At 50.2% G+C, this 57,188-nt stretch overlaps 1 protein-coding gene across 1 annotated transcript; it reads right to left on the reverse strand.

The window, feature by feature from the left end:
* Positions 1-3,619: 3,619 nt before the first annotated feature.
* NWD1 (NACHT and WD repeat domain containing 1) lies at positions 3,620-48,420 on the reverse strand (the record flags this gene model as incomplete). The annotated part of the gene is made up of 19 exons (XM_080715709.1): positions 3,620-3,921; positions 5,851-5,956; positions 7,076-7,626; positions 8,043-8,193; positions 9,750-9,904; positions 10,932-11,022; positions 13,941-14,213; positions 17,763-17,971; positions 18,433-18,555; positions 20,961-21,158; positions 23,632-23,790; positions 25,231-25,348; positions 26,818-26,977; positions 28,693-28,896; positions 31,814-33,086; positions 35,060-35,357; positions 38,173-38,289; positions 42,353-42,438; positions 48,303-48,420. The coding sequence occupies 19 exons, from the start codon at positions 48,418-48,420 to the stop codon at positions 3,620-3,622; spliced, it is 4,692 nt and encodes a 1,563-aa protein (XP_080571835.1).
* Positions 48,421-57,188: the final 8,768 nt, after the last annotated feature.

Consider the following 57,188-nt stretch of genomic DNA (forward strand, 5'->3'; position numbering starts at 1 on the left):
TTGACTAGAGGAGTTACGATTTAAGAAATTAAAATATTATCAGTTTACCTCAGTTTATTTATTTATTTATTCATTTATTTATTTATTTATTTATTTTTGATACTGGGGATTGAACTCAGAGGCATTCTAACCTCCAAGCCACATCCCCAGTCTTTTTTTTATTTTTTGCTTTGAAACAGAGTCTCACTAAGTTGCTGAGGGTCTCACTAATTTGCTGAGGCTGGCCTTGAATCTGCGATCCTCCAGTCTTAGCCTCCCAAGTGTTGGGATTGCGGGCATCAGACACTGAGCCTGGCTCCGTAGTTTATTTTTAACAATCTGTTTGAAGCAAAGAACCTAGAGAGGGCATAACATGAGCAGAGTTACTTTCTATCCAAGAAAGCACTCTCTTTAAAGCAAAAATCCTCCTTGATCTCCCAAAAGATGAGGCACTTGAATTCCAAAGCACCTTTCTCTTAGGACCTCCCAGCCAAATGTGAGAAGTTTTTTGCATAACAAGTGTTACACAGGCCTTGACATACCCCGATCTTTCCTCTGGCAGCTCATCATTCTAACTAAACCATATTTTTTTTTAATTTATTTTTTGGTGGTACTGGGGTTCCTGGAAACCCTTCTACCTCCGGGCCACACTCCCAGACACATTTTTACATTTTTATTTGGAAACAGGGTCTCCTAAGCCAGCGCGGCTGGCTTCGAACCTGCGCGATCCTCCTGTCTCCACCTCCCAAGCGCGGGGATGACAAGCGTGGCCACCACGCCCGGCTGAACCATATTTCTTAAGGGACGGCAGTTTCCCTGAGGAACAAAGGCACATAGAAGCCTTTTTTCTCCATCCGTAGGTAAGGAGAGTGTAATTCTGAAATTGATAGAGGAGTTGCCCACAGTGTGTGACTGTGTTTTTCAAGATCAGTGACTTCACAGATACAGCAGTCAGACTGCGGGGAGAAGAGCTGTCTGGCATTTGACGGGAGGCCTTGCTACGCTGGGGCTGGCGGGAGCCTGCGGCCTTGTGTCTCAGCCTCCCGTGGAAAGGTCAGAATTTAAGAAGTATAAAGGCACCAGAAAATCTTAGAACACACAACTCTTTCTATTCAACTTCATTTAAATAACCTTTTGATCCCTGTGTATCAATTTGTTCCTTCCTTCTTCCTCACAAAGGACTTCCGAAACAGATCAAGAGCCACGGGAAACTTTAAAGTGTGTCCTCGGAGCTTTTTTGTTTTTTTGTTTGTTTTGTTTTGTTTTTTACTCTATTTCTGTCTGTTCTAAGATTTTAATTCAAGGGATAAGAAAAAAGGATGGGAAGCATATTACAAAAAAATAAAAGTTCATTAAGACACCCATTGCTTATTTGATTTTATGAAACTTGGTTTTTCCCTCCCTGAAAGAAAAAAAGCTTTATGACATATTTATTCCTTAAATAAAACTAAATAAAAATGATAACTTTTTTTAAAAAAAGATAATGACAGTTAACCAATATAACTACAATGCTTAACAAAAATAAATAAGCAAAATCAATGTGATTTCCAGAACACTGACAAGCTATAGCTTTCTTGCTATGAATAACCTATGCATAATTCTTTTTAAAGTAATTTTAAAAAGAATTTTCTATATCGTGTTAAATCACTTGGTTAGGTTTTGCATATTATTCAACAAACTAGAATATATATATATATATATATATATATATATATATATATATATATATACATATATATATTATGAATATTTATTAAAAATAGCATTTTGTGTGTGTGTGTGTGTGTGTAGTGCCGGGGACTTAACCCAGAGGCATTCTACCCCGAGCCACAACTCAGCCCTATATTATTTTTTACTTGGAAACATGGACCACAGAGCTTCCGGGTCTATAAGGCGCCAGGCGTTGCCTTCTGATCCTCTCCTGTCTACACTTTGGCGAGGGCAGTAGTTTCTGCGCCCATTTTAGGGTCGCGCTAAATTGCTGAGTGTCGTGCTAGATCCTGAGGCCGGCTGGGAACCTGCGATCCTCCTGTCTCGGCCTCCCGAGTGCGGGGACCACGCCCGGCTCCATCGCCAACTTTTATCTACAGGAAATTCTGCGTAGAAAACTAAGCCTCTGAGTTTGCGGATCAGAAGTTTGTGTTTCGGCCTTGGCAGTTCCGGGCTTGGCCAGGATGCCCCTGCCCACTCAGAAAGCACACACACACACACACACACACACACACACACACACACTCCCAGTCCTCGCCCTCCGGCACACCCAGACGCGTGGAAAGCCTCTAGATTACTTCTTGACCTCTGGGAGCACCCCAACATACTCCACACTGGAATACGCCATGCTGACACTAAAACCGCAGCAGGTGACCAACAGGGCGTGGGACAGAAGGCTCCTGGCCCCCGTTTCTCACACCACTGGCATACACGGCTTCTGACCTGAAGGGGTCAAAGTGACCTCTGTCGGCAAGGCTCAGTTTCCTTGTCTGAGAAATGGGCGCAGAAAGTACAGTGAGGTGTGGTGGGGGTGGGAGGACCAGAGGGCGACGTCTGGGGCCTTACAGGCCAGAAAGCTCTGTCTCACTTCTTTCCGTCCCTCCTTCCTCTGGACCCTGGTTTCCCTCGCAGAAAAACTTTTTTCCCAGGCCACAAGGCGGGGCAGCTGTGGGCGATCAGCTCAGCCAATCAGCACATTGCGTTCCTTCCGGAGGCCGGTGATTGGCTAGAGAATGAAAGCGAAGCCAAAAGAAGCCAATAGAGGCAGGGCTAAGACTTTGGTCCTAACTGGGGAGGGGGGGCTCTACCTCAGACTGGCACCTAGCCCTTCCTCTGTGTGTGTGTCTGTCTGTCTCTGTCTCACTGGGGATTGAACACAAGGGGCATCCTGCCTCTGAGCTACACCCCTGGCCCTGTTTGTTGTTGTTGTTGTTGTTGTTGTTGTTGTTGTCGTCGTTGTTGCTGTTGTTTTAAGACATGGTCTCCTCGCTAAGTTGCTGAGGCTGGCCATGAACCTGCAATCCTCCTGTTTCAGCGTCCCAAGTACTAGGATGACAGGCATACGCCCTCACGCCCATTATATTATATTTTAATTTGAGGACTGGACCCAGGACCTCATGCATGCCAGACAAGTGCTCTACACTGCGCTACATGAACTTGGAAATGGCCGCACACAGGCCGAGTGTTGGCTAACCCAAGGTAAGAGGGACAGAGAATGGAACCGAAGGGAAAGAAGAGGACTGAGGGATGGCGCGGGGCGCACAGCCGCGATCCCGGGGCTTGGGAGGCTGGGATAGGAAGATCGCAGGTTTCTGGCCAGCCTCAGCAATTTAGCGAGAGAAGACCCTATTTTGAAATTTTAAAAAATTAAAAAGACTGGGAGGGCTGGGGGTGTAGCTCGGAGTTACAATGGCCCCCGGGTTCCATCCCCGGTGCCGCAAAAAAAAAAAAAAAAGACTGGGCGTGCACCTCGGTGGAAAAGGGCCCTGGGTTCAACCCCCAGTGTTTTTCCATATCCCCCCAGCCCCCTCCCCCCCAAAAAAGGAAGACCGGAAGAGGCGAGGGCCTCCGTCCTCTAGTCCAAGGCCTCCGTCCGATGTACACCAGCAAATATATCCTTTGAATCAGACTAGCCGTGATGCTGGGAGGCTCACAGGATCAGGCAGACCTGGGAGCGCTTGTTGGGTCTGGATTCCCTTCCCTGGGCAGCCCCCGGCGCCGGCTCCCCAGGCGCTTCGGCGGCCGCAGCCTGCTCCTCTCTCTGCCTGGATCTGACCATCCACACCGCCTTCTTGAAGTTCTTGAGAGGGTCCTGCTGCGAGGCTCCGGACGAAGGGCACTGGAATCGCTCTCGGAGGAGGTAGCCATGCCTCGTGGGGGCGATGAAACCGTTGGAGGTCGGGATGATTCTGCTGACCGCCGCGTGGACAAACTGCACGGCCAGCAGCGTGCCTGCAGGGGCCCGGGAGGGTGCAAATAAGGAGAGTGGGGTGCAGAGGTCGACTTCACACAGCCTAGCGGTGGCTGCCCTGGGTCAAATTGCTGCCGCACCCATGGCTGGCTTAGACATGACATTTAATCTCTGAGTCCCTCCCCTTCATCTGCAGAGTGGGATACCAAAACCTGCCTGCCAAGGGGAATTCTGAACATTTAAACACACCATGCAGCCGGGCATGGAGGTGCACACCTGTAATTCTAGTCCTTGGGAGGCTGAGACAGGAGGATCAACAGGTTCAAGGTCAGCCTCAGCAATTTAGTGAGGTTTTTTTTTTTTTTTTTTTTCCCTTGAGGTACTAGGGATGGAACTACTCAGGAGAATTCTACCTTTGAGCTGCACCCCCAGCCCTAGTGTGTGTGTGTGGTACTGGGGGTGGAACCCAGGGGCTTTTCTACCTCCAGGCTATCCTCCCAGACCTATTTTATACTTTATTTGGAAACAGGGTCTCCCTAAATTGCTAAGAGTCTCACTAACTAGCTGAGGCTGGCTTCAAACCTGTGCGATCCTCCTGTCTCTGCCTCCCAAGTACTGGGATTACAAGCGTGCGCCACTGCGCCCGGCCCCAGCCCTACTTTTCATTCTTTATTTTGAAACCGGGTCTCCCTGCGTTGCAGAGGGCCTCGCTAAGCCGCTGAGGCTGGCCACAAACCATATTTAAACTCCCATATGCTCCAAGAATAAAGTTAAAACAAAATATGGCCAAAAGATCTGGAGGATTTCTGAACTATCCATTTCAGTACTTGAATTTTAAAGTGACTTTTATCATATTTCAAAACAGTTTGCACTTTTTACTCTTTATTTATTTTTTATTTATTTATTTATTTTTGGTGGTACTGGGGTTCCTGGAAGCCCTTGTACCTCCGGGCTACACTCCCAGACCTATTTTTACATTTTTATTTGGAAACAGGGTCTCCTAAGCCAGTGCGCGGGGCTGGCTTCGAACCTGCGCGATCCTCCTGTCTCTGCCTCCCAAGCGCGGGGATTACAAGCGTGCGCCACCACGCCCGGCGTATTTTGAAGCAGTCTCAATAAGCTAAAGAAGCTGGCCTTGAACCTAGATCCTCCTGTCTCAACCTCGCAAGCCCTAGGATTCCAGGTGTACTCCGCCAGGCCCACAGCATTGCGAATTTAATGCATTCATTAGTCAAATAAAATGTACTCTAGCCTCTCGCATTGAAGGAGGTACCTTTATTTTTGTTGTTGTTGTTTTGGTGTGTGTGTGTGTGTGTGTGTGTGTGTGTGTGTGTGTGTGTTACTAGGGTAGAACCCACAGGCTTTCTACCTCCAGGCTATACTCCTGGACCCATTTTATATTTTATTTGGAAACTAGGGTCTCACTAAGTTGCTGAGAGCCTAAGTAGCCGAGGCTGGCTTCGAACCTGTGCGATCCTCCTGTCTCAGCCTCCCAAGCGCGGGGATTACAAGCGTGCGCCACCGCGCCCAGTTTGAAGGAGGTACCTTTAGAAGCACCTGGAAGGTCAGGTTCCTATGGAGACTGTTCTCAGAGTCATGCCAGCCTCCAGTTTGCAGCCTGAACCCCTCCTCCCTCCCCAGCTCTACCCACAGATGGAGGGGCCTCACATATATAGGCACGTGTGCGCCCCTCCCCCAGCCCAGCCATGCAGACCGCACCCCTGCCACCCTAGGAACCCCTCTCACACAGAAGGGCACAGAGCAGGGCACGGTGCACCCCAGGACGGCCCCAGTGAGGAGCCCTGTGGCAGGGAGGCTCAAGGCCGTGTGGGAGGGTGACCTAGCAGAGAGGCCCTTGAGAGACCCAGGTAGGGGAGGATAGAGAAGGGAACTCTGGGACCCAGGAGCCCAACCAGGGCCCTTTCTGTCCAGATCCAAGCTCAGCCCTGCCCTTGAAGCAAGCAGCTCACCATCCAGCACACTCCAGACAGTTACGGAACAATCCTTCAGGCCCGCGTACACGTATCGGTCATCTTTGGAGAAGCAAGCACACTGCACCCCTCGGTGATAAGAGCTCTGCGGGAAACAGATCACGGGGTCATGATTCTGGACTGACCGACACCCAGGAGAACAGCTCCGAGGAGCCGGCCTCGGACGCTCTCCTCGGGGGATAAATCAAAGGGAACCCCGAGGGATGGGGCAGATTTTAACGGGCCCCAGGCATGTCTTCAGAGAGATTAGATTGGCAGGTTATAATGAAAAGCGACTAAGATTCAATTTCTTAAATGAACTTGCCTATACACACGTTAACTACAATTGTATTCAATTATATGTGGTACCAAAAATCAAACTGGCCAGGTGTGCTGGCCACACCTGTAAGCTCAGGACTTGGGAGGTTGAGACAGGAAGATCATAGATTTGAGGCCAGCCTCAGCAACTTAGTGAGACCCTGTTTCAAAATAAAAGAATAAAATAGGGCTGAGGGTATAGCTCAGGGGTAGAATGCCCCTGGATTCAATCCCTCCTACCAGACACAAAAAAAAATTAAATAAAAAGTGAAAGTTGTGTGCTAAAAGCATTAAGGGATCCCAGATTATATCCTGAAACAGGAAAAGAGAAATTACAGATGGAATTTCTGTAATTCATCCTGTAATATCATCCCTGATACAAATGTCCAAAATCTAAAATACAACAAATCTGAAACTTTTTAAGCATCCAGATGAAGCCAAAAGTGGGAAATTCCACAAGCACAAAATTTAGTTTCATGAACAAAGTATTGAAAATATTGTACATACCGGGTACGGTGACACATACCTGTAATGCGAGCACCTGGGAGACTGAGACAGAAAAATCATAGGTCTGAGGCCAGCCTCAGTACCTTAGTGAGACCTCAGCAACCTAGTGAGACCCTGCTTCAAAGTCAAAAGGGGTGTAGCTCAGAGATAGAATGTCCCTGGATTCAAACTCTAGTAACAAAAATAAATGAAACATTTCCGGTCCCAAGCCTTTTGGATAAGGGACAGCTGGCTTGGATATGTCTTGATGGTTGACTTTTGGGCTCGTGAGGCCAGTACCCCCTTTTCCATCTCCCTAGGCTCCTCCCTGGCCATCGGTATAAGATTCCCACTTCACGAATAGACCGCGTTTATTGGTTTTCTGAAGGCCTGGCACAAAGATGGTGTGGTGGCCACGCACCGTGTAGCTCATTTCGAATTTCCACTTGCACGCTAGCAGGTCCCAGACACACAGCAGGGCTTCCTCGCACCCACTGACGGCCACCTGCTCCTTGTGACTGACCGCCACGCAGGTGACTCTGCTTCTGTGGGCCTCCAAAGGGGACACTCTGGAGTTTGCACACTCGTACAGAAAGAGGTCGCCGTTGGTCATGCCGTAGAGCACGCGGTAGTCAGCCAACACCGACACGCTGGCGATGGTCTCCGGCAGCTGGGTATAGAAGGTGTACACTGGCCCGTCGATGACCGGACAGGGGTCCCCGGGGCTGATGTCCAGCACCAGGACGATGTTGTCATAGGCAATGGCCAGGTGGTCCTCGCTCCTGCTCAAAGACATGCATTTGACAGCTTGGCGGGCCTTGGGCGGCGGGATGCACATCACGTCCTGCCTGGAATTCAGGGGGAACACCAGGACCACCCCCGAAACGAGGCCTGTGAACAGCAGCTTGGCCTGCTCGGCGACCTCCAGACACCTGACCTCATTGGAAGTGTCCAGGGAATCCTGCTCCTCACCTGCGTGGAGGGGAGACAGAGCCCAGAATGGGTCAGAGCAGCGTGGGGTCCCAGTTTTCTTATTCTTAAGGATATTTTTTGGAGTGGGGGAGTTACTGAGGATTGAACCCAGGGGTTTTCTGCCTCCAAGCTACACCCACAGCCCTATTTCATTTCATTTCATTTATTTAATTTTAGGATACTGGGAATAAAACCCAGAGGCATTCCACATCCAAGCTAAACCCCAGCCCTGTTTTACTTTATTTTATTTATTTATTTATTTATTTATTTATTTATTTATTTATTTATTTATTTATTTGATGGTACTCAGGTTCCTGGAAGCTGCCCTGTTACCTGGCGTTTGTTGTAACAGCTTGAGCCGAGATGGGGGATTCGGTTCTTACCCACATAAGCGATCCGACTCATCTCTTACAAACCTTGTGTCAAGTCCCAAATGGTGACTTTGTTTTTGTCCCCAGTTCTGGGGAAGTAGACGTAGCTTCCATTGTGGGACACGGCAGTGAGCCCGGTGCGGTCCAGAAAGGGAGCAAAGGTCCGGGGCTTCTGAGTGCGGCTAAGGTCCCAGACCTTGAAGGACGAAGACTGCTGGGAGGCAGATGCCACCAGAGCCCCACCGCACACCAGCAGACTCACGGGGGCCCCGACACCTTCGAGGATGCCCAGCAGGGCCCCCTGCTCCGACAGGCTCCACACCTGAGGACAGAGACAGGAGGTGGATCCCACTTCTCCCCACACCGCTGCGGATCCCGAAGGCTGCTTCAGCCCAACTGTCCACCCGAGGGGAATTCTGAGGCTGCAGCTCAAGGGCCTTCACACCTCCCCAGGCCCTTAAGGGTCCCCATTCGGCGATCACAGCAGTTCTCAAAGGGTGTGCCAGGGAACCCCTGGAGGGCACCCTCTCAGACCCTTTCAGGGGGTTTGCAAGATCAAAATGTATTTACTTCCCTCTCCTCTTTCTTTCTTCCTTTCTCTTTGCATTGGGGCATTCTACCTTCAAGTTACTTCCCCAGCTATATCCCCAGCCCTTTTGATGTTAAGACGGAGTCTTACTAAGTTGTTAAGGCTGGCCTCAAACCTTCAATTCTCCTTCCTCAGCCTCTCAAGTCACTGGGATCATAGGCCTGCACCACTGTACCCAGATAAATGGTTTTTGGGAGGAGGGGTACTAAAAACTGAACTCAGAGGAATTCTACCTCTGAGCTATATCCCTAGCACTTTTATTTATTTTTTGTGTGTGTGGTACTGGAGATTGAACCCAGGGGAATTCTACCTCCAAGCTACACCCCCAGCCCTATTTTATGTTTTTTATTTTGAAACAGGGTCTCGTTAGCTTGATGACAGTCTCACTACTTGCTGAGTCTGTCCTTGAACCTGCGATCTTCCTGTCTCAGCTTCTCGGGTACTGGGATAACACCATGCCCATCTAACCTCTTTTTCTTTACATATACAACTTCAGGGATTTTGTAATAGTAACATAAATACAACAGAAGCATACACATATACATAGAAAATTCTACCTAAACAAAAGCTCTCCGGGGGCTCAATTCTGTAAGAACACAGAGAGTGATACTTTCCCACATGGTTTTCTCTCTTGCTTCCACAAATTTGAACTTATAGAGGATTTCTTCCATCATAACCCTGCTCCCTTCTGAAGGCCAAGGTCCTCCCTTTTTTTTAAAGTAGTTAGAGCCGGGCGTGGTGGTGCGCACTTGTAATCCCAGTACTTGGGAGGCCGAGACAGGAGGATGACAGGTTCATGACAGCCTCAGCTACTTAGTGAGGCCCTCTGCAACTTAGTGAGATCCTGTTTCAAAATAAAGAATAAAAAATAGGGCTGGGGGTATAGCTCGTAGGTAGAATGCCCCTGGGTTCCATCCCCAGTACTGAGGGGAAAAAAAGTGGTTGGGACTGTTACCTCTGTGATTGAATATTCCAGTAGTTCTCAGCCAGGTCTGCTGTTGGAGCCCAAGAAACAACCCCATATCGTGTCAATGAACTGCCTGGTTTCGCCTGAACACCTTTTCGTAGATTTCTCGTTGTGTAGATAAAACATCCCTAAAGCACATTTTCTACTCCAGCAGCAGAAAGATGGGGGTGCAGGGCCCTGGACGCCCACCCCTTACCTGAATGAGCGCATCCCGGGACCCAGTAACAAGCAGGTTGTTCTCAGCTCCAAAGACAGCCGTCTCCACCACGTCCTCATGTTCCAAGTCGGTGGCCATGAAACGGCGAAAGCCCTGCGAGTCGGCCAGGAATACCCGCACGGATCTCCCGAAACCTGAAAGGCAGGGGTGGGTCACACTCCTCACCGAGGGCCGACCACGCTGGAGCGCCTACTGCACACGGCGGCCGGCGGGAGACCACAGGGCCGAGGGGGACGGGGGACGGTGGTGACCACACGTATAAGGAACCGTGCACGCTTAATTATCATCACAAGAAGCGAAGGTTCCAGGGGGTCAGGGACTTAGGGCATCTTCTGGAAAGTAGCCCAAAGCTTGAAATGGAACAAGCCGTGTCAACAGAGGGAGAGAAGGAAGAGAGACCAAAAAGAAGGCAAGAAAGAAAGGAGAGAGGGAGGAGGAACAATAAGGTCCTCAATGCTGTTGGCCGGATTATTGGGGCGTGTGTGTGTGTGTGTGTGTGTGTGTGTGTGTGTGTGTGTGTGTGTGCTTACAGGGGACTGAACTCAGGAGCATTCTACCTCCAAGCTACACATCCAGCTCTGTTTTAGTTTTTGTTTTGTGACAAGGTCTCACTAGGTTGCTGACAGTCTCGCTACTTGCAGAGGCTGGCCTCCAACATATTCTCCTGCCTCAGCCTCCCAGGTACTGATATGACAGGATGACGGGCATGTGTCACCATGACTGGCGCTTTTTATTTTTTTATTTTTTTATTTTTTTTGCGGGTCTGGGGGTGGAACCCAGGGGTGCTCCCTCCGAGCTACAACCCCAGCCCTTTTCATTTTTTTGTTTTGTTTTGTTTTGCTTTGTTTTGTTTTGAAACAGGGTCTTGCTAAGTTGCCAAGACTGGCCTTGAACCTGCGATCCTCCTGTCTCAGCCTTCTAAGTTCAGGGATTACAGAAAGGGGCCCCTGCGCCCCATCACAGCCACCTTTGTAAAGTACTTATGGCTGTTTCTTGCCCTAAGGCAGAGCTGGGCCCTGTGACAGCAGTCTCTTCCGGCCTGTTCACCACCTGGCCCTGTGTAGAGCCGTGCTGACCCCTGACCTGGGAATCACCTGCTGCCCACGCCCCGCCCATCTCCAGCTCCGCCTCCTCAGAGCTCCCACAGAGAGCCAGCGCTACCTGCAGCGAGAAGGGACTCGTCGTCAGAGACCACCAGGAATCCCACCACTTCTGGAAGCTTCTCCAGCAGTCTGTCTCCTTCAGAGGAAATCTGTGCAGGGTCAAGGATGAAGAGCGAGTGTTTCCACGGAATTAAAGGCTAAGAAAAGCAGATCTAACCCAGGACTCTGCCACCCGCCAGCCCCAAGCAGCTAAGCCAAGTCCCAACCCCCTGAGTGCCTCCGTTTCTCTGTCGACTCCAGAACCTCTCTGCAGGCTGGTGGGAAGCCAAGGGGTGTGTAGGGTTATTTACCGGCACAAAGTCAGCCCAAGCAAAGAGGAAGCTATTATCAATGCATGCGTGTGGGTGTGGTACTGGGGATTGAATCCAGGGGCATTCTACCTCTGAGCTATACTCACAGCCCTTCTTATTTTGAAACAGGGTCTCACTATGTAGCTGAGGCTGGCCTCGAACCTGCAATCCTTCTGTCTCAGCCTCCCAAGTACTGGGATGTTAGGCATGTGCCACTGAAGAACCCTGAATTGTTTATAAGACTTAATCAGGACAAAATCCTTCTCTCTGTCTCTAAGCTTTCAGCCAAAGAGCTGCAGCCAGGATTGACCTTGGTCAGCTAAGAATTGGCTGTTAGCCCAGCTGAATACTGACTGTTAAAACCCAAAAATCTGCACTTAAAAAGCTTAAGCTGATGTGGTCATATGGGCCAATCCCCTTGCGCCAGACCAACCTTGCTCAAAAGTCACCCAATCATGTAGCTACTAGTTCCCCCACCCCTACCCTAAGCATCATAAAAGCTTGGTCTCTACTGCTGAAGGACTCTCTGTACGAATCCACTGCATAGGTGAGGTCTGAGAGTCAGAGCTTAACCCCAAATAAAGGCTCTTGGCTTTTGCATACAGTGACGGTCTCCTGGTGGTCTTTGGGGACTCCTTGAACTGGCCGTAACAGCCACTACACTTTAGGCTTACCATTTTTTCTTTGTACCTTACCTAGTCTGTGGTATTATGTTATAGAAACAGAAAACAGACTAACACAACCTCAAAACTGTAGGACCTCAGTTGCTGGCCTCTGGCTTTGTGTCTTGCAATGTGGCCCGGCCCTCTCACATGCAGTCCTGCCCTGATGCCGTGGGGCTGCTCAGCCTTGGACTCTCAGCCTCCAAAACTGTGAGCTAAAGAAAGCTCTTTTTCAAGAAATAAAGTACGCCTTTTTTTATATAATATCATTATAGTAAAGGGGGAAAAAATGAGCCAGGTGTGGAGGTACACACCTGTAATCCCAGTACTTGGGAGGCTGAGGCAGGAGGATCACAGGTTCCAGGACAGCCTCAGCAAGTAGTGAGACTCTCACCAACCTACTGAGACCATGTTTCAAAACCAAAAAATAACAAGGGGCTGGAGTATGGCTCCGAGGTAGAATGCCCTCAGGTTCAATTCCTAGTATCACCAATAAATAAACAACAAAGAAACAAACCAGGAATGGTAACACATGAACTATATTCCAAGTACTTGGGAGGCTGAGACAGGACATCACAGGTTCAAGGACAGCCTCAGAAACTTAATGAGATCATATTTTAACATAAAAATAAAAAGGGCTGGGCCAGGCATGGTGGCGCAGGCTTGTAATCCCCGCGCTTGGGAGGCAGAGACAGGAGGATCGCGCAGGTTCGAAGCCAGCTTAAGAGACCGTTTCCAAAAATAAAAATAGTATAAAATAGGTCTGGGAGTAGAGGTGTAGCTCAGTGATAACATGCCCTGGGTCCAGTCTCTAGTACTATAAGTGAATAAATAAATACTTGAGAGATGGCCACGAGGCAAGCTGAGACAAGAAGATTGCAGATTCAGGCCAGCCTCAGCAACTTAGCAAATCCCTGTTTCTTTTTTTTTTTTTTTTTTTTTTTTTTTTTTTTTTTTTGCGCATCTGGGGATGGAACCCAGAAGCATTTGACCTCCAAGCTACACCTCTTGCCCTATTTTTTATTCTTTATTTTGAAACCAGGTCTCACTGAGTTGCAAAGGGTCTCACTAAGTAGCTGAGGCTGTCCGCGAACTGCGATCCTCCAGTCTCAGCCTCCCAAATGCTGGGATTACAAACGTATGCCACCATGACCATCTTAAAAAAATTTTTAAATATATATTGAAAAGGCTGGGGGTATGGATCAGAGGTAGTATGTCCCTGGGTTCAATCCAGTACAAATATGCAAATAAATAAATAAATGGCCAGGCATGGTGGTGCATGCAATTCATAACAGCCTCAGCTACGTAGTGAGGCCCTTCACAACTCAGTGAGACCCTGTTTCAACAAACTAAAAATACTAAAAAATAGGGCTGGAGGTGTAACTTGTAGGTAGAATGCCCCTGGGTTCCATCCCCATACCATAAATAAATAAATAAATAAATAAATAAATAAATAAATAAAGCAAAATAAATGAATAAATACATCAAAACTTAGCCGGGTGTGGTGGCGCACGCTTGTAATCCCAGCATCGGGGAGGCTGAGACAGGAGGATCCCGGTCCGAGAACAGCCTCAGGTACTTAGTGAGGCCCTCCGCAACTCAGTGAGACCTGGTTTCAAAATAAAGAATAAACAAGTAGGGCTGGGGGTGTAGCTCGGAGGTAGAATGCCCCTGGGTTCCACACCAAGTGCCGCAAAAAAAAAAAAAAAAAAAAAGCTGCACATCATGTGCTAAGCGCTATAGCAAGATCCCGTCTCCAGAGTCCTAGGACACCTGTTTTGTGTTGTTGTTGTTGTTGTTTTGTTTTGTTTTGTTTTTGTTTTGTTTTTTTGGTGGTACTGGGGTTCCTGGAAACCCTTCTACTTCCGGGCTACACTCCCAGGCCTGTTTTATATATTTTATACTTTTTTTATTTGGAAACAGGGTCTCTTAAGCCAGCACGGCGTGATCCTCCCGCCTCCCAAGAGCGGGGATGACAAGCGTGCACCACCGCGCCGGCACCTGTTTTCTTTTGAGGTGAGTAAACACTAGCCTCGTAGTGGAGAGGTCGCTCACCAAAACCATGGAGCCGCTGCGGAACCCAGCGACCACCTTCCCTTGTTTCTGGACGGAGACCGCACAGGTGGGGGTGTCTTCCCTGACGCTGGACAAGCGCTGCCTCCCCTGCAGAGTCCCCGAGGCCGAGCTCCACACGCTGAGCAGGCCGCCCTCGGACACCGTCAGCAGCCTGGCCTGGGAGGCCAGCACGGCCGTGCACACCCAGGGATCCGTGGCATCTCCCAGGACTCGGAAGACCAGCTCCGCGGTTTCTAAGTGCCATGCATTGATCTAGTGGAATGAGGGAAAGAAAGAGACGTCAGCACAGATCTAGATGCAAGCTTCCAGAGTCTAATGCCAGACATCGACATCATCATCATCATCATTAATGTTTTTGGTACTGGGGATTGAATCCGGGGGCGTTCCGCCTCCAAGCCACACCCACAGGCCTATTTTATATGTTATTTTGAAACAGGGTCTAAGTTTCTGAGGAGTTTGGTAAGTTGCTGGGGCTGGTCTCCAACCTGCAATCCTCCTGTCTCAGCCTCCCAAGTAATAGATTACAAGCATGCGCCATATTGCGCCCCACCAGATCTACTGTTTTATTGCTGTGACAGGATCTCACTAAGTTGCCTAGGCTGGCCTTAACCCCCTGGGCTCCAGCAATCCTCCTGCCTCAGCCTCCTGAGTAGCTGGGACCACCGGTACGCACCACAGTGTCTGGCCAGTCCCATTCTTTTTTATAGTTTAGACCCTTTATTTTCAGCACTGCCAATCCTGAAAAAATAAAAGCAATCGTGGATCTCATAACAACACATGTAGAAGAATTGATGGAATCCAAAGTCTAGAGTTTAGTTGACAGTAATTATCAAAATGTGAATGTCTTAGTGGGACATACACTTATTATGTAGGGGGGTTGAATGAAGTGCATATGGGAACTCGCTGTACCATAAATCTAAAACTGTTCCACAATTAAAATGTTTGGAAATAGAAAAAGTGAGCCGGGCGTGGTGGCGCACGCTTGTCATCCCAACATTCGGGAGGCTGAGACCTGGAGGATCGCGGTTCGCGGACAGCCTCAGCTACTTAGTGAGGCCCTCTGCAACTCAGTGAGACCCGGTTTCAAAATAAAGAATAAAAAATAGGGCAGGGGGTGTAGCTCAGAGGTCAAATGCCCCTGGGTTCCATCCCCAGACCCACAAAAAAAAAAAGAAAGAAAATAGAAAAAGTGTTGGCAGCGCCCCATGTATTGATACTTATGTTCATGAGAAACGCTTGTTGATTATAACAACCTTTATGTCCCATTTCTCCTCCTCAAAAGATTTTTTTTCTGGCACAGGGGCACATGCCTGTAATCTCAGTACTAGGGAGGCTAAGACAGGAGATCTCAAATTGGAAACCAGCCCCGGCAACTAAGCACAACTTCCAGCAACTAGCAAGACCCAGTTTCAAAATACAGAGGTAAACAGAGCATGGGGGCCGGTGTGCCTCAGAGATAGAATGCCTCTAGGTTCAGTCCCAATACCAAAAAAGTCTCCTTTTATTGGCATTAATCATCTAAATGCTAAACATTGGTTAATTCTAATTTTGTAGTTAGATTAGACAAATAACGAGGGAAGTAAGGCATGGTGGTACACACCTGTATGCAAATGCTTAGGAGGCTGAGACAGGAGGATTGCAGGTTGGAGACCAGCCCAGCAACTTAGTGAGACCCTCTTTCAAAAGTAAAAAATTAAAAGGGCTGGGAGTGTATGTACCTCAGAGGCAGAATGCCCCTGGGTTCAATTCTCAGTGCCAAGAATAAATAAATAAAAAATCTAAAACAATTAAAAATGTTTGGGTTGAACTTGGAGGTTTGGAGGAAAAGAGTTCCTGGGTTCGATCCCCAGTATCCCTCCAAAACTGCATGTGCTCTGCACACATACAGACTTTTTTTCTGGACCTTATTCAATAAATATACAGTATAACGTCTACAAACACAATGTGTACATTCTACCAGGAATTCAAAGTCATCTACAGATTATTTAAAATCTATACAAGGATTGATGCAAATATTACATCACTTTATATAAGGGACTTGAGTATCCATGATGTGTGTGTGTGTGTGTGTGTGTGTGTGTGTGTGTGTGTGTTACTAGAGATTAAATCCAGGGGCATCTTCCTCTGAATTATACCCTCAGCACTATATATATTTTTTATTTTGAAACAGGGTCTCACTAGGTTTGTAAGGTTCTTGCTGAGCTGTCCTCAAACCTGTGATCCTCCTGTCTCAGCCTCCCGAGTACCAGTATTACAAATGTGCGCCACCACGCTGGGCTCTCATCTGCAGATTTTGACATCTCAGAGAGTCGTGTTTCTCTTATATGTGTAAGATAGTAAAAAAAAATAATAATAATAATGAAAAAGAGGTCTCATGAAAATAGAGGGGAGAGTTGTTGTCACACACCTATAATCTCAGTATTTGGGAGGCTGAGACAGGAAGATCACAGGTTTGAGGCCAGCTTCAGCAACGCAGTGAGACTCAACAACCTGGCAAGATCAAGTTTCCAAATAAAGAGGACTGGGGGTTGCCGGGCGCGGTGGCGCACGCTGCAATCCCCGCGCTTGGGAGGCTGAGACAGGAGGATCGCGCAGGTTCGAAGCCAGCCTCAGCTACTGAGTGAGGCTCTCGGCAACTTGATGAGACCCTGTTTTCAAATAAAGTATATAAAATACGTCTGGGAGTGTAGCCCAGAGGTAGAAAGCCCCTGGGCTCCACCCCCAGTACAAAAAAAAAAGGACTGGGGGTGTCACTTGGCAGTAGAATGCCCCAGGTTCCATCCCCAGTACCAAAAAAATGAAAGAGAGGGAGGAGGAGGAGGAGGAGGAGGAGGAGGAGGAGGAGGAGGAGGAGGAGGAGGAAGGGAGGGAAGGAAGGATGGATGGATGGATAGAAGGGAGACCAGTAAGTAGAGGAGGAGATCAAAGGAGGGGAAAAGGAAGAAAGAAAAAAGAAAAGATACTTAGGAATAAAATAGATCAAATGTCTCAACCACTTGAAAGGATTCACATCAAGCCAGGCCTGGTGGATCACACCTGTAATCCTAGTTCTTGGGAGGCTGAGAAAGGAGGATCACAGGTTCAGCGACTGTCTCAGCAATTTAGTGAGACTCTTAGGAACATAGAGAGACGCTGTTTCAAAACAAAAAATAAAAAGGGCTGAGGGTGTAACTCTAAGATAAAGCGCCCCTCGGTTCAATTCCTAGTAACACACACACACACACACACACACACACACACACACACACACACAGATTCACATCATACAAATGAAATCTAACAAGGAAAAGAAGATAACAGAACACTATCTGGGAATCAATGAATGTTTGGCAATCGACAGCATGCATGGATAAAAGAAGAAATAAAAAGTGAAATCTAATCTGAAAGCATTTTTGAACTAAATGTGAAAGCGCAGGGCATGGTAGCGCATGCCTGGAGTCTCAGGAGGCTGAGACAGGAGAATCAAGAATTAGAGGCCAACATAATGAGACCCCCTCTCAAAAAAATTACAGAGTTGTGACGTAGGTAAAGCAGTACTTAGAGGGAAATTTATAGCCTTTCGTGACTATATTAAGAAAGGTAAAAGGTGTCCAGTCCTAAAGTCAGAAAAATACTATTAGCATCATCTAATCCAACTATAACATTGGAAACCTCTCCCAACACCCCTTCAAGGGGGGGGTACACTCCTGGTTACACCCCGCCACCCGCACCCGGGAACCTCTCCGTGTAGACATGGCCCACTCCAGATTCGCATGATTCGATCCCAGCTTTTCCTTTACAGTCAGGGCAGGTGTTCGTTACCTTTGAGCCAGATGTCGAATACACGATTTTGTTTCCTTCATCCACGTGGAGGTTCCAGATCTGGGGTTCAGAGGAATTTCTTGAGCCTCCATCCCAAATGGCAAATTTCTCCTGGCCAGATAGTAAGTTCCACACGCGCAGCGTCCGGTCCCTCGAGGCAGAGATGGCAAGGACCCCTTTGGCAAACACCTTCACACACTTCACCTCCCCTGCAGTAGAATGTGTGGGGAGGAATATTAGCTGGGGACACTTTGTTCTTGTAACTACCAAAGTGCCTGTTGGCCTAGAAATATCCAAAGAAAAGATGGGTGGATTTGAACATACACAAACCGAAAGGACTGGAAGGTGGCTTCAAGGCACATACCTGTAATCCCAGTACTTGGGAAGCTGAAAAGATCACAGGTTTGATAACCCGCTAATTGAGTGCAAAAGTGTGAACCAGCTTGGCTTGGGTGAACCATAAACACCCATCCTGAATTACCAACCCACCAAGGATGAGCTAAAAGAATGGCTTGTTTGGGTATTATTTGTTACGCAGCTCTATCTAACTGATGCAGGAACAAAGACCACAGTTGTAGTGCAAAGAAGCAAATCTGTGGGGCTCTGGAGATGGACTGCTTGCCGTGGGACACAAGGAAGATGATGCCCATAGGCCCCTGCTGAGCCTCACCTGTGTGTCCTGTTAGCATGTGGGTCACCTGCTCCTCCTCCATGTCCCACACCGTCACAAAGCCATCCTGGGTGCCAACCACCAACAGCTTCTCTTCCAGGCTCCACGCCATGGCGGTGATGCCTAGAGCCACACAGACAACAGTGGTGCCCTCTACGACCCTGTGCAAGTGCTCAGGCCCATGTCACAGGTGAAGACTGAAATACACAGATCGCCCCTTGCCCAAAGCCACACAGCTAGGAATGGGCAAGCCCAGAATTTGGGGGCAATTGCTACCGGATGCCAGATTCAGAAGCTGGTTGTGACACTGGTCCTGTTCTCAGATAGGAACAAGGACTAAACCCATCTTTATACTTAGTTCTTTCTCACTCAAGGGTGATTCTGCCCCAAGGGGGTCCTGGACAATGTCTGGGTACATTTGAGGGTGCCACAAGGGGACTAAGGTACTACCGGCACCCACTAGGTGGCAGCCATAGCAGCTCAGTACCCTGCAACACTAGAGGCCCCAGTGTCAGAGTGCATGGGCAGCTCTGTGACTCCACCAGCCCCAGGTTTTCCCCAGCAAGCTTGAACCAAGCCAGAGCCCAGAATGTTCCTGAGAACCAATAAAAGTATCTAGTTGCTCTAAAGACTGCAAGGGCTGGGCACAGTGTCGCCCCAGTGGCTCGGAGGAAGGAGGGTGAGTGGTGAGAGCTTTCACATTTGAACCATGACTGCTTTGTATTTAATGACCTTGAAATGAATGTGAAGAGACTGTGGGTGGCTGGAGAAAAGGATGGTGTGTGGAGGTGGCCAGTGGATAAAAGCACAGACAGGCGATGGTTTGGAAGAGCAGAGGAAATGGAAAGGTGGGAGGGCGGTGGTGAGATTCATCTGTTTACAGGTAGTGGGCAAGCTGATGAAAGGCTGAATGCATGGCGAGAGGGGTGGATTTATGAATGGGATAAATGGGTTATGATGGATGGGTGGATGGATGGGTGGATGGATGGATGGATGGATGGGTGGGTGGATGGGATGGGTGGGTGGCTAGATAGATGGATGGATGGATGGATGGATGGATGGATGGATGGATGAATAGATGGTGGATGGATGGGATGGGACAGGTGGATGGATGGATGGATGGATGGATGGATGGATGGATGGGTGGATGGGATGGGTGGGTGGCTAGATAGATGGGATGGGTGGATGGATGGATGAGTGGATAGATGGTGGATGGATGGGATGGGTGGGTGGATGGATGGATGGATGGATGGGATGGGTAGATGGATGGATGGGTGGATGGATGGATGGGATGGGTAGATGGATGGATGGATGGATGGATGGATGGATGGATAGGTAGATAGATGGGATGGGTCGGTGGATGGATGGGATGGATGGATGGGTGGATGGATGGATGGGTGGATGGGTGGGTAGGTAGATAGATGGGATGGGTCGGTGGATGGATGGGATGGATGGATGGGTGGGTGGATGAATGGATGGGTGGATAGATGGTGGATGGATGGGATGGGACGGGTGGATGGATGGATGGATGGATGGATGGATGGATGGATGGGATGGATGTATGGATGGGTGGATAGATGGTGGATGGATGGGATAGGATGGATGTATGGATGGATGGGATGGATGGATGGATGGATGGATAGGTAGATAGATGGGATGGGTGGGTGGATGGATGGGATGGATGGATGGGTGGGTGGATGGATGGATGGGTGGATAGATGGTGGATGGATGGGATGGGACGGGTGGATGGATGGATGGGACGGGTGGGTGGGTAGATAGATGGGATGGGTGGATGGATGGATGAGTGGATAGATGGTAGATGGATGGGATGGGATGGATGAATGGATGGATGGATGGGTGGATAGATGGTGGATGGATGGGATGGGTGGGTGGATGGGTGGGTGGATGGATGGATGGATGGATGGATGGGTGGATGGATGGATGGGTGGATAGATGATGGATGGATGGATGGGATGGATAGATGGATGGATGGGATGGGTGGGTGGGTGGATGGGATGGGTGGGATGGGTGGATGGGTGGATAGGTGAATGGATGGATAGGTGGGTAGATGGTTGAATGAATAGATGGATGAATACATGGATAGGTGGATAGATACCAGATGGATGAAGGAATGACTGATGGGAGGAATGAGGATGGATACATGGATAAATGGGTGAGTAGATAGACAGATGGGAAGACAAAAAGAATGATAAATTAATGGCAAACTAATTTCTCTTCTCCCAGAGCTTCTGGGGCCTATAAGAAGGCTCCAAGCTCCTTGGGACGGAAGCTCGGTGGTGTCCCCAGGCTCCGGGCTCATTAGCAGTACTGACACTAGTAATCTACAGTCCCTGGGAGAGCAGAGAGAGCTGAGTCAGTGAGGGACAGCCCGGGCAGGCCCTGATGGCACCCCGGGGGCCTCTCCACTGGCCGTGAGGAGCCCCAGAAAGCAGCCCCAATCACCTGCTGTCTGCTGCCTCATGGAAGGCAGGGACCTGGTGGGATTTTGCTATGCTGGGGACACTTACCTTTGTGACAGCCAGTGAGGGTCGCCCGCAGGGGCCCCCCTGGGGGCTGGAGAAATCCCCCAAGGGGCACAAGCACAGGGTGGGGGCACGCACGAAACCAGCTCTGGGCTTGTTGGCACAGCTGCCCCACCAGCTCAGGATGGGACGTGGCAAAGAAATGGAGTCTGGCCAGGAGTTCCGTGCACAGGATGCTCCTGTCTGCCAGAAAAGAGGGTACAGTAAGTGCTCTGATGAGCCCCCCGCCCCCTCTAGACCTCACCTCCCGCAGGGTTTGCAGGAGGAAAGAGGAAGTAAGATCTCAGGGCCGGCTCCTGCATCCTCCACCACCCCAGGGCTCGCTACTTCAAGTGCATGGGGGGTGCGAGCTCTGGGCTTTTGCTTACACTGTTCTGCCTGCCTGGGACCCTTCCCCGCCCTCCCCTCTCCTCCTCCTTCCAGGCACAAGGATGGCACCTCCCTAGTCTCTTGCTGTGCTCCCAGTACCCAGAATATCAGCCTCAGCAATTTAGTGAGACCCTGTTACAAAATAAAAAGTCAAGCCAGGTCTGGTGGTGCACACTTGTAATCTCGGTACTTGGGAGGCTGAGACAGGATGATCGCAGGTTTGTGACCAGCCTCAGCAACCTCGTGAGGACCTCTGCAAATGAGCAAGACCCTGTTTCAAAATTAAAATTAAAATTGGGCTAGGGGTGTAGCTCAGAGGTAGAATGCCCCTGGGTTCAATTCCTAGTTCCAAAAGAAAGAAAAAAACTTAACACAGAAGGCCTTTAGGGTAGGGGATTGACACTTTAACCATATCCAAGCCATAGCGCCTGGTCTTCACTACTCAAAGTGTTGGGATCTAACTTTGGGGGTCAGATGTTTTTCCCTCTTACTGGCTACGTGATCTCAAGCAAGTTGCTTAACCTCTCGGTGCCTCAATACTCCCCTTTATCATCCTGGAATAAGAGTAATGAGCACCTTGTGTGGTAGGCAGAAGGAAACAGCTCCCCAAAAAAAGATAGATTTGCTTCCAGTTAAGCATGGTGGTACATGCCCGTAGTCCCAGCACTTAGGAGGCTGAGACAGGAGGATCACAGGTTCGTGGCCAGCCTCCGCTACTTAGTGAGGCCCTCTACAATTTAGTAAAATCTGTTTCAAAATAAAAATTAGGGCCAGGCATGGTGGCACACGCTCGTAATCCCAGCATTCCGAGGCTGAGACAGGAAGATTGTGGTTCGTGGCCAGCCTCAGCTACTTAGTGAGGCCCTTTGCAACTCGGTGAGACCCTGTTTCAAAATAAAGAATAAAAAACGGGGCTGGAGATGTAGCTTGGGGGTAGGATGCCCCTGGGTTCCATTCCCAGAACCGCAAATATATAAATTAATAAAGCCGGGCGTGGTGGCGCACGCTTGTAATCCCAGCGTTCGGGAAGCCGAGACCCAAGGATTTGCAGACAGCCTCAGCTACTTAGGCCCTCTGCAACTTAGTGAGACCCTGTTTCAAAATAAGGAATAAAATATAGGGCAGGGGGTGCAGCTTAGAGGTTGAGTGCCCCTGGGTTCCATCTCCAGACCTTTCAAAATAAATAAATAAATAAATAAATAAATAAATAAATAAATAAATAAATGGATAAATAAAAGTAGAATAGGACTGGAGGTGTAGCTCAGTGTTAAAATGCTCGTGGGTTCAATCTCTAGTACCACAAAAATAAAAGCTATATTTACTCCCCAATCCCAGGAAGCAGTGACTGTTACGTAGCTACAGACCAAGGAACACCTGGAGCCAGCAGGTGGGAGGAGGCAGGAAGGGGCCCCGGAAGCCGCAGAGCGATCGAGGCCCAACCGCGCTGCAATGGTGGGCCCTGGCCTCCAGAACCAGAGGGAATAAAATACTTTGGGTTTTGTTTTTTGTGGCATTGGGGGTCGGACCCAGGAGCTCCTACTTCTGAGCTCCATCCCCAGCCCTATTTTATTTTTTTATTTTGAAGCAAAGGATTGCTACATTCTTGAGGTCCTCACTAAGTTGTCCAGGCTGGCCTTAAACCTGCGATCCTCCGGCTTCAGCCTCCTGCGGTGCTGGGATGACAGGTATGTATCCAGTGTCTGGCTAGTGCTGTTTTTTGTTTTTGTTTATTTGTTTGTTTGTTTTTGCAGTACTGGGGATTTAACCCAGGGGTGTTCTACCTCTGAGCTACACCCCAGCTCTATTTTTATTCTTTTTTTTTTCAATATGAGAGATGGAACCCAGGCATTTTACCTCTGAGATACATCCCCCAGCTCTTTTTATTTTATTTTTATTTTGGGACAGGGTCTTGTTAAGTTGCTGAGAGTCTTACTAAATTGCTGAAGCTAGCCTCAAGCCTGTGATCCTCCTGTCTCAGCCTCCCAAGCACTGGGATTACAATTGTGTATGACCCAGCTTCTCCGGACCATTCTAGAGAAAAGTGCTGGTCCGGGGTAAAAGGAAGGCATGGCTTCAGTAATTTGGGCTGCAAAGTTTCCCCAGATTTTTATTTTAAATCCAGAAGCTAGCGGGCAGGCCTGATGGCAATGCCTGTAATCCCAGGACTTGGGAAGCTGAGACAGGAAGATTGACATTTCAAGACCAGCTTCAGCAACCTGGCAAGACCCTGCATTCTGGGAGAAGAGTAGCTTCTAAAAGCCAGTGCTGACCAACCAGCGGGACTCACCCAGGCCCCGGAGCTCCACGGCAGGGCGGCACAGCTGGACGGCGTCTCTGATCAGGCCGACCTCTGGTGAGTCCACGTGAGGGGCGCACAGGTCAAAGTCGTCCAGCAGGCCCTCGAGACCCCCGGAGATGCCGCGGCAGAAAATCCAGCTCAAGCTGCCTGTGGGGAGAAAAAAGGGGTTGAGAGACAAACCTCTCCCCTCCAACTCAGCTGGGAGGTGGAGAGCCGCCTTCCCGTTTCTCTCAGGGAGTCTCCAGCTCCGTGATACAACATGGGGGTTGGATCGGTCTCCAGGGTGGAGAATGAGCCACGCACTGGAAGAGACAGAGCAGCGACCCTGGCAGCGCCCACCAGCTGCCAGTGGCGCCTCCGTCCCCAGCTGCAAGAAGCAAACACGTCTCCAGGCATTGCCAAGTGCCCCTGAGGGGCAGGAAGCCCTCTGGTTGAGTCACAGGGATGGGCAAGTGAATGGGTGCAGAGACGGATGCCTGCATGTGTGGGTAGACAGACAGACAGACACATATGTACATACATGCATAGACGGATGGATGGGTAGATGCATGAATAAGCAGAAGTATGGATAGAAAAACAGACATATGGCTTGGTGGATAGACGGATAGACACATATATACACACAGGAAGAAAGATGGAGAATGGATGGATGTATGGCGAGAGATAAATGAATAAACAGACAATATACAAAGATGGTTAACTGGCTGATTAGGTGGGTGGATAGATAGATGATAGACTGGATGGATGGATGGATGGATGGATGGATGGATGGATGGATGATTGAATAGATGGACAGGTAGATACATACATGGATAGATAGATACATAGATAGGTGGACAGATAGAAAGATGGATGGTTAGGTGTCTAACAGAATGGTGCATGAATGAATATATTTTAAAAATGAGTGATATGGGCTTGGTGGCCCAGGCCTGTCTTCCCAGTACTTGGGAGACTGAGGCTGAGACAGGAGGACTACAGGTTCGAGGCCAGCCTCAGCAACTTAGTGAGACCCTATTTTAAAGTTAAAAAATGAACAGGGCTGGGGGTGCAGCTTGGAGGTAGAATTCTCCTGGGTTCAAAACAGTACCCTCTCCCCAAAAGATGGCTGTCTGTCTGGCTAGACGAATGGCTGGATAGATAGATGACAGATACACGAGAAGATGAACAGCTAGGTGGATGGATGGATGGTCAAACAAGTAGACAGACAGGAAGTTGGATGGATGGACAGACATTAATAATGGATACACGGGCAGATGGATGGGCACACATGCAGATTCCTAGGTAGACAGATGGCAGCTGGGGGTCTCTACCCAGGCAGGTTCCCCTCTGCACTGCCACGGGGGCCAGGGAACCCCGAGCGGGGGACATGCTATGCACCATGCAATGTGGGGCAGGCTTGGTGGCCTCTGAACCTTAGGGTGAGTGGCACCCTCTCCCCCAGCCATGGCAACCAAAACTCTGTAGGGCTCCAGGGTGCAAATTGCCCCTTTGCCTTGAGAGGACCCACAGAGTCCTACATTAGCCCTTTGCCCTCCCCGGGGTGTGCAGGAGCGTGGTGGGCGCTGGGACCCCCGAGCACGGCCTTACCCAGCACCTCCTGCTTCAGCTCCTGCAGGCGGCCGGAGTGCAGCAGGTGGAACGGCAGCTCCTCCAGCTTCCGCAGGTTCGCCACCTCGTCCGAGAACCACAGGGGCTGCGGGGCCACCTGGCAGGGGAGAGGGGCGCTGACCGCTGGGGCTCGAACCGAGCCCCTGCAGTGAGCCCGCAAACACACCAGCATGGGCGACAGCGGGGGACTCGTGACAGACAGATGCCCACGTCCCCTGCAGACAGAGGGAGCTGGGGCTTGAGCGGAGCGGCCCCGGGAGGAATAAGGAAGGATTCCTGAAGGTGGGGCATTGGCGCTGGGCCTCAGAGGGTACGTAGGAGTCCTTCGGGCAAGATGTGTCAGAAAACAATTCCAGAAACCGCAGCAGGTGCCTGGAAATGGAAGAGCTGAGATCCTGGCAGGCTCCCCGAGGAAGAGGTGTTTGAGCAGGGCCTGGAGGCGTCAGAGACGCTAACGCAAGGGCACTGCATCCTGGCTAAGGATACTAAGGCTTGGCCCTCCGGGACATGTGATGGAAAAGTCCAGAAGGAAAGAAATGGAATCGTGCCAGGGTGGATCTCCCCGGGTGTGGGAATTATGGGCAGGTTTTATATTGATTTATTTAATTTTTAATTTTTATTTTAGTCATTTTTGTAGTACTAGGGATTGAACCCAGAGACATTCTACCTCTGAGCTACACCCCCTTTCTTATTTTTTGTCTCAAAACAGGGTTTTTACTAATTGCTGAGGGTCTTTATATATTACTGAGGCTGGCCTCAAACTTGCGATCCTCCTGTCTCAGCTTCCCAAGTACTGGGACTATGGGTGTGCGCCACCATGCTTGGCTTTATTTCTTTTATTTATTTATTTTTTTTTTTGTGGGTCTGGGGATGGAACCCAGGGGCATTTGACCTCCGAGCTACACCCCCTAACCTATTTTTTTATTCTTTATTTTTTTGAAGCAGGGTCTCACTGAGTAGCTGAGGCTGTCCACGAACCGCGATCCTCCGGTCTCAGCCTCTGCTCAGCATGTGCCACCACGCCTCGCTCACAATTTTATTTTCAAATATTTTCAGCCGGCCATTGGTGGGATCCGCGGATGGAGATGGAGAATCCACAGATACCAGGGGGGGCTGCCGACTGACGAATGGGGAAATCGTAAGACCTCGTGAGGAATCAGAGCACCTCCGAGGGGCCAAGTTTGGGGAGCATTCCCAAAAGTTGCAATTTTTTTTCTCCTTTGAAAAGTTGGGCTGGAGACGGTACTCCCATCGTGCTGCTCCTCACCACACACACACACACACACACACACACACACACACACACACACATACACACACATACACACACACACATACACATGCACATACACACACACATACACACACACACATACACACACACACACATACACACACGCACACGCACACGCACACACACACAGTGTGCTCAAGGGCTGAGGCGGCACCTTGCCCCCCTCAGGAAGGTCAGGAGGCCACCGGAGCAGAAGGAGGATGGAGGCGGCCACGCCAGGCGATGTGCCTCCACCAGCGCCAGCACACAATGGCCTGGCGCCGGCACCTCACCTTGCGGTCCAGGTTCAGGGGCTTCCCCACGAGCGGCAGGGTGATGAGCTTCCTGGTGCCCTGGCTCCAGGCGCCGGAGAAGAAGTCGGCCAGGACACTGTGCCTCTTGGCCTCGTCGGGCCCAGACAGGTAGCGCAGTCGGACAACGTCGGCCAGCTGTCTGCAGAGAGGGCACCGGCTGACGGCCTGGGGACCCGCACGCAGTCTTCCCAGACGCAGTCCAGCCTGGACCACCCGGGCCCACATCCATCTTTGTTTTTTTCTTACATAAATTTACTTTAAAAAAAATATTTTTGTGTGGTACTGGGGATGGAACCCAGGGAATTTTTTTTTTTTTTACCTCCAGGTTATACTCCCAGACCTATTTTATACTTTATTTGGAAACAGGGTCTAAGTTGCTGAGAGCCTTGTAGCTCAGGCTGGCTTTGAACCTGTGCGATCCTCCTGTCTCAGCCTCCCAAGCGCTGGGATTATAAACGTGCACCACCACACCTGGCTGGCTTTCTTTCTTTCTTTCTTTCTTTATTTCCTTTCCTTTCCTTTCTCTCTTCTTTCTTTCTTTCTTTCTTTCTTTCTTTCTTCCCATTAGTGCTGGGGTTGGAACCCAGGGCCTCACACATGCTAAGCAAGCGCTAACCCCTTTGCAGCACCCGAGACTTTTTTACTTAATTTAATTACTGTATTTATTTTGTGGTGCTGAGGATGGAACCCAGGGACATTCTCCCTTTGAGCTACACCCCCAGCCCTATTTTATTTTTATTTGGAAACAGAATCTCACTACGTTGCTGAGAGCCTTGCTAAGCTGCTGAGGCTGGCTTCGAACCTGTGATCCTCCATGCACCGGGATTACACCTGGCTTTTGTTTTCTTTTCTTTTCTTTTCTTTTTTTTTTTTTTTGTGGCACTGGGGTTCTTCCTGGAAGCCCTTCTACCTCCAGGCTACACTCCCAGACCTATTTTATATTTTTTTATTTTTGGAAACAGGGTCTCTTAAGCCAGCGGGGCTGGCTTCAAACCAGCGCGATCCTCCTGTCTCCGCCTCCCAAGTGCGGGGATTACAAGCGTGCGCCACCACGCCCGGCATTTGTTTTCCTTTGAGACAGGGTCTTAGCAAGTTGTGCAGGCTGGCCTCAAACTTTCCAGCCTTGCCTCAGCATCCTGAGTAGCTGGAATTACAAACGTGCACCGTTACTTCCACCTAAGTTACTTTAGAAAGGAATCTTTGGGGCCAGGTGTGATGGCATACAGTTATAATCCCAGTATTTGGGAGGCTAAAATGGGAGGATTGAACGCTAGAGGCCGGCCTCAGCAATTTAGCATGGCCCTGTTTCAAATTTAAAAGAAAAAAAGTAAAACTGCAAAGATGTGGACTTAGGAGTAGGTTCAGGGTTATGATCCCATTTGTCTGGACCACAGGAAACAAAAAATTTAGTGTGACTCAACTCTTTGAAAAAACATTTATATAAGATGGTGGAGCCAGCCGTGGTGGCACATGCTTATAATCCCAACACTTGGAAGGCTGAAGCAGAAGGATTACAGGTTTGAGGCCAGCCTCGGGAACTTAATGAGACCCTCGGCAACCTAGTGGTACCCTGTTTCCAAAAATAAAACAAGTAAAATAAAATAGATCTGGGCTGGGGGTGCGGTTCAGAAGCAGAATGTCCCCAGATTCAATCCCTATTACCAAAAAGTAATAATAAGTAAGTAAATATAAAGAAATAAAATGTTTAAAGAGGCCCTTGTATGGAGGCCCAGAGATTTCATAGTAACTCTAAAACCCTAGAGCTCCTGAGAATGGGGAATCTAGAAGGATCTGGCCGCTGAGTCCTTGCCTTCGGGGTCCCACCCAGACAGCTGCCCCGCTGGACCTACCTACCTGTGGCCAATGGCCAAGAGCGTGAAGCCGTGCGCGGGCCGCCGGGCCAGGCAGTGCCCCAGGTCCCGACGAAGCCGCACCCACAGCAGAGGGGGAAAGCGCAGCAGCTCCTTGCTGGGCGGGGTCCAGCTCTCATAGACGGCCTGCAGGACCTCGTCATCCAGGGACAAGACGTCCTTCAGCTCTGCCTCGGACAGACCGTGCCTGCGGGGAGGGCGGCAGGGCTTTGGGACACACCTGTGCCTGTGTCTTTTGTTCTATTTTATTTATTGTTTATTTCTTTGTGGTACTAGGGATGGAACCCAGGGACATTCTACCTCCGAGCTACACCCCCCAGCCCTATTTTTTATTCCCTATTTTGAAACAGGGCCTCACTGAGTTGCAAAGGGCCTCACTTAGTAGCTGAGGCTGTCCGCACACCAAAACAGGATGACCCAAAGTTGCTGTGGGCCTTGCTAAGTTCCTGAGGCTTTAAACCTGTGATCCTGCCGGGCGTGGTGGCGCACGCCTGTCATCCCCGCGCTTGGGAGGCGGAGACAGGAGGATCGCGCAGGTTCAAAGTCAGCCTCGCTGGCTTAAGAGACCCTGTTTCCACATAAAAAAAGTAAAAAAATAGGTCTGGGAGTGTAGCCCGGAGGTAGAAGGGCTTCCAGGAACCCCAGTACCACCAAAAAATAAAAATAAAACCTGTGATCCTCTCAGCCTCCCAAGTACTGGGGTCTCAGGTGTGCACCACCACACCTGGCTGCGTTGGGCGGAGGCAAAAGCCAGGCGCAGGGGAGAGACAAGGCCGCCTGCCTGCCGTTCGGCCCCTGAGCCCGCGGATCAGCACTGGGACAGCGCCCGCGGGGGCAGAGCCCTCGTCGCTGCACCTGCTGTCTCCGTGGTCTCTAGTCCCCAGCTCAGGGGCGTCTGAGGCAGGCAACGCAGGGAGGGAGGGACGCGGCGATTCGTGGGAGGGAACAAAGCCCGACGGCACCCGCCCTGGCCACCTCGTGTCTCCTGGCCTGAGCGCCATCGCTTGGAGCCTCCCCGAAGGCTCCCAGGTCACACGAAGGCGCGCGCGCTGCCGGCGCGGTGCAGTAAAGGCCAAGTGTTTTTACCTGGTGTCTCTGCTAATTGGCCTCCACCCGCCCCCCTGGGACAGACTTGGCAGCTCGGGCTTCTACTGAGCCCTCTGCTCTCCTGCTCATTATTTCTGACTCCCTGTCGCGCCCCACGTCTCTGAGCTGTGGATCCTGACTGTGGCGACACAAACTTCTAGGAGTTTACAGTCCTCGGACCGCCATCCAGCCGAGCCAACATTTAAAAGCATTTCCTTCATTATGTGATTGCTTTTACAATCTCTCCGTGTCTCTCCCTCCCTCCCTCCCTCTCCCTCCCTCCCTCTCTCTCCCTCCCTCTCTCTCCCTCCCTCTCTCTCCCTCCCTCTCTCTCTCTCTCCCTCTCTCCCTCTCTCTCCCTCTCTCCCTCCCTCTCTCTCTCCCTCCCTCTCTCTCTCTCATACTGGGGATTGAACCAAGGGGCTTCTATTTTTGAGCTGCATCCCTGGCCCCTTTTTATGTTTTGTTTCAAAACAGGATCTTGGCCGGGCGTGGTGACGCACCCTTGTAATCCCCGCACTTGGGAGGCAGAGACAGGAAGATCACGCAGGTTGGAAGCCAGCCTCCGCTGGATTAAGAGACCCTGTTTCCAAATAAAATATAAAATAGGTCTGGGAGTGTAGCCCGGAGGTAGAAGGGTTTCCAGGAACCCCAGTACCACCAAAAACAAAACCAAACCAAACCAGACAGGGTCTTGCTAAGTTGCTCAGGCTGGGCTTGGACCTGTGATGCTTGACTCAGCCTCCCAAGTACTGGAATTACAAGCCTGCTCCACACCTGTCTTCTCTCTTTGCAACTTCTTTCCAAAACTGGAGATTGAACCAAGGAGCACTCTTCCATTGAGCTGCACCCCGAGCCTTTTTTTTTATCTTTTTTATATTTAGACACGGTCCTACTAAGTTGTCCAACCTCAGCCTCCCGAGCCGCTGGGATCACAGGCGTGGACCACTGCATCCGACTATCGACAGACTTTGGTCCATAATATGGTATTATTGCCAGGTGTGGTGGCAAACATCTGAAATCCCACTGCTTGGAGGCTGAGACAGGAGGATTGCAGGTTTGAGGCTAACCTCAGCAACTCAGTGAGACCCTTGGCAATTTTAGTAAGACCCTGTTTCCAAGCTCAGAATGTGAATGTTTCTGGCTATGATCCCCAGTAATAATAATAATAATAATAATAATGTAGTGCTGACTGCAGTCACCATGCTGAGCATCAGATTCTCACACTGATCTTCTAACAAACTTTGTTCTCTGTGACCAACATCTCATTATTATCTACTGCCCCGGCTCCTGGAAACCACCAGGGTGTAGCTCCAACATAGATTGCCCCTGGGTTCAATCCCCAGCACCAAAAAATGAATAAATAAGATTTTTTTTGGTGGTACTGGGGTTCCTGGAAGCCCTTCTACCTCCGGGCTACACTCCCAGACCTTTTTTTTTTTTTTTTTGGAAACAGGGTCTCTTAAGCCAGCGCGGCTGGCTTCGAACCTGCGCGATCCTCCTGTCTCCTCCTCCCAAGTGCGGGGATTACAAGCGTGCGCCACCACGCCCGGCAAGAATAAATAAGATTTAAATAGTAGGGGCTGTATCTAGTGGTAAAGCACATGCTTAACATGTTGAGGACCTGGGTTCCATCCTCAACACTTTAAAAAACAAAAAAAGATTTTTTTTTTTTTTTTTTTTTGGTGGTGGTACTGAGGTTCCTGGAAGCGCTTCTACCTCTGGGCTACACTCCCAGACCTATTTTATACTTTTTTATTTAGAAACAGGGTCTCTTAAACCAGCGCGGTTGGCTTCGAACCTGCGCCATCCTCCTGTCTCTGCCTCCCAAGCGCGGGGATGACAAGCGTGCGCCACCACGCCCAGCCAAAAAAAGATTTTAAAACAAGAGATTCGGCCCAGCACGGTGGCACATGCCTGTCATCCCAGCTACTCAGAAGGCTGAGGCAGGAGGGTTAAAAGTTCAAGGCTAGCCTGGGCAACTTAGTGAGATCCTTCTCCAGGAAAAACAGACTCACCTGGATGCCAGGAGGTAGCCCAGCACGTGATCCACCAGGAGCTGCCCGTGTGCCTGCTCCAGGCGCTCGCAGAGCTGGTGTGTGGCTTCCTCTGCGGTGGCGACCAACGGGGCGGGCACAGAGAAGGAGGCCCACTGCCGGGCCTCCTCGAAGGCCAGCCTCAGCCGGCCAGGGTGCCCACACTCCGGGAGGCTGGCCCAGAGCAGGTCCTTCTGCAGGGGGCTCAGCGTCCTCTTGGCTGCTGCCAGCAGCAGCCGGATCATTTCCTGCCCTTGGTCTGCAGTAAGGGGCTTCAGCTCCCAGTAGGCATCAGGGTCCCTGAGCATGTGCCGCAGCGTGTCCAAAAGCCCCGGCCGCCCCGAGCAGACGGACAGGATGAGGTGCACGCCCGGGGGGCACCGCAGGGGCAGCCAGGGCAGCCTCCGGGAGCGGTGCACAGAGTCCAGGTCATCCACCGAGTCCAGCAGCAGCACCAGGGACTCGAATTTTCTGCAGGAGACAGTGTGGAGGAGGACCCGGAAAAACTGGAGCACCCTGGAGTGCTCCTGCAGGACCTGGGGCAGGGGCGGGGGCAGCCCGTAGGCCAGGCACACTTGGAAACACAGGCTCTCCAGGAGGCTGCGGGCGTCTGCGCTCCTCCGGGACGTGCCCAGCAGCCGCAGGACGGTCACCGTCTTGTGGCCGAGCATCCCCGGGGCCTGCTCCGCCAGCTTGCACAGCAGACAGGACTTGCCGATGCCCGGGGGGCCGAAGATCACCAGCGGCGAGTGGGGGCGGCCGTCGTCGAGTCTGAGCCGCCGCCCCAGCTGGGCCAGGAGCTCCTGGCGCCCACAGAAGGTCCGGGTGGCCTCGGCACTCTGCCACAGGTGGTGGCGGACCTCGTGGTACAGCCACGCCAAGTCCTGCCTGGCCGCCTGCAGCTCCCGGAGGCGTTCGAGGACCTGGTGGTTCGCCCTGGCCACGAACTGCTCACCCAGCTCCTTAAGGTAGCGGGCCTGGGCCTTGTTCCTGGGGTTCACCAGGTCGCGGCTCCAGGGCAGGTGGTGGGCCTTGATGACCCCGGGCCGCTGCTCCTCCACCCGCGCCTTGAGGCTGCTCAGAAGGCTCTGGGCCTCAGCGTCCAGGCAGCCGTCGGCCAGGCGGTCCACCATCTTGAGGGCACAGTCTTCCAACAGGTGCTTGTTGCGGTCTTGGATGTGGCGAAGGAAGACAGTGGCGCTCTGGTCGCTGTCGGCGGCGCTCAGCAGGCCCCGCTCTATCTCCCACTCGATGACTGCAAGGCAGAGAGGGGAAAGGGTGGTCGTCAAGCAGGCGGTGGCCCACGCCTGGCATCCCAGGACTCGGGAGGCTGAGACCAGAGGACTGCAGGTTCAAGGCCAGCCTTGGCCACCTGGCGAGACTCTGTTTCAAAATAAAATCAGAAGCTGGGCGGTGGCGCAGGCTTGTAACACTGGCATTTGGGAGGCTGAGACAGGAGGATCGCGGTTCGAGGCCAGCCTCAGCTGCTACTTAGTGAGGTCCTTTGCAACTCAGTGACACCCTGTTTCAATATAATAAAAAACAGGGCTTGGGGTATAGCTCAGAGGTAGAATGCCTCTGGGTTCCATCCCCAGTACCATTAATTAATTAATTAATTAAATAGGTCTGGGGTGGAGCTTAAAGGTAGAACACTCCTGGGTTCAATCCCCAGTACCACAAAAGAGGGGGTCATCACTGAGCTTCAGATGCCCGTGTAGGGGTGCTGGGGGCACACTTCACAGGGGACCTTGGTTCTCAAGTGTACTATAGGGCAGGATCATTTGGGGTCTTTTTTTGTTTTGGTATTAGAGATTGAATTCAGGGACATTCTACTTCTGAGCTAAACCTCCAGCCTTTTTTCTTTTTTTATTTAGAAACAAGGTCTCACTAAGTTGCTGAGAGTTTCACTAAGTAGCTGAGGCTGGCCTCAAACCTGTGATCCTCCTGTCTCAGCCTCCCAAGCGCTGAGATTACAGAGGTGTGCCACCATGCCTAGCCAAAGCAAATTCATTCTTCTCTAAGAGAAAAGGGCAGCACATTTGACCATAAAGGGTCAGAAAGTAACTATCTGAGACCTTTCCAAGCCCAATGGACTATCACACTAATTGCCTTTGCTGTTGTCGCAAGAATCAAACGGGCAACAGGCAAATTAATGCACTTGGGTATGTTCCAATAAAACTTTATTTACAAAATCAAGCAGTGGGCCAGATTCGGCCAGGAGACCATAGTTCTCAGACTTCTATCCAAGAGCATGCAGGAGCGACTCCAAGGACCCATATTTATTTTCCAGAGCCACGAGCCCACACTGACTCCTCCCTGGAGGCTGTTGTTTTGAAATAGTCAGATCAGAGGAGTTATTTTTGAAGCTGCTCTGGGCTTGGTGGAGGCTCCCAGCTCTCTGTAGCTAAAGGAGCCAGGCCCTTGGAGACAGAGCTCAACATTGTAAAGACAAGAGCCACTCAAGAGTCCTTCTCAGTTGGGCGAGTGGTACATGCCTGTCATCCCCGCTACCTGGGAGGCTAAATCGGGAGGCTCTCAGGGTCAAGGCAGCCTCAGCAATGTAATGAAACCCTCAGCAACTTAGCAAGACTCTGTGCCAAAATCTTAAAAAATTATTAAAAAAGGGCTAGGGGTAAGCTGGCCGTGGTGGCACACGTTTGTAATCCTAGTATTTGGGAGGCTGAAACAGGAGGATTGCGGTTCGCAGACAGCCTCAGCTACTACGTAGTAAGGCCCTTTGCAACTCAGACCCTGTTTCAAAATAAAGAATAAAAAAATAGGGCTGGGGGTGTAGTTTGGAGGTAGAATGCCTTTGGGTTCTATCCCCAGTACCGCAAAATAAAAATAACAGGGCTTAGGGATATAGCTCAAAGGTCGAATGCCCCTGGGTTTGATCTTTGGTACTAAAAAATAACAACAAAAAATCCCGCATCCAGAAAAGCCCTCTGTTCCAGAAAGCCAGAAAAGGTCAGCTTCGAACTCACCCCACTTTCCAGAAGGAGAAGGAAGAACCCAGGGACACGAGCAGGGTCCCAGAGACCGACATTAAGCAGGGTCATGGCTGCAGCACTTTGTATTCAGAAAATAACCTTTTCCAGAACTGGGGTCCTGGACCTCAGTTGCTTCAGCATTAGCAGGAACGCAGATCGCCGCTCTGGGGGACAAGGGGCTGCATATCCCACAAGACGCTCAGTTTCCCGTGCACCCCGGGGGCTCCAGCAGCCTCACCTGACCGGTGGTAGCGGAGCCATTGCTCCTGGCTAATGAGGCCCAGCCTCCGGGCCTCCTGGGCTCCAGAGCGGAGGACAGAGGTCAGGGTGGCCTCTTCAGGCCCGCGGGGCTCCCTGCTGCCCGCTGTCTGCAGGACGTAGGCTGGAGGGACGGCATTCTCGTCCCTCCGGAAGCACCGTGCCACCAGCTCCAGGTCACGTGGTCGAGCAGTCAGCTGGGACCTCAGGGCCTCCCACTCGCTCTCCTCCATCTGCGGGGGCGCCGGGCAGGGGCCGTACGTGTCACCGACCAGGGCCTGGCAGAGAGATGGAAGGAGAGGGAAGTTCAGCCTGGCGTCTCAACGTGGGCAGCAGTTGGTGACTGGAGGGTGAAGCGCACCGAGCCCCTCAAAGTGGGCCTGCTGACGCCTCGGCGATTGTTTCATTAAAGAATGCACGGGGAAGCCGGGGTGATAGCACACGCCTGTCATCCGGGTACTTGGGAGGCTGGTAGGAGGATCTCAGGATCTCAGGTTCAAGGCCAGCCTCAGCAATTTAGCTGGGAGCGGTGGAACAAAGCATCCTCTCAGCAACGGAGCAAGAGGCTTAAACAGGAGCCACTCAGCGAGACCCGCAGGAAATTAGTGCTGACCTGTCTCAAAATAAAAAATAAATAAATACCCTGGGCGTGGTGGCGCACGCTTGCAATCCCAGCATTCGGGAGGCTGAGACCGGAGGATCGCGGTTCGCGGACAGCCTCAGCTACTTAGTGAGGCCCTCTGCAACTCAGTGAGACCCGGTTTCAAAATAAAGAATAAAAAATAGGGCAGGTGGTGTATATCGGAGGTCAAATGCCCCTGGGTCCCATCCCCAGACCCGCAAAAAAGAAAAAAAAAAAAAATGAGTAAAAAATCGGGCTCGGTCGTAGGATGCCCCTAAGGTCCATCTCCCAATACGGCAAAAAAATATATATTTTTTTTTTTTTTTTAAATAAGCTGGGCGTGATGGCCCACACCTGTAATCCCTGTACTTGGGAGGCTGAGACAGGAGGATCGCAGGTTTTCAGCCAGCCTGAGCAGAGTAGTGAGGTCCTTTGCAACCAAATGAGATCCCATTTCAAAATAAAAAAATAGGACTGGGGGTGTAGTTCAAGCCCCAGGACGACAAAAATGAATAAATAAAAGATAAAAGTTCTGGAGGTAGCGTTCCGAGTTAGAATGTCCCTGCGTTTAGTGCCCGGTACCAAAAAGAAAGTGGGAGGGAAGGAGGGAGCGAGGGAAGAAACTTATTTCACCCTGCGCCTGTGTGCAGAGAAGCCAGACCACGCAGGACTTGGGGCAGGTGAGCTGGTTTTGATTCAGATGGGTCTCGGTCTATTGCCCAGGCTGGCCCCGAGCATGTGCACTCAGGAATCCTCCTGCCTCCGCCTCCTGAGCAGCTGGAACACAGGGATGGAAAGATTATCCTCGGGTATTAAGTGTCAGCACAAGGGCCTTCGTAAGAAGTTGGATGTGGGAGAAGGGGCCACGTGCTGAGAGCCGCACGTGGGGGGCTGGAGGGGCCCAGCCACCAGCCCAGGGACGCCGCAGGAGCTAACAATCGATCAGATCCATCAGCTTATTCGCCATGGGGACAGGATGCCGATGGGCCTCTCCAGGGTCCCTTCTGCTAGTAATGACATTGGAGAAACCAGGAAAGTTAGAAAAGGCATAGCCAGTCGACCCCAGAGTGTGTGTGTGAGGATGGAACCCAGGAACAGCCCACCTCTGAGCTACACCCCCAGCACTATTTTTATTTTTTTCTTTTGAAACCAGGTCCCCCTAAGTTGCAAAGGCCCACTACGCACTGCTTTGCTGAGGCTGGCCACAGAGCTGCGATCCTCCTGTCTCGGCCTCCCAAGTACAGAGATGAGAGGTGTGTACCACCGTGCCCAGCTAGAGCAGAGGTTGGGGGCCGGTGGGGTGGCGATGCGGTTAGTGGGATCGGAACAAGGAAACAGGAAGGCTTCCCAGCAGGAACAACCTGCGGCTGGGGGATGCTGGAGGTGCCGGAGGAGGCCCGAGGGACCAGATCCTGTAAAGGACGCGCCCTGGGGCCCGTCCCCGCCGATGAGCTGCCTAATGACTTATTTATCCGAGAGCTGCCTCTCCAAGGGCCCCGGCACAGCTCTGATTTTCATGAAAAGATCAGAGAACGAGGATGGGGTCTCGGACCATAGAGGGGTGATGCCTGGTTCAAGGGGTCAGTGAAGGTCGGCAGGCCGGGAGCCCTTCTGGAAGGTTCCCAGGGCTGGCTGCTTAGACCTGAGCACTCTGGGAAATGATCCTCTGTCTCCCATGCAACCTGGAAGCCACGCTGCGCTTTTCACTGCCTGCAGAATGCTGGGATTTCAAGCGTGCGCCACTACACCCGGCTCGCTCACTCTCTTAATAAGTCTTTCTTGGTGCATCGTGTCTCACATTATAATGTAGTTCAGAGTCATAGGGACATACATGGTGCGGTGTTTGGGCTCCCTCCCACTCCCCCTCTTCCTCCATAAATGATATTAAGATATGTGTGTGTGCGTTTGTGTACGTGTGTGTGTGTGTGTGTGTGTCTGTGTGTGTGGGTGTTGGGGATGGGACCCAGGAGCAGTCTACCCCTGAGCGACACTCCCAGCCCTTTTTATTTTTTATTTGAAAACAGAGTCTTGATAAGTTACTGAGGTAAACCTGAAATCCTCCTGTCTCCGCCTCCCAAGAATTGGGATTACAGGCACAGGCCACCATACCCAGCTAGTTTCCACTTTCTCTATGGTTTTCCACAATCCTGAAGTTCCCCAGATATGACACAGATAGAATGGGGAAGATCAAATTCTAAGATTCTTCCCAGCTTCCATACGCTGTTCTCCAGCTCATCTATTGCTTCATCTGACTACTAATGCCTGGATCCCAGCAGAGCTAGCTGGGATCACAGCTAGAGCGCTGTGATCGATTGGCAATGTCTGCCAGGGACAGCTGGGGTAATAGGATATGATAGCAGAAATGCCTCTCACTCCCCTCTGCTGCTGTTTGATCCGACTAGGAATCAGAGCCCGAGTCTTGGTGACAGAGAAAGATGTCAGGGCTACCCCGTCCCTCCGGACACACTCACAACGAAAGACGGCCCTGTGGATGTTTTCAGACAGCGGTCAAGTTCCTCCAGGCAGAGTTCCGTGGTCATGTGGTCAGTGGCTTCCGTGTTCTGAACACCCCACCTCAGATCGACAACCTGGGGGTTACAAGAGTAGGGCTTGTCTGGGAGGCAACCTAATGTTTTTATTGGCTTGTTTTGTTTTCATGGTACTGGATTAAACCCAGGGGCATTCTACCTTTGCGTTACCCCTCCTCAGCTCTTTTTATTTATTTATTTATTTATTTTGAAACAGGGTCGCACTAAGTTGCTGAGGCTGGCCATAAACCTGCGATCCTCCTGTCTCAGCCTCCCCAGTACTGGGATTACAAGCGTGGACCACCACATCCAGCTTGGAAGAAAGGTCTGGATTTTAAAAACTTGAACAAAGCCTGTAACTTTAGTGTCTTCAGGAGACAAGTATCAGATAGACTCAGAGTGGGGCAATGGCCTCTCCTGGAACCCAGCCTGTTCTTGCGAAACTGCCAAGGTCGTGCGCCGCAAGGAAAAACTGAGAAACTGTCACAGACCAGAGGAAACTGCAGGGATTTGTCAGCTACACGCAGTGGGTACCCCAGACGGGATCCCGTATCAGAAAGACCAGGTGACTGCCGGGCGTGGTGGCGCACGCTTGTCATCCCAGCATTCGGGAGGCTGAGACCAGAGGATCGCGGTTCACGGACAGCCTCAGCTACTGAGCGAGGCTCCCTGCAACTCAGTGAGACCCAGTTTCAAAATAAAGAATAAAAAAAATAGGGCAGGGGGTGTAGCTCGGAGGTTGAATGCCCCTGGGTTCCATCCCCAGACCCGCAAAAAGAAAGAAGGAAGGAAGGAAGGAAGGAAGGAAGGAAGGAAGGAAAAGAAAGATCAGGTGAAAGGAAAACTTTTTTTTTTTTTTGGTGGTACTGGGGTTCCTGGAAGCCCTTCTACCTCCGGGCTACACTCCCAGACCTATTTTTATACTTTTTTATTTGGAAACAGGGTCTCTTAAGCCAGCGCGACTGGCTTCGAACCTGTGCGATCCTCCTGTCTCCGCCTCCCAAGTGCGGGGATTACAAGCGTGCACCACCACGCCCGGCTGGAAAACTTTTAAGATAAAATAAAATCTGAAATTTGTGGCCAGTCATGAAGATGCCTATGTGTAATCCCAGCTACTTGGGAGGCTGAGGCAGGAGGATCACAGGTTCAAAGTCAGCCTCAGCTTAAGGAGACCCTGTTCCAAAAAAAATAAAAAAGACTAGGGTTATACTCAGAGGTAAAATGGACCTAGGTTCAACCCCCAGTACCAAAAAAGAAAAGTCTAAAGGTTACTGAACAGTAATATCTTCATTCTGATTTCATACTTATAACAAATGTTCCATTACGGTAACATAGTTACAGTGTGATGGCACGATCTTAACCAGGGAAGAAGCTGGGACTGCCTGGTACAAGGGAACCCTCTGTACTATTTCTGCAAACTTTCTGCCCATCTAAGTCCCCAAATAAAAAAACGTACTTAAAAACAACATTTGCAAGACTTTCTGAAACAGGAACTCCAGTGTTGAAAAACCCTTTCCTTTGAAGCACGGGCGTGCCTGAGCTTGTGCACACATCTTTCTTTGTAAAGGAGGGTATTAGCTGGGCTGAAATCGGAGGCAGCCAGGTCTCCTTGGCAACCGCACGCGTGCGGTCCATTTTCCACCAATTTAAGGGGAGGCTGGCAGAATGGCCGCATTCAAGCTGGCAATGCTGACCCAGCAGAAGGCTGGCGAGAGGGGGCACAGAGCGGACCCACAACAGTCCCTGCCGGTCTCTCTTTAGCCCAGAAGAGAAAGAAAGGGAAATTCCTGACCAGCTACAACATGGGGCAAAAGGGTGCCAGGATGAAATGAAACTGGGTGAGAAAAACGGGGCAGAAGACCTAGCTGTGCGTGCAGAGAAGGAGAGTCGGAAAACAGCTGAGGCAGGCATTCTACCTCCGAGCTGTGCCACCAGCCCTATTTGATGTGTGTGTGTGTGTGACTCTAGAGATGGAACCCAAGGGCATTCTACCTCTGAGCTACACCCCCTGCCCTAATTTTTTATTCTTTATTTTGAAACAAAGTTATAGAGGGCCTCACTAAGCAGCTGAGGCTGTCCATGAACCAAGATCCTCCTGTCTCAGCCTCCTGAATGCTAGGATTACAAGTGTGCGCCACCACAGGGGCACGCTCAGTTGCAGAGGGCCTCGCTAAATGGCCAAGGCTGGCCGCACAAACCTGCGATCCTCCTGTCTCGGCCTCCCAAGTACGGAGATTACAAGCACGTGCCACCATGCCTGCCGTAAGAGCTCTGGCCTCTGGAACTCTGTCTCCCATCCACCCTGTAGAGGGTGCTCATGACATCTGCCTCACAACATGAGCGTGGGCACGCAAGGGAGCAAGCCCCGAGCCCAGCGCGGTGCTGCACACCTGTAATCCCAGGATTTGGGAGGCCGGGACAGGAAGACGGAAGTGTCGGAGTTAGCCGCAGCCACTTAGACTCTCAGCAACCTAAGGAGGCCCTGTTTCAAAACAAAAATATAAACAGGAATTGGGGTGGGGGTCGCTCAGAGGTAGAGAATGCTCCTGGATTTAATCCCAAGTCACACATACACACACGGCATTTCATGAGTCTCGTTCCATATGATTTCTTGTTGATGTCTCTGGCATCAAACTCTAAGTCATTGATGTGAGAGCAGAATTCCTTACCAATGTCTAAATGACGATGTGCTCGCATGTTCCCTCTCCTCTCCTCTCCTCTCCTCTCCTCTCCTCTCCTCTCCTCTCCTCTCTCTCTCTCTCTCTCTCTCTCTCTCTCTCTCTCTCGCAAATGGATATATACCAGGGGCACTCCACCACTAAGCTGAGCTCCCAGCCCTTTTTATTTTTTATCTTGAGACAGGTTCTCACTAAACCACCCAGGCTGGCCTCAAACTTGGGATCCTCCCACCTCTGCCTCCTGAGTACCCGGCAGGTGGCTCACCTGTTCTGTTTTTAGCATTGGAGATTGAATCCAGGACATTATACCCCCCCTCCCTTTAATCAAGGGGAACCTTGAAGCTGTGAATTGCTGTCGGAAAGGGTAAAGAAGCTTCCTCGATTTCAGCTGAGACTCCTGAGAACATTTATTCCATTTCTGCATTGAAATGTGAGTGGAAGCCAGGCATGGTGGTACACAACTATAATTCCAATACTTGGGAGGCTGAAACAGGAGGTCAGCCTCAGCAACTTAGGGAGACCCTGTTTGAAAATTAAAAAATAAGCCGGGTATGGTGATGCACGCTTGTAATCTCAGCATTTGGGAGGCTGAGACAGGAGGATCGCGGTTCGAGGACAGCCTTAGCTACTTAGTGAGGTCCTTTGCAACTCAGTGAGACCCTGTTTTAAAATAAAGAATAAAAAATAGGACTGGGGGCGTAGCTCAGAGGTAGAATGCTCCTGGGTTCCATCCCCAGTATTGAAAAAAAAATAGGGCTGGGGGTATAGCTCAGAGATAGAATGCCCCTGGGCTCCATCTCCAGTACTGCAAGAACAATAAAATAAAATAAATAAAAAATAAAGGCTGGGAGTATAGTTGAAGGTAGAATATCCCCGGATTCAATTGCTGGTACCAATAAAAATAGTCGTCAGTGTGAATTTCAAGACTGAATATAAGGCATAGAATTTTTGAGGAGTGTTGTTTTGTTTTGTTTTGCAGTACTGGGGATGAAACCCAAGACTTTTCTCCATTTTGAACCTGAGTCTCACTAAATTCCTGAGGATCTTTATTTCATTTTTTCTTTCTTTCTTTTTTTGTGGTACTGGGGTTCCTGGAAGCCCTTCTACCCCCGGGCTATATTCCCAGACCTATTTTTATATTTTTATTTAGAAACAGGGTCTCTTAAGCCAGCGTGGCTGGCTTCGAACCTGCACGATCCTCCTGTCTCTGCCTCCCAAGTGCGGGGATGACAAGCGTGCGCCACCACGTCTGGCGCTGAGGACCTTTCTAAGTTGCTGAGGACTTTTTAAGCTGCTGAGGCTGGCCTCCAACCTGCAATCCTCCTTTCTTGGCCTCCCAAGTACTAGGATCAGGGTGTGCTCCAGCTTGCCTGGCTGCATGAAGCTCTCCTGGACCTCCCCAGGCACACTTTACCATTGCCCTTTACCATCACACTCCCCATTACCTCGAACATCAAGCCCTGCTTCTGACAGAAGGTCTGCACCTCTGGGTAGGCCGTGCCCTGCAGGGCTTCTCTCTCTGTGTCCATATCTGTAAGGAAAGGCATGGGGGTGTGAGCAGGGAGAACCCAGAGCTCTCCCAGCCGCTCAGCTCTGCTTTCTGCCTCATTGGCCCCACCAAGGTGCAGTGCTTCACAGCAAATCAAAAGATTCAAAAAGGCCAGGCATTGCTGAGGGGTTAGGCCGGAGCTGGGGCCAGCGAGGCCAGCATCGGAGCCTGCCTTGAGGCAAGGCCGGTACTGGGGCCTCTGAGGTCAGGATAACAGCCTGCCGAAGGGTTAGACCGGTGCTGGGGCCAGCGAGGCCGGCATTGAAGCCTGCCGTGAGGCGAGGCCAGCATCGGAGCCTGCCGTGAGGCATGGCCAGTGCTTGGGCCTCCTAGGCCGGGAACGGAACCTGCCGTGGGGTTAGGCCGGTGCTGGGGCCAACGAGGCCAGCATTGGAGCCTGCCGTGAGGCTAGGCCGATGCTGGAGCCTCCGAGGCCAAGATTGGAATCCTGCCAAGGGGTTAGGGCAGTGCAGGGGCCAATGGCCAGCATCGGAGCCTGCCATGAGGCAAGGCCACTCCTGCGGCCTCCAAGGCCGGGACCGAAGCAGCTTAGGGGTTAGACCGGTGCAGGGGCCAGCGAGACCAGAACTGGGGCCTCCCATGAGGCAAGGCCGCTGCTTGCGCCAGCGAGGTCTGGATCAGTCCACTGAGTAGCCAGGCCACTACTGGGGCCGTCAAGAGTGGGATCGGTACTTGCAATGCAGCATGCACAGAGAAATATCGCAGAAAATATAAATCAGACGCTTCTCTTAATCAGCAATAACTAGGAGGAAAGGGGCAACAGGAAGAGGTTGAGCTATAGAAAGGGCCCTATAGTGAAGCAACTAATGTGACCAATCAGAGGGTATGTAATACTGGAGGACGGAGCCTCTTTAAAACGCAGGAGGTACATAAACAAATGTATCAAAGTAAATCACCAAAGAAGCGTGGGATGGAGGGAGGGGGAGGGAATGGGATGGGGGCTGGAGGAGGGCTAACTGGATGATGTGTGCTTGTATATCCTCTCATGTCTTGTACTCCAATGTGATTGATATATGACTACAATGCACCAATTTAAAAAATAAATTAATTAATTAAAAAAAAAAAGCCAGGCATGGTGGCGCACACTTGTAATCAAAGGACTTGGAAGGCTGAGACAGGGGGATTACAGGTTCACGGCCAGCCTCAGCTACTTAGTGAGGCCCTCCGCAACTTAGTGAGACCCTGTTTCAAAATAAAGAATAAAATGCCGGGCGTAGTGGTGCATACTTGTAATTCTAGCGCTTGGGAGGCTGAGACAGGAGGATCGCACAGGTTCGAAGCCAGCCTCAGCTACTTAGTGAGGCTCTCAGCAACTTAGTGAGACCCTGTTTCCAAATAAAATATAAAATAGGTCTGGGGGTATAGCCTGGAGGTAGAAAAGCCCCTCGGTTCCACCCTCATTACAAGAAAGAAAGAAAGAAAGAAAGAAAGAAAGAAAGAAAGAAAGAAAGAAAGGAAGGAAGGAGCCGGGCGTGGTGGCGCACACTTGTAATCCCAGCATTCGGGAGGCTGAGACAGGAGGATCATGGTTCAGCCTCAGCTACTTAGTGAGGCCCTCTGCAACTTAGTGAGAATAAAGAATAAAAATTTGGCTGGGGGTGGAGCTCAGAGGTAGAATGCCCCTGGATTTAATCCCTAACACCACAGAAAAGAGAAGAAAGAAAGAAAGAAAGAAAGAAAGAAAGAAAGAAAGAAAGAAAGAAAGAAAGAAAGAAAGAAAGAAAGAAAGAAAGGAAGAAAAGAAAGAAAGAACTTTTTTTTAAATAGGGCTAGGGGAAGTGGAATGCTACTGGGTTCAATCCCTAGTACTGAAAAAAAAGAAAAAAGATACAAAAACACGTGAAGGAACTGTTTTCTACTTCCAGAAATGGATCGTTCAGACCCTTTCTCTATAATGAATCCTTTATCATAGTTCATTCTCCTCTCTCTCTCTCTCTCTCTCTCTCTCTCTCTCTCTCTCCCTCCCTCCCTCCCTCCCCACTTCTCTCTTCCCTTTTTCCCTGCTAGGGATGGAACCCAAGAGTGCTCTACCTCTGAGCCACACCCCCGGTCCTATTTTATTTTTTTTATTTAAAACATGGTCTTACTAAGTTGCAGAGGGCCTGCTAAACTACTGCGGCTGGCCCAAGCTGTGACCCTCCTGTCTCAGCCTCCCAAGTACTGGGACGAAAGGTGTGTAGCCACCATGCCTGGCTCATGGCCATCTCAAAACCTATACCCTCGCTTTCCTAAATAAAACTTTTATCCTTCCACAAATAAAATAAAATTAAATAAACATGAAGTAAACCCAGGGAGATCAACCACCTCTGTTCCTGGAACTTTGCTTCTTGGAACTATGTCCAAGAAACCCCTCTGCCCCTGCCGAAGCAGGATGGCTGGCTGCCCGCCCTAGGTTAGGATTGTCAGGTAAAACACAGGTGAGGTGGCACACGCCTGTCATCCCAGTACTTGAGAGGCGGAGACAGGAGGATCACAGGCTTGAGGCCAGCCTCAGCAACATAGCAAGATTCTGAGGAAGCTAGACCCTGTTTCAAAATAAAAAGAGAGAGCCGGGCGTGATGGCGCACGCTTGTAATCCCCGCGCTTGGGAGGCTGAGACAGGAGGATCGCGCAGGTTCGAAGCCAGCCTCAGCTACTTAGTGAGGCTCTCAGCCACTTAGTGAGACCCTGTTTCCAAATAAAATATTAAAAAAGGTCTGGGATTATAGCCCGGAGGTAGAAAAGCCCCTGGGTTCCACCCCCAGTACCACCAAATAATAATAATAATAATAATAATAATAATAATAATAATGAGAGCTGGGGTATAGTTCAGAGGTAGAATGCCCCTGGGTTCCATCCCCAGTCCCAGAAATAAAAAATACAGGATGCCCGGCTGAATTTGTATTTCAGGTAAGCAATGAAATAGTGGGTTAGCACAAGTACGTCCCAATCTGTGCGATTTGTGGGATATACTTACTAAAGGATTAACAGTGGTCCATCCCAAATGCAAATTGACTCACTGTCCTGGTTGTGTTCGTTCTTCCATTTGTGTTGCGATGGTCTGTTTGTTGCTAATCCTGGCAACCATACCCTAGACTTAGATTCTAAGACCGAATCCTGCCAGTAACTTCGCAGGAGAGCCGTGTCAGGCCAGCCTCAGTTTCCCTTTCGAGAAAGCAGGCGTGTTGTCCCACTTTGCAGGGACGCCGGTGTCCCACCGTCAAGGACCTTGGATCCAAGATCGCAGGGCACAACGCGGGTACCCAGGAAGATAAGTGGGTTGGATAACTGAATTTCCCCTCCCTTGCCCTCCTTCCTTTCCCTCCCTTTTCTTCCTTCCTTTCTTCCTTGTGTGATACTGAAAATCAAACTCAGGGACACCCTACCTCTGAGCTACACCCTCGGCCTCCCCTTTGTGTATTTTGAAAGAGGCGTCACTAAATTGCTGAGGGCCTAAGCGGCTGAGGCTGTGCTTGAACCCGCGGTCTTCCTGTCTCAGCCTCCCAGGTCCTGGGATGACAGGCCGGCACCACCACACCGGCTTGGATCATTGAGTTTTCTAAGTTGCACCGAGTGCAACGTGGGTATTGAAGAAACAGCTGATCCCTCTGGGTGGCAGGGGACTCGGCTTGCTGTTAAGGAAAGGAGCTTCCCACAGCCGCTGGCACAGGATAGCTATCTGGGCCCTAACATGGTAGTTGATTTTTTATGGTACCGGGGATTTAACTCAGGGCATTCTATCACTGAACTGCACCTCTAGCCCTTTTGTTCTTCTTTATTTAAAAAGAGGGTCTCACTAAGTTGCTGAGAGCCTCACTAAGTAGCTGAGGCTGGCTTCAAACCCGTGCGCTCCTCCTGTCTCAGCCTCCCAAGTGCGGGGATTACAAGCGTGCGCCACCACGCCCGGCTCTGGTGGCCATTTGTGATCCTGTCTCTCACTCACATTTTTATGCAGTACTGGAGACTGAACCCAGGGGCATTCGAACTCCGAGCTCCACCCCCAGCCCTATTTTTTATTCTTTTTTTTTTTTTTTTTTTTTTGGTAGTACTGGGGTTCCTGGAAGCCCTTCTACCTCCGGGATACACTCCCACGGGCTACACTCCCAGACCTAATTTTTAACTTTTTTATTTGGAAACAGAGTCTCTTAAGCCTGCGAGGCTGGCTTCGAACCAGGGCGATCCTCCTGTCTCCGCCTCCCAAGCGCGGGGATTACAAGCGTGCGCCACCACGCCCGGCTTATTCTTTATTTTGAAACAGGGTCTCACTGAGTTGAAGAGGGCCTAAGTAGCTGAGGCTGGCTGTGAACTTGGGATCCTCTCATCTCAGCCTCCTAAGTACTAAGATTACAAGCGTGCACCACCACGCCGGCCTCTCACCCACTTTTATTTATTTATTATTTATTTTTATTTTATTTTATTATTATTATTATTATTATTATTGTGTTTGTGGATCTGGGGATGGAACCCAGGGACATTCAACCTCCGAGCTACACCCCCTGCCCTATTTTTTTTTTTATTCTTTATTTTGAAACAGGGTCTCACTGAGTTGCAGAGGGCCTCAGGTTGTGAACTTGGGATCCTCTCGTCTCAGCCTCCTAAGTACTAAGATTACAAGCGTGCGCCACCACGCCGGCCTCTCACCCACTTTTATGATCTTCCGCACCTGCACTGTGGTATGGCCATGTCTGCCTTGACAACGCCACAGGCTATCTGTGTTCACAGAATATTTATATTTGTGCCCAGGCCCTTGCTACAGAGCAGAAGCACAATATATGTAATTAGATCATTACAAGATCTATGTAATCAGCCTGGCATGCTAGCACATGCCTGTCATCCCAGCTACTTAAGACTGAGGCAGGAGGATCCAGGTTCAAGGCCAGCCTAGAGAGGCTTTGTTTCAAAACAAAAAGTGGCTAGCCAGGCATGGTGGCGCGCGCTTGTCATCCCAGCATGTGGGAGGCTGAGACAGGAGGATCACAGTTTGCAGCCAGCCTCAGTTATTTAGTGAGGCCCTCTGCAACTCAGCGAGACCCTGTTTCAAAATAAAGAATAAAAAATAGGGCAGGGGATGTAGCTCAGAGGTAGAACACCTCTGGGTTCCAACCCCAGTGCCACACACACACACACACACACACACACACACACACAAATGCCCACCACTTTTTAACACTGTCACTACTAAAAATTAAGTTAAATTATTTAAAAATTAAAATTTGAATTTGCAATGGAATGCACTATGCTAAAAGCAGAAATGGTAAAATACTCAAAACTCATTGCTTCTGACTTATTTGACTATATTTACCAGGAGCTTTGCACTTGAGGCTGTTTACAAATGCTAAGTTGAGGTAAAAGAGAAATAGTAGACAGGGATATGCTCCTGTCCTGTGTGTTTGCTGAATTTAGTTGTTAGCTTGGAACTGACTACTGTGGAAATTTGTTTTGTTTTGTTTTGTTTTTGTTTTGTTTTATACTGGGGATTGAACCCAGGGGCGGTCTACCTCTGAGCTAACCCCCAGCCCTTTTTATTTTGAAAAAGGGTCTCGCTAAGTTGCCGAGGCTGGCCTCAAACCTGCAGTTCGCTAAACCCCCTCCCCACAGTACACGTGCCACCACTGTTGGTTGCAATATCTTTTGCCACTCGTGACGCCCCCATTAAGTTGGACTCTCAGTCTGGCTTGAAAAGGAGGAAGCAGAGGGTCCAGGAGGCTCCGCTTTCTTCGGTTCCTGTGTTCCTAGGAGTCACGTTTATACCAGGCTTCCTAGAGACCCCGGCAGGCTATGCCCGGTACCCTGGCACCCCGAGACTGCCCGCTGGCCTGAAGTCCCCGGCCTGCCCGGCATCTTACCTGAGACAGCAGAGCTGATGAAGATGGCCACGCTGCTGGACGGAGGCTCGGGAAGAGGACCTGCCTGGCCGTGGAGAAGCCGCCGGCGGGTGCCTGGGCTCAGGGGGCCCACGCTCATGCTGCCCTCCCCCCCAGCTGGATGGCACTTTGCTGGGAACCGGCCTCAAGCCCTGAGACCTCACTCCTGCAGCAGGGCGGCCTCCCTGGGAGGCCAACCAGGCAGAGCCATCAGGAGCGGGGCACCCGGCTCACCCCCATGGCGCCCTGGCCACCTGCAGCCCTGTCACATCCAGCGGGCCCCTCGGCTGTCGTGGGTCTGCAAGCACTAGTGGGGGTGTCGGGGTGACCTCTCCGCCTAGGCTCTGGACACGGGCTCCGCCAGGCCGCACAGCCGTCTGTCTTCCCTGCTCCTCACCAGAGAGCTCGGTCACCAAGCAACTGAGGCTTCCCAGCGCTGGGCCTTGGGCCCAGGGACCAGCCAGTCTCCCGAACACCTGGGCCCCCGGGGGCCGCGTGTAAGTTGAGCCTGGGACCAGGTGTGCAGAGGGTGTCCTGGGACTCTGGGAGCTGTGTCTGGGCAGGATGGGCAGGAAGAATAACCTGGAAGGAGACCCCCACTCCATCCCTCTTCCTTTTTTTTTTCTCGGTAATGGGGATGGAACCCAAGGGCATTCTATCTCTAATACACCCCAGCCTTATTTTTATTTTATTTATTTATTTATTTATTTATTTATTTATTTATGGTATTGGGGATGGAAACCAGGGGCATTCTACTGGCGAGCTGCACCCCCAGCCCTATTTTTTATTTTTATTTTTTATTTTTTTTATTTTTTATTAGTGCTGGGGATTGAACTCAGGGACATTCTACCTCTGAGCTACATTTCCATACCTTTTTTTTTTTTTTTTTCTTAAGTACTGGGGATGGAACCCAGGGGCATTCTACCTCTGAGCTACACCCTAGCCCTATTTTTTTTTTAATTCTTTATTTTGAAACAAGGCCTCACTGAGTAATAGCTGAAGCTGTCCCTGAACCTCCTGCTCAGCCTACCAAAGGCTGTGCTTCCAAGCGTGCGCCACAAATAGGGGACGACGCCAGATCAAGTCTCAGAGAGCACTGCAAGGGAACCACCCTGCACGCCCGGCCACAGAGCATGACCTGCCCCCAAGGTCACACGGCCAAGAAACTGCAGGGCCGGCTGCACCGGAACTCTGAGCAGGGTGCGCTGCACACGCCTGTAATCCCAGAACTTCAGAAGTTCAGGCGGGAGGGTTGTAGGTTCAAGGCCAGCCTCAGCAATTTAGTGAGCCCCTGTCTCAAAATAAAAAGTAAAAAGGAGCCGGGCACATGCCTATAATTCCAGTACTTGAGAGGCTGAGACAAGAAGATTGCAGGTTCAGGAAGCCCCAGCAAGTAGTTAGACTCTCATCCACTTAGTGCAACCCTGTTTCAAAATAAAAATAAAATGGGCTAGGGGTATGGCTCAGAGGTAAGATGTCTCTGGATCCAATCCCTAGTACTAGACACACACACACACACACAAGTCAAAAGTGTTGAGGGTGTAGTTCAGTGAAGAGCATCCCTGGTTCAACCCCTGGTACTACAGGAAATATAAAAACAAAAATAAATCAACTCCAGGCAGAAAGTTTTGCCTGTGGGAAACTTGGAACCTGGGCTGATGAAGGACCTTCTGGTATGAAATCCAAAGAGGCTTATTTTTTTTTTCTTCTATACAAGGATTGAACCCAGGGACGTTCTGCCCACAAACTATATCCCCAGCCTTTTTTTATTTATTTATTTTTTAGAGTCTTACTAAGCATCTGAGGCTGATGTCAAAACTGTGATCCTGAGCCGGGCACAGTGGCACACACTTGTAATCCCAGTACTCGGGAGGCTAAGACAGGAGAATCACAGGTTCGAAGCCAGCCTCAGCAGCTTAGTGAGGCTCTCGGCAACTTAGTGAGACCCTGTTTCCAAAGTATAAAATAGGTCTGGGAGTATAGCCCAGAGGTAGAAAGCCTCTGGGTTCCACCCCAGTACCACAAAAATAAATAAATAAATAAATAAATACATATATATATACATATACATACATACATATATACACATACATATATATACATATATACACATACATATATATTATGACGGGCGTGGTGGCGCATGCTTGTAATCCCCACGCTTGGGAGGTGGAGACAGGAGGATCACGCTGGTTTGAAGCCAGCCTCTCTATCTTAAGAGACCCTGTTTCCAAATAAAAACATAAAATGGGTCTGGGAGTGTAGCCTGGAGGTAGAAGGGTTTCCAGGAACCCCAGTACTACCAAAATAAATAAATAAATAGGTCTCAAGGTGTAGCCCAGAGGTAGAAGGCACTGAGTTCCATCCTCAGGACCACCAAAACAATGACCCTCCTGTCTCAGCCTCCTACGTCCTGGAATGACAGGGCTGTGATGACACCTGCCTGTCATCCCAATGACTCAAGAGGCTGAGGCAGGAGGATTTCCAGTTTGAGGCCAGCCCCCACAACTTAGTGAGTTTGTCTCAAAATAAAGTACGGTGTCTCAGCCGGGCGTGGTGGCGCAGGCTTGTAGTCCCAGCATTCGGGAGGCTGAGACTGCAGGATCGTGGTTTGCAGCCAGCCTCAGCTACTTAGTGAGGCCCTCCGCAACTTAGTGAGGCCCTGTTTCAAAATAAAGAATAAAAAATAGGGCAGAGGGTGTAGCTCGGAGGTCGGATGCCCCAGGGTTCCATCCCCAGACCCGGAAAAAAAATTAAAAAAATACAATGTCTCCGGCCATGGCCAACACCAGGCTGCCGGGAGCCAACCACCTGGAGGCCTCGCTCTAACATCTCAGGCTCATGGCAGCCTCGAGGCCTTTGCACATGCGGCACCTTGGGGTCCTTCCTGCCATCCACATGACAGTCTGGATGCTTCTACCTGAGACATCTGGGTGAGCCCATCAGTCACTCCCAACGCTGCCGCCCTGTCTCAATTCCTCGCGTGGTCCTTACCTCCAGCTGCTGGGTTTGGACTTGTTCACGGTCTCTCCTGCAAGAATGGCAACCGGGTGGGCGCGAGGGTCTCTGCCAAGGTCGGCGCGCCTGGCCCAAAGCAGGTGTTCAGTAAGTGATGGCCACCATCGTCCGTCTTCCTTGAGTCTGGCTGGAGCTGCAGCGTATCACTGAGCCCGACTGGACTTCCCGGGCAGCACAGAGGCCCCGTGCGATGGCTCCCCTGGCCGCCCCAGGGACTTCGCTGGCGGAGGGGCCCGTTTAGAATCCTCTGGGGAAACGGGCCACCCGGAAGCCGAGCCTCTGGCCATCCTACGAACTTTTGTCTTAAGATATTTTCTGGGTCTTTCACCGCCCAGTTCTCCCAGCAACTGGGAGACTGAATGGCATTGTTTGGTTCTCAGGGAACCAGCTTAGCTGGGCGCTCGGCCAGATATGGCAGTTAACCATTGCGTGCTGGGATGCTATCACTCAACATGACAGATGCCACCTACGAGGGTCAGGAGGGGCCGGCTGGTTGGCAGGCAGCGTCTGGCAGTCCAAGGATCAACCCCAGAGCCGGGCGTGGTGGCGCACGCTTGTCATCCCAGCATTCGGGAGGCTGAGACAGGAGGATCGTCGTTCTCGGACAGCCTCAGCTACTTAGTGAGGCCCTCTGCAACTCAGTGAGACCCTGTTTCAAAATAAAGATAAAAAGCCGGGCGTGGTGGCGCACGCTTGTAATCCCCGCACTTGGGAGGCGGAGACAGGAGGATCGCGCAGGTTTGAAGCCAGCCGCGCTGGCTTAAGAGACTCTGCTTCAAATTTTTAAAAAACAAGTATAAAATAGGTCTGGGAGTGTAGCCCGGAAATAGAAGGGTTTCCAGGAACTCCAGTACCACCAAAAAATAAAAAATAAAAATAAATAAAATAAAATAAAAGAAGCCAGCCTGGTGGCACACGCTTGTAATCCCAGTACTTGGGAAGCTGACACAGGAGGATCACGGTTTGAGGACAGCCTCAGATACTTAATGAAGCCCTTTGCAACTCAGTGAGACCCTGTTTCAAAATTAAGAATAAAAAATAGGGTTGGGGGTGTAGGTCGGAGGTAGAAGGCCCGCCCCTGGGTTCCATCCCCAGTACCGCAAAAAATTTTAAAAAGTTAAAAATTAAAAAAATAAAAGAATAAGCCAGGAATGGTGGCACAGCTTGTAATCCCAGCATTTGGGAGGCTGAGACAGGAGGATGAAGAATAAAAAATAGGGCCGGGGGTGTCACTCGAAGATAGACTGCCTCTGGGTTGCATCCCTAGTACCGCAAAATAAATAAATAAATAAATAAATGAAATAAAATAAAAGAATAAAAACTAGATCTGGGGGTATAGCTTGGAGGTAGATGCCCCTGGGTTCCAATCCCAGCACTGGGGAAAAAAAAGAACCCCAGGAGCAAGTGGCAGGACCCCACGGAAGCAGGAAACGAGGTACAGAGAGAAGCCACTGGAGTTTTCTCATCAAGAGAATGAAATGCCTGCTATCGAGCAAGCCCCGCACCACTCTGGGCTCCTGATTAATTCTCATTATCATCATTATTATTTGGGTACTGCAAATCAAACCCAGGGGCAATCTATCTCCAAGATACACCCCCAAATCTATTTGCTATTTTTTTTTTTGGTGGTACTGGGGTTCCTGGAAGCCCTTCTACCTCCGGGCTACACTCCCAGACCTATTTTTACATTTTTATTTGGAAACAGGGTCTCCTAAGCCAGCGCGCGCGGCTGGCTTCGAACCTGCGCGATCCTCCTGTCTCCACCTCCCAAGCGCGGGGATTACAAGCGTGCGCCACCACGCCCGGCTTCTATTTGCTATTTTGAAACAGGGTCTGGCCCAACTGCTGAGAGCCTCACTAAGTTGCCGAGGCTGGACTCGAACCCGTGATCCTTCTGTCTCAGCCTCCCAAGTACTGGGATTATAGGCGTGCACCACCACACCCGGCCAGTGCTGTTTATTTGCTTGCGGTACCGGGGATGGAACCCAGGGGCATTGTACCTCAGAGCTACACCCCCAGCCCTATTTTTTTAGTCTTTTTAGTTTTGAAACAGGGTCTCACTGAGTTGCAAATGGCCTCATTAAGTAGCTGAGGCTGTCGGAGAACCTGAGATCCTCTTGTCCAAGCCTCCCCAGTACTGGGATTACAGGCGTGCACCACCACGCCCAGCCGGTGTTATGCATTTTGATTAATTCAAGTTTGGGGTACTAATGGGCATCCTGTCTCCAGTTCTCCCAGCAATCATGGGGACTTTGATTTGCTACTCTGGTTTTTCCATGATGAAAATAAGCTTCAGAGAAGTTACATAATTTGCTCCAGGTCCCAGGGCAAAGGAGGTAACATGAACATTTTTGGCAAAGGTTTTGAAATGTGATAATGGGATTGTGGTTTAATGGGATTGTGGTTAGGTTTTTTGTTTGTTGATTTTTTTTTATTTTAATGTGTGAGGGGCCCCGAAGTACTGGGGAATAAACTCAGGGGCTGTCTACCTCTAAGCTACACCCTCAGCCCTTTTTATTTTTTATTTTGAAACAAGGTCTCACTAAGTTGCTGAGGCTGGTCTCAAATCTCCAACCCTCCTATCTCAGCCTCCCAAGTACTGTGATTACAGGCGTGCACCATTACACCTGGCTGTGATTAGGGTTTTTTAAGAGGCTTTATCTCTTAGAGATGCATAATAAAATACAATCAGCTCACCATACTTCTAGGTTTTGCACCTGCAGATTCAACCAACTATACATCAGAAAGATTTGAAACCCTAGTACCTGGGAGGCTGAGACAGGAGGATCATAGGTTTGAAGCCAGCCTCAGCAATTTGGCAAGACCCTGTTTCAAATTTTTATAAAACAAAAACAAAGATGGCTGTGGGTATAGCTTAGAGGTAGAGTGTCCCTTGGTTCAATCTGTAGTACCAAAAAGAAGAAAAAAATTGTGTCTGGACTGCACATAAATGAACTCTTTTCTCGTTATGATTCCCTAAACAATACGATATAGCCGGGCGTGGTGGCACACGCTTGTAATCCCAGCATTCAGGAGGCTGAGACAGGAGGATCGTGGTTCGCGGCCAGCCTCAGCTACTTGGTGATGCACTCAGCAACTTAATAAGACCCTGTTTCAAAATAAAATAAAAAGTAGGACTGGGGGTGTAGCTAGGAGGTAGAATGCTGCTGGGTTCAATCCCCAGTACCACACAAAAGGGGGGCTGTGGGAACAGCGAGGAGGAGGGAACTGAGTAATTATTTTTGAAAGGGGGGATAAGACAATAAGTTTGGAAATCTATGGAAAGCTTATAGAAGGCCGTGCACAGGTTCTATGCAAGTAGTATGCCATTTCGTTTTGTATTTATTTATTCATGACACTGGGATTGAACCCAGGGGCATTTTTACCACTGAGTCACGCCCCCAGCCCTTTTTATTTTTTTTACTTTGAGACACAGTCTCGCAAAGTTGCCCAGGCTGGCCTCGAACTCACGATCCTCTTGTCTCAGGCCTCCCAGGTACTGGGATCATAGGTGTGTCCCTGGGTTCAATCCACAGGAACAAAAAGAATAAGGGAAAGAAAGATGAAAGATAAGGAAGAAAGGAAAGGGAAGGGAGAGAAAGGGGAGAGAGGGGAGGAAGAGAAGAAGGGAGAGGGGAGAGGAGAGTGAGGAGAGGAGAAAGACTCAGGACCAGAAAAGCAGCGCCTGGCTCAGCAGGCGCGGGGGAGCAGCGCCCCCTGGAGGCCAGTGTGAGGAACTGCCACGTGTTGAGCCAGAGCCGCCGGACCCAGCCGGCTGCAGGTGGGGGATGGGCGGGGAGGTGCAGGTCAGGCTTTAGCATTTGGGGGTCAGGGACACAAAAGATAGCACTAAAGATAAATAACATGTCTCCAAATTTTAACTCGTGGCCAAAAGATAAGTTCTATGTTAATGAATTTTTTTTCAGTCCTGGGGATGGAATCCAAGGGTGCTCTACCACTGAGCTATACCCCTAACACGTTTTCAGTTTCATTTTTAAGTAATGGGGATTACACTAAAGGGCATTGTACTCCTGAGATACGCCCCCAGGTTTTTTTTTTTTTTTTTCATTTTGAAACAAGGTCTTACTAAGTTGCCCAAGCTGACCTGGAACCTGTCATTTCCTGTCTCAGCTTCCTAAAGTAATAGAATTACAGGTGCCTGCCGCCACACCCACCCAAAGGCCACACCCACCCAAAGGCCACACCCGCCCAAAGGCCACACCCACCCAAAGGCCACACCCACCCAAAGACAAGGACTTTTAAAACACAAGGCTCAGTGGCAGAACACTTGCTTAACATGCGCAGAGTCTGGGGTACAATCGCAGCACTGGGTTTGGGGGATCCTCCAGTCTAGGAGTTTTCAAATTTCTTCTGCAAAAATCAGATAATCCATATTTTTAGCTGTGCAAGCCAGATGGTCTGGATTTTTTTTCATTTTTTATTATTTATTTACTTGTTTATTTTGTGGCACTAGAGATTGAATCCATGGGCTTCTACCTCTGTGCTACACCCCATCCCTTTTTATTATTTATTTATACATTACTAGGGATGGAATCCAGGGGGATTTCACCTCCAAGCTGTCCCCCAGCCCTATTATTTATTCTTTTACCCCTTTTTCTTGCTCAGCTCCACCATTCCTTTCTTTTCTCCTCCTCCTCCTCCTCCTCCTCTTCCTCCTCCTCCTCCTCCTTCTGTCTTCTCTCTCTCTCTCTCTCTCTCTCTCTCTCTCTCTCTCTCTCTCTCTGTGGTACTGGGGATGGAACCCAGGGGTTTTTCTACCTCCGGGCTATACTCCCAGACCTATTTTATTTTATACTTTATTTGGAAACAGGGTCTCACTAAGTTGCTGAGAGCCTCACTAAGTATCTGAGGCTGGCTTCGAACCTGTATGGTCCTCCTGTCTCAGCCTCCAAAATGCTGGGATCAAGGATCAAAGAGTGTGCCACGCCCAGCTCTATTACTTATTTATTTATTTATTTATTTATTTATTTATTTGTGGTTCTAGGGTTCCTGGAAGCCCTTCTACCTCCGGGCTACACTCCCATACCTATTTTATATTTTTATTTGGAAACAGGGTCTCCTAATCCAGCGCGCACGGCTGGCCTCGAACCTGCGCGATCCTCCTGTCTCTGCCTCCCAAGCGCGGGGATTACAAGCGTGAGCCACCACGCCCGGCTATTTATTCTTTAGTTTAAAACAGGGTCTCAGCCGGGCATGGTGGTGCACGCTTGTAATCCCCGCGCTTGGGAGGCAGAGACAGGAGGATCACGCAGGTTCGAAGCCAGCCACGCTGGCGTAAGAGACCCTGTTTCAAAAATATAAAATAGGTCTGGGAGTGTAGCCTGGAGGAAGAAGGGCTTCCAGGAACCCCAGTACCAAAAAAAATAAAAATAAAAATAAAAAAATAAAAAAATAAAATAGGGTCTCAATGAATTGTAAAGGGCCTCACTAAGTAGCATAGACTGTCAGCGAACCGCGATCCTGTCTCTGCCTCCCAAATGCTGGGATCCAAGAGTGCACCACCACGCTCAGCTTAAATTTTGTCTTTGAAGCAGAGTCTTGCTAGGTAGCTGAGAGTCTCACTATGACGCTGAGTCTGTCCGTGAACCTGTGATCCTCTGGTCTCAGCCTCTCAAGTACTGAGGTTTCAGGCATGCGCCACCACATCCGGCCAGAGAGTCTGTTGAAGGGCCTCACCCTCGCTTGTTGGCCTAAAGAGCAGCCACAGGCAATGTTTAAACAAACGATCACAGAGCTATGTGCCAATAAAACTATATTTAAACATACAGGTGCCAGGCCGGGCGTGGTGGCGCACGCTTGTAATCCCCCACACTTGGGAGGCTGAGACAG

This window comes from Muscardinus avellanarius (genome assembly GCF_963383645.1).
Source record: "Muscardinus avellanarius genome assembly, chromosome: 18".
NCBI classification, from domain to species: domain Eukaryota; kingdom Metazoa; phylum Chordata; class Mammalia; order Rodentia; family Gliridae; genus Muscardinus; species Muscardinus avellanarius.